The 72,089-nt window shown below is 41.5% G+C and overlaps 1 protein-coding gene across 2 annotated transcripts; it reads left to right on the forward strand.

Annotated features, from left to right (window-relative positions):
- Positions 1–4,720: 4,720 nt before the first annotated feature.
- Positions 4,721–38,614, forward strand: LOC147435998 (DUF309 domain protein). 2 transcript variants are annotated; one of them, XM_086488905.1, is made up of 3 exons: positions 4,721–5,251; positions 38,000–38,147; positions 38,259–38,614. In XM_086488905.1, exons 1-3 carry the CDS (start codon positions 4,865–4,867, stop codon positions 38,492–38,494), a joined length of 771 nt encoding a protein of 256 aa, XP_086345031.1. In that variant the 5' UTR covers positions 4,721–4,864; the 3' UTR covers positions 38,495–38,614. The 2 variants fall into 2 exon arrangements, with proteins under 2 accessions (XP_086345031.1, XP_086345032.1); XM_086488906.1 differs by having other exon boundaries at positions 5,113–5,251; positions 38,022–38,147.
- The last annotated feature ends 33,475 nt before the right edge of the window (positions 38,615–72,089 follow it).

The raw sequence follows: 72,089 nt of genomic DNA on the forward strand, positions 1-72,089 counted from the left end.
TCATAGACAACAAGATTATAGGTACACTCTGCACTAAAAGCCCATTCTGCATCAACATCAACATCACAGTCTCCTTTCACAAAAGACTCAACAATAGCTGCATTTGTAGTGGAACCAGCATTTACAGTGGAACTACCCTCTTTCTTCTTAGCCTCTTTGGCCTTCAACTTAGGACATTGCTTGATCAAGTGATCATTAGCTTTACAATAATGGCAACGCATCTTCTTTTTGCCCTTATCACCAGAATTTCCAAACGAATTGATGTCAGCAGAAGCATTAAGAACAGGTGATTTTCCACTTGCAGAAGAACCATAAGAAGTGGCTGCATTGTTGTTACCACCTTTTCTTTGAGCAACAATAAAGGCATGTTCAATTGCATGCTATCTAGTCCTTTTTTTTTTGGAAAGTGACTCTTGCAACAGCAATGTGCATAATGCATCAAACTTGACAACTTCAGGATTTCCTTGGGTCATAAGTCTCCAAGTACTAGCAAAAGTCTGGTAAGAATCTGGCAAGGCATCAAGAACAGTCTGCACAAGGGACCTGTTTGAAATGACTTCACCTGCAGGAATAAGTTACTCATTGATATCCTTGACACCAACAAGGAAAGTGTCCATATCATCTTCCTCATGCATAATCTTCGACTCCAGCTCTTTATGCAACAATGCAATTTTTGCCTCATTGTGACTTGCATAAAGATCCGCCACAATATCCCAAGCTTGTTTTGCAGATTCGCTGAACGAATGTGAGGAGTAATAGTACGCTTCACAGACAACGTAATCAATGCATGAGCCTGAACATCTTTTACATCCCAATGAGCTTGTTTTGTCATAGGCAAAACAACTCTAACAACAGCAATCCTTGCAACAAGACATGCAACATCCTCAACATCCCCTGTATCCTCAAAACCAGGACGTACATCAATGCCGTGAACAGTGTTCCAAATTCCCTTTGACACAAGAACATGTTGCATCATATAAGCCCACATAGGGTAATTGTCCCCATCCAATCTGTCCTCAGCATCAAACATCTTGAACACATCTGTATTGTTGTCAGCCATGGTAAATGCTGCATCTGATGTGAAAACTGTCCTAAAAGAGGAGAAGGAAAGCGGGAACAACACATGCTATATAGCACAAATCGTAGAAGATCGTAAGGAACTTGTTATGCAAAAAACGGCACTGACAAATTTTGCATAAAATGACAAAATAGCATGCACAGTACTTCCTGTTGTGGAAATACAGGCCGAAATGAGCCCGAATCAGAAATCGAAGAAAGTGAGTAGGCGTGTGCTAAAGCTGTTGGCGACTAAGCCCGAGAGGACGCAACCTGCTCTGATACCAATTGTTGGAAATAGGGTTGCAAGAAAAGACACACAGCTTGGAGAAGACGAAGGAAGCTCAAGGCACACAACAGAGAGAGTATTACTTAGTGTGCAATGGAATGATGGGCATATATACAATGCACGGGGGAAAAAACCTCCTAGTGAGGGGAAAAATGCCCCGACGGTCCTAAGTGTGTTCCTCACTACCACATGTATATGGTAACACACATGAAAGAAGGATGTACACACTAATGTCCTCTTTGGGCTATTGAAGGACAAGGAGAAGTCTGGGTGAGCCATAGATGCGGGATATAAGGGCGGTGATAATCTGCAACAGACAAGAAGACACGTTTTTGCGAAAGTCACGAGCACAACACCACGATATGCAAGCAACAAAGAGGAGCCCAAACCATTACTCATGCGATCAGCCAAAGGGGGTTCTTTTCATTTCTCCACCTTGAGCACGACAGTAATGAGAACAAGGATATTGCAATCCATTTTTTGAGACTTCTACTGCATAAACTGCAAGGTCAATAGGTTTGAAGGTCAAATCGGATGTGCATGCGGAGAATATTATCTCAATCTTAACATCAAATATAGAATTTAAAAGTCTGTTTGTACTACCACACACACACACACACAATCCTATAAGCGTCACCCGTTTTGTGTCCACAAAGATGTCACAAATTTATTGGCAAATCTAGGGAAGAAGCAATATTTATTACACAAGTCATGCAAAGATAGAAAGGAGGAGTCAAATGCAATGGATTTTTTCTTTTCCGATCGGATAAGAAGCCTATTGTGAAAAGAAGGATTTGTACAAAGTCAATAGGATACACATTGAGCTACACAATAGTGGATTACTTAAAAAGGGTGCATATTTAGGGAGCATAGAACACAGAGGACTCCACTATTGTTGAGCCACAACAGAACAACATGAGTAGTTAAACTTATGCGTCATGCAATAAGCAAAAGAGAAACATTGTAGATCAGATAGTGCACATCACATACACGTGCCATACAAAAGTACGGTGGAGAGTCAACACTATGTCTTCCCAAAAATAATAAGGAACGAAAGTCGTGCCCTGCCATGTAGACTGATAGTACCAACCAAGCAAATGCATAGGCATGGAGGTTTAGAAGCAGATTACAAACTTGGAATGTACATTGTTGTCATATCCTTGAATGATTATCCCCACCTCGACTCCTACATGTAGCAATTTCATTGCCCCTCAACACTGTCTTGTTGCTTGCGTTATAACCTCTCTTACTCCCGTCAGACTCCTACCTCGACTCCTACATGTAGCAGTTGCATTGCCCCTCAACATTGTCTTGTTGCTTGCGTTCTAACCTCTCTTACTCCCGTCAGGCGCCCCTCAACTGATGCTCAAGTTTTTTGCCTTGCCACTATAGATGACAGTGCAACCAAGCATCCTCGAACCAGTAATTGAACTTCACATGTGTTGTCAAGTCCAATGCCCACACTGACCTTGACCACACATTCAAGGTTTGACCCTCATTTAACCATTGGTGATGGAATTTGGAGAAAGGCCTTCCCTTTGCATCATGTTAAAATGACTGAGACTTGAGAGCTTTGTTGCCATAGCAAGGTTTGGTTTACCCTGCAATCAATGCACTCCAAGATACGACATCTTGGAGATGATGCCCATCTTCAACTTTTTGTGCTTTCGTAAGGGCACATCATTTGGCATCCATATTAATTAAAGCACTGCCAAGTACAATTTTTTTCTCCATTACAGGCTTTGACTAGCAATCTCATCGTGAGTACTTTGACCACTGTGAAGGTCAATACACTACAATCTTTACAATTTTCCATTGCTTGTTGTTCACTAGTTTTACAATATGTTCTTGCTTATTGTTGTACCACTGTGAAGGTCAGTACATTTCAATCTTTACAGTTTGCCATTGCTTATTGTTCACTAGTTTTACAATATGTTCTTGTTTATTGTTGTACTTTCTTTTAGTCGCATCTTAACACCATTGCCACAAACCCTTGCCAAGGCCTAAACTGACCATAAATAAACCACGGGAATGAGTCTAACAAGTAAAAGTGATATTGTTGCAAATAAACCAATGCAACCAATGAATCGGTTCGTTGCCAATGGACAACAGTTAAGAGACATTGCATGGTGACAAAAAACTATATATGGTGTCAGCACAGGACTAAGGGGCAACTAATCTGCTCCATGCAGGAGTCGAGGTGGGGATAGTCATTCAAGGATATGACATCAGTGTATGTTCCAAAGATACAAGCAAGCTTCAAGGTTTGTAATTTTCTTCTAAACCTTCATGCCTATGTGTTTGCTTTGTCGACACAACCAATTTACAGGGTAGGGCATGACTTCCGTTCCTTATTATTTTTGGGGAGACACAGTGCCGACTTTCCACCATACTTCTGTATGACACTTCTTTGTGACATGCACTTTTTGATCTGCAATGTTCTCTTTTGCTTGATGCATGACGTATAAGTTTAACTGCTGATGTTGTTCTACTGCAACTCAACAATAGTGGAGTCCTGTGCGCTCCAAAGTTAGGTGATACCACTGCTCGTTATCCAGCATTTCAATCTTTATAATTTGCTATTGCTTGTTGTCCACTAGTTTTACAATATGTTCTTGCTTGTTGTTGTACTTTCTTTTAGTTATATCTTAATATCATTGCCAAAACCCCCCGCTAAGGCCTAAACTGGCCATAAATCAACCACAGTAATGAATCTAGCAAGTAAAAGTGACATTCTTGCAAATAAACGAGTGCAACCAATTGGTCTTTTCGCTGTCAATGGACAACAATTAGGAGATTGCATGGTGATAACACTCTATGTATGGCCGACTTGGTAATGCAAAGAAATGCTATGTGATAGCCATAGCAAAGAGGATAGCTAACAACTACCAAGCCTAAAATGATGAAAATCTACTTGGTTGGCCTAAAACAGTTTTGTACAATGCAACCAGAGGTTGCTCCACATAACCTAAATCTTAGTCGTCAATAAAGTACCCACATCGTATGTTTTTCAGCTTAAATCTATGCATGCAACCAAATCATATCCTCCCTAGGCCTCCCTTTATTTGTATCTCAAACCTTTATCTATACCCTGAAGTTTCTTCTTTAGTGATAGTAAGGCCAACAAGCAAGACTAGTTAAAATTGTGCCTATGCCCACAATCGCAATGCCTTTTCTCAGCCATAGATTGCCTCCTCACTATCTTGATCAAGGAGGGGCAAGAAACTTCAGTGATAGTAAGGCCAACAAGCAAGACTAGTTAAAATTGTGCCTATGCCCACAATCGCAATGCCTTTTCTCAGCCATAGATTGCCTCCTCACTATCTTGATCAGGGAGGGGCAGATCATGACAACTCAAGTTAAGCGTGATAGACTTCAACACAGTTCACTACCAGGTGGATCGGATGGCCGAGAGTGCCCACAATCTATGACGCCTAATCTCAGCCGTGGATCCACCTCTCCGTCAATCACCTACTGTCATTTGGAGAAGTGGCTGACAGGTTCATGTGTTAAGACCAGATGGGAGAAGGTGTTTTGTATCAGCACGGCGCTGTGCTTCCAAGCCTTCACCGTCACCATCGCCATTCTCTGTCTCGACAAACCACGCTACCATCTTGCAAAGGCATCTACGCCACTGTTGTAAATGTACCTGCCCAATCCTTGACCAGACACGTGACTCATGCAGGTTGGCGGTGGAGCGACGACGCTGATGAACATGATGACGACAGCAGCGGTGCTGGTGAGGAAAGCAGCTTCGAGCAAGGGGTTGCACTTTTTAACAAGGGAGAGTACTATCAATGCCATGACGTCATTGAGAGCATCTGGATGACATCACCAGAGCCAAGGCGGACGGTGCTGCATGCCATACTCCAATGTGCTGTTGGCCTCTACCACCTTCTCAATCGGGTAGAGAGAGAGAGAGAGAGAGAGAGAGAGAGAGAGAGAGAGAGAGAGAGAGAGAGAGAGAGATTTCAATGCAGAAGATACAATGTTTAATGTCTTTGTTTATCATGGGAAAAATGTGGAGTAGGGTCCATATTTGCTAATAGTGTCATAATTGTCTAAGCTCATGCATTCCACCCAGAATGTTATGCATAGATTATGTCATAATTGTCTAAGCCATTATACCAGCCTCGGGATGGTGGAGTCTCTAGAATAAGTACGGAGGTGGCGGCGATACAGTCTCCCTTAAGGCTTTCAAAATGGTAGCAGAAGGTGCGCTCTGATGAGACTCAAGGCAGAGGCAGAAAAGTCAACTCATTACATGCACAATAACATGTGGCCTATTACTGGATAGCCCCACTAGCTCTATCCTCAACAACTTTGCAAATCCCCCCCCCAACACACCACACACACACAGCTAGAGGACGACTAGCCCAAGAGAGGGCATTGGAGGAGTTTTTCCCCCCCCTTTGTGGGGCTTGGGAGACAAAGAGGCGGAGTTTGGAGTTGAAGAGCAGAACAACGGATTTGGCGGAGCTATTTGGAAGCAGCAGAGAAGTGGACGTGGCTTGGGAATTCGATCGGCTTGGTTAGTGTGCCCATCTTTGGAATGCGAGAAGGCCTCACAGATTTCCAGATCTTGCAACTTCAACATGGCCCCTCCTTGCTCGAACGCCGACGAAATCGACCAAAACCAACGAGTGGCTATGGATAGCAGATCGACAACCATCTAGTTAGCGGCCTATGCTTTGACACAATTCTCCAAGAAACTAGCAAGTTGTTTGGCTCGAGATTGTGAAGCCAAAAGCAATTGGTCAAGTTCGCTAGAGGACAACGGCAAATGCACCCTTGAGAAGGATGGCAGTACTAGTACTTAGTTAGCCGCCTCGGTACCCATTAGGTACGACAACAATTGTTATAAATGTGACTCGACGCTTTGTTTGGCTCAGGAATTTGAAGCAAAGGCAAAAGTAGGAACTCGCAATAGACAAAGACAAAGACAAAGGCAAGCTGAACAGAGATTACGATAATAAAGATTTGACAGAGGAGGGATATTCTCGAGGTCCTTTACTTGCTTTGGGCACCAAGGTCCTCTACTTTGAGGCTGCTCCTCATAACTCTCCCAAGCCAGCTCAATAATCCACTTGTGATGCCCTCTCTTGGGCTCCAAGTTATCGAGGTGAAGCTGCCCACAACGTTTTGAAACGTTGGTAGCAACCAAGGTGCGAGTAGGAAAGGGCAGTGGAGGGGCGTTTCAAAACGCCGTCGGCAAGGGGAGGTAGTGAGTTCGTGGCGTATCAAAACTCAAGAGGCAGCAGGGAAGACATCGGACGGTCTTGGTTGCAGGGCGTTTCAAAACACTGTCCCGACAAGGGGAGGATGAAGGAGGTCGCACTCGCCTAGCGCTTCCACTCTGCTGCCAGCGTTTTAAAACGTTGCGACAGCAAGCAACGCCTTAGGATGCCCACAATGCCCAAAACACCAAAAATTGTCCTGTCTCCCACCAACATTTTAGAACACCAACTCTAGTAGAGATAGGAGGATGGCGTTGCCGGCTAAGGGGGAGATGTTACTGATCTCACTTGTTCTCTTTTGCGGGTGACGCCTTGCTCACCCAAGGTCACGGATCACTATGCTCTGATACCATGTCAAAGTCGACGATGCAGAAGCGTAGAGACCAAGGGGAGAAAGCACGAGAGAGAGAGAGAGAGAGAGAGAGAGAGAGAGAGAGAGAGAGAGAGAGAGAGAGAGAGAGAGAGAGAGAGAGAGAGAGAGAGAGAGAGAGAGAGAGAGAGAGAGAGAGAGAGAGAGAGAGAGAGAGAGAGAGATCCTGTGAACCAACCAACCTTGGCAATGAATTGATGATAATACAATGGGGGCTAAGGGTTGCTTATATAGCAAACACCTTTATGGGGTGTGTACTTGCTATCTCTCAGGCTGAGACAACACCAAGCTCCCCATTGGCAGTCCACATGGCACCTTCAGCAGTTTTCGCTGACATGCTGATGTGGCAGTGTACGGACGCCCGTAATTTGCACTGGCTGCTTTTGGCTAGCAGATTTTTGAGTAAAAGCTTTGGGCATAAAGCTTTTGAGTTATTTTTAATTGATTTTTGGGGCTCTGCTTTTGGGCATCCCTTGTAAGAATAAATAAGTCTATAGGTCCTCATTACTCAGAGCATTTGGACGCAAAGTCTAAGTGTAAGTTCCCGTAGACTCCTTTGTACTTTGCACGCAGATTAATATAAAAAGAAGTACCAAAAGGGGCGCCAGTCTTTGGGGCCAATACCTCTTGGTACGGAACTACGCCGGGCTGGGTCGTCTTTTGTGAACTGTTTTAAAGTGAACCTTTGCTGTGTCGCGGTAGAATGTAGACTTGGGGTGTCCAAGTTTGTTTTAGTGGTATCAGAGTATGGCCGATTTCTCTTCTACCGGGAAATCCGATCCTTTTCTCGCGACACTTATGGATTCCAACAAGAATCAATTGACTTCTTCTACATCTGCTAATGCGGGAGATCACGAAGAAGATTTTGATGACTTAACAGAGGAAGAGTACGGGCCACCACGGCCTACTCAGTACGAACTTCAAGAGATGGAATGTCGCAGGAGGTTGACGAGTGCACAAAGCAGATGATTAAATTTGTGAAGTATGGGCAGTTTGCAAAATTTGTCTGAGCAAGTCATCGCAGAAGTGCATACCCAGTGGCAGAAAGCCACAGAACCACCCATCAAACCGGCAATCAAGAAATCTCCTTCTCCGAGGATGTTTACAGAGCAAGAATTACAGGAGGTGGTTCAGACACAGATCAGGCGGCTTTTTGGACGCGAACAATCAATCCAAAAAGCAAGTGAAAAAGCGCAAGAAGAGGATTGACTAGCCTGGTTATTTGGGCCGTCAATCTTCTTTTGCATCTGCAATAAAGTAGAAGAAGCGTGTACGATTTGAAGGACTACCCAGTTCTTCTTCTTCTTCTTCTTTTCCTTCTGACAGTTCTTCTAACTCTTCTGACTCGAGCAAGGAGGACAAAGAAGGCAAAAAGCGAAGCAAAAAGCAAAGCTTTGGAAAGGGCAAGAAAAAGGCAAAGAAACCGAGATTTCGCCCATTTTTTGACAGTTTTACAGAGGAGTTATCCTCTGATAGTCCGGACTCCGATGACCATATATTTTATGCAAAGAAGAAGCATTTTGTCACGTGCACATTTAACCCTATGTGTATGCGGACAAGCTACTTTATGACGAGGATTCAGTTAACTTAGGAAGTGTTGTGACACCTTTGTGAGTCTATTCGCAGACTGTGCATGTCCAGGCAGTAGATGTATATCCTCTAGTTGCACACAACATGATCATCAGATTTACAGTCAGAACCCATTAGGAGCATTTTTACAGTGCACAGACCTATTTTCCCTATTTTAACCATTTTCCACTTATTATTAATAAGTGACTTTGTTATTGAGAGCGGACCGTGCACTTAGCGGCCGGCCAATCGACGTGAGGTGGGAAAAAGCAACCTTGGTGTGAGGCTTGAGTGCAAGGCCGCCAAGGGGTGCGCCCGCGGGAAAGAGAAGAGCTCGGGTAAGAGAAGATATTTCTCTAAGCTAAAGAAGAACCTCAAGAACCCAAGAACCCAAAAACCACAAGAACCCAAGTTTCTCGTGAACTTAAGAACCCAAGATCTCAGTGTATGGTGATCACTCGAAGCGGAATGGATACTTCGCGTGGAGGTGATGAGCATGGAAGTGGCGAAGAAGAATTTTCCCCACCAGGAGGTTTTTCCGACCCTCCCCCTCCCCCATCTACACCAAGGATTGCACCAAATCCTATGGAGGCTTTGGTCAAGACGATCATGGACATGATGTTACAACAAGAAGCGCAACGCGTTGCCTTGGAGCGCGAGCGCGAAGAAAGAAAGGCATCCTTGGATCGCGAATGCGAAGAAAGACGGGCATCCGTGGATCGTGAGCGCGAACAAGCGCGCTTGGTGGCCGAGGAAAGAAAGGCAGAATAGGATCGCGAGCGCAAAGAAAGAAAGGCCGACTTGGAGCGTGAGCGTGAGCAAGTGCGCTTGGCGGCCGGAGAAAGAAAGGCAGCTATTGAGCTTGAGCGTGAGCAAGCACGTGAAGCCCAACGAGTAGCGGCCAATGACAGACGAGCGGCCTTGGAGTTAGAGCATGAAGTGCAGAGAGACGAACGCATGCAAGAGTTGGTCCTACAAGTACTCACCTCAAAACCAGAGCCGACCAAAAATGTTGGAGATTCATCAAGTGGCGCAAGGCGAGATTCGGACTCCAACAACCCCGTCACCGAGAAGATCACGTTCAGTAAGTATGACGGTAAGATGGATGTTACTATTATTCATTCTTGGTTGCATCAATTTAATGCTTATTTTGCGACAACTAAGAAGACAGGAAATAGCAAGGTTTTAACGACAGCCATGTACCTTGCCGGTGATGCCATTAATTGGTACCACGCATGGCAAGAGACACAGTTGGCCGCGCACCTAGAGGAGGACGCGCCCCTTTCCTTCAATCGGGCCGACTTCCAAGACAAGCTCAAGGCGCAGTTTATGCCACCCCAATACCTAGCATTATTGAAGGACGATTGGCGTGGTCTCAAGCAAAATGGTATGCAAGTCATGTCCTTCTCTAATCGTGTTTTGCAGCTCGGTATCCAATTACGCAAATCGGATGATGAGCGCAAGGAGGCATTCCTTTATGGATTGGACGAGTATATGAAATTTGATGTCGAGGTACTCGATCAATCGATCTCAACAAGGCGGTAGCGATTGCTCTCGCTGTCACAAATGGGAGCGTATAGTAATATAAAATATATTCGGATAAATAGGATTTATCACTTATTATTGAAACCAAAGGATATATATATATATATATAGAGAGAGAGAGAGAGAGAGAGAGAGAGAGAGAGAGAGAGAAGATCGACACAATACTGGGGACCAGAAGATGGGCTGGTCCCCCCCCCGTAATAGTATCTTTATTACTTAGGAGAAGTCTATACAAGCACTTGAACCGAACGTATTACCACGTTCGTTCTAGAATAAGATTTGATGGTTCCCGGAAGCCCTATACCTAGGGCAAAACCCTATTCCAAGGAACTTCCGTTCCTTATTCCAAATCCTCGATAATCAAGGTTCTCGCCTCTGGATCTCACCTTCCAGACTCAGGGCATGACATCCCTGTAACTCTTTTCCGACTCTGTTCCCAGAGACCTCTTCCTGCAGATAGCTATGCTTTCCCGGACGTGAAGTCCTTCCCTTGGGAATTTCAACTTCTGGATCACATCTTGAGAGTCTACCACTCTCGGATCCGTGGATCTACTTTCCAAACTCCAGTACGAAACCCTTGGGCTGATCTGGCTCTAGTTCCTCAAAGCGCTTTTATCTTGTATAGGCTCATGCCTTCCTTTGCTCCTACTCCCTCACGAAGAGGAAGTACACCTGCAATCAAAACTCAGAGATCATAACATGAAAATCGTTACCTTCACAATCTCGACGCTCGAAACGCAGCTTGGTTCTCGAAAAGCAATTCCTCGGAAGAGATCTCTACATAGAAAATCCTCTCTTCCAATCCTACACACAAAAGAGGGGTGTTCTCGGGTTCCTTCTCGTAAATCAGCCCCGTCTACGACGTTTATGGGCTGAAAACAGAGAAAAACAGCAGCTTGTCGCAATGGAAACACGCTCTGTAGGCACTTCTTCGCGAGGGAACTCGAGCACTGGGTCCTGGCGACATCAGGTACACATGGGGCAACCATGGGCATCATCGACAACGTCTTCTTTTCGGCTAAAATCGGCAGCAGCATCTTCTCCTTGCGAAAACCGGTCTTCCCTCTGGGAGAGGGCATGTGATGCTTTTATAGCTCCCTGGCCACAACAAAGATAGCAGAGCATTGGTTGCTCGTGTAGAGATTGCGGCCATTTTTTGTTTTTTTGCGCTGTTCTGCCAGAAAAAGAGAGAGAAATCGCTGGCTGGTTTTTGTTGCTTTATTTTCCAAGTGCTTGCCCACTTATTAAGTGGGCGGCCGACGTATTTTGAAAATAGTCTGAATCTGCCCAAAAACTCAATTAAACCTTATTGGTTAAAAACAATGCTTTCATAGCACTTCCCAGGCGTCCCTGGATGCAATCACATGCACAATTGCAATGCGGACATAGACTTCCTCGCGGGAAAGCATCTGCTTTCCTGAAAAGCAATCCCGCTTTCTCAAAAAGCATCTGTTTTTCCTCAAAGTTTCCTCTGAACCCATCTTCATTCAAGTGCTTGCTTTTCCTTGTGCACAATTCTAACACAGTTTGGAATTTCCTCTTGACTATGGATATCCCCTTTCCGATGCACCCGTTACCCACCTTGCGACGCATCAGGAATACCCATCACCTAGTCCTTCCCTACCGAACTTACGGTACAATCTCCTTCACGATGCTTTATGTCACCCAACCTATGACGCATCAGAGATGTCCGTTCTCGGATGGTCGGATACTTCTTCCTAATGCTCCCTGTCACCCATCCGATGTGACGCATCAGAAGTACCCATTCGTGGTGGCCTTATAGATATTCGCGTTCAGTGCCCCCGTCATTACTTTGAATGACGCACTAGGAATACTGTGTACTCGGATGTCTCCAATGAGAAAAACCCTCTCACTTAAAAGTCCAATAATTCATTTAGAATTATTTTTCCTTGGTGTTCCAAGCGAGAAAACCCTCTCACTTATAAATCCAATAATTCATTTAGAATTAATTTTCTGTCAGATAAAGCGAATTTAGCAACATCCCTCTCACTTATAAACAGTTGTCCTCAACTGTAGAGGTCCAACTGAACTGCTCGGAGAGAAACCGGAAAAATTCAAAATCTTGCTCAGTGGTGAGTGGAGCTGGTCCTTTTTCAGAAGAGAACTTAAAAATTAAATTAAACAAAAATTCAAGAATTCAATACTTACCTTACCGGTTCATGTCCTTCCTCGAGTACCTCAAGGATATCCTTCACGAATCATCAAACTTACTAGCCATGTAAGAACTCGTCATTCGCGTCTTTCCAACAAATCGGAAGTTTCCTCATCCGAGAATCTGTAAACTCACTTTTGTCTTCTCAACCTCGAGAAGCATAATCCTCCTAGAAATCAATCTAGTTATGTGTCCTTGTGCATAATCCTGCACTGTTAGTCGAGAGGGTATTTAACCTCTTGTGTCCAAGTCATAGAGCATTAATCTCGATGTCTTTCTTTCACAAATAGAGGCTGCGATCACCTTAAAGAAGGTTCTTGTTCCAGGCCGTCACTCAACGTAGGCAGACGGTTTCAATCTGAAGATTGCTTGTGTACGGCGAAACTTCTCTCCAATCTTTTTCTCCTGCGAGTTATTACTACTAGCAGTGTTTTTCCGACGCGCATTAGCGTCTCTCCCATTTTGTAAACATAAGTTCAAACTCGGCCCACTGAAGGGCGAACCCGCTTTAGATCTCAATGATGTTCTCCTATATGTGGTTAAGGTAATTCTTACCATTTTAAAATGGTTGGCGAATTATACTCTTACGAACATAATTGTTCAAATTTATTCCAGGAGCGTGTAAATGCTACTTGACCTGCTCATGGAGAAACATATACCGCAACTGTAATGGTAAAAGCACATAACGTACTCAATGATGAACAACCATAAGAAAACCTCTTCTCCGTAGAGAAACTCAAATTTCTTCTACCGAACACACCTCAAATAGAGATTCTCGTGTTGGAATATCCTTGCACGCAAAAAGGCGCTCAAGAGAGTATAACAAACTCCCGTACAATTCCTGAAAAGAAAGTTGGTTCATCTCATTCCATTCAGTAGAAAAAAAATTTGACTTGTAGATGACCCACCTTGGCATAGGTCTGCATCTTCGTGTGTTATCCATGTACCCAAAGGTGTACATAATTCTTAAGTTGTGTTAGAGTTTCGGTGAACCTGGGAAATTACCTTTCCTTCGTAAGATCCTTAGAGTGAAGACGCTCAACCTGGCGATCACTTGGCTCGATCTTAGAGCAAAACCCGCTCATCGAATAAACTTGGATTTCAAATGTGGAATTCTAAGGGCATAGGCCAAGGCCGTCTCTTGCTTCTTCCCTCATAAAGAGAGTATTCCTTCACTTGTGCAAAAAGCACTACCATATCTTCCCTTACCGGGTAGGGGTTGTGGGCTTAAAGAGTACTCAAGCTTAATGAAAGCTTTTCTTTGCTTGCTCATAATGGTTCCTTCATAATTTCCTACCCGTAGTAGCAGGTAATTTGTTCGAGAATTATCGGATACCAGATCAATCATGGACCTTCTGGATGGTTAAGCAAAGCAATTCATCGTATAAAACAATGTTCTGACTCAACCCTACTCTCATAAATACTCAAGAGTGATATGCATTCCTCGAGCGAAAAAGAAAACGCACTTTGTAACTTCCTCAAAGATGTAACTTTGATCAGACCTGCCCTCTCACTTGAAGTTTGAGGGTCTTCTATTCAAAAACTCAGAAGTTAGATTGAATTCCCTTACTCCAAACTTTCTTCGGATAGCAACGTATCCTTCGAGGAGAGGTAAAAAAAATTCATTATTTCTGTGTTCAATGGTTCCTGTCCCACTGGGGGGATTAGATTCTAAAATTCTATGTACACTGAGGTATACACTTTCAGCTTGTATTGCTGACTCCACCATCCGCTGCAAAGTATCTTGCGGATGTGTTTACAAAATTCAGGCAAAAGTCCTTCGTTAAACTTCTTTATCGTTTCTTCCTCAAAGAGGTTCAAGAAGGGGGCCGCCTTGGAAAGAGTGAACGAATACTGATTCACATAATCCATGACTCGCTCATGCTCCTATCGGGCAAACCGATCCCAATCTTCTTTGATGCCTTCCTCAAAGCATAGAGGAAAAAAATTTGTTCAAAAATTCAGCTTTGAATTGAATCCAAGTCTTGTTGTGAATTCCTTGCAGAGCTTTGGTATACCACCAAGTACTTGCAATCCCCCTTGAGGTGTTTGGTCACATGCCTCACCTTCGACGCTTCTGAGAAATTGCCATTTGCAAAGGCAACTTCAAACTGTCGAATCAAAGCGGTAGCTTTTGGGACATCTTCCTTTCCATCAAAAGTATCAAACTTGATCGAAGTGTTCTGAGGTCTAAAGACCTTCTTTATATCCTTCCCGGAATGACAGGATTTCTTGGCTATGGTTTTGGATTGATGTTCATGGATATTTTTTGGATTTTGAAGGATCTTGAGCATTCCGCTCCTTGGATTCTCTAGGTTCTTGAGCATCATGCTCTTGTCGCCTTCTCAGAGAATCCCAAGTCTTGTGTCAACTTCTTGTAGAGAGAAAAATTTTCCCAATTGTGCAAGCTTTTCCTGCAAGACTTAGGTTTCCGCCTGCTTGCTTCTCTCTTGGCTTGTCATGGCTTCTTCCCGTATCTTCCCAGAGTTGTCCTCCTTTACAGAGAAAGAGAGGAGACCATGCTTGTTACGATTGTGACGTATTCTTTACCTTCTTTACGTGATTCTCTTGCAGATACAAAGACGTATCAGATCAGAGACCCCTATTCTCGAAAGGATGCGTCTCTTCGACCAAGAGTTGCACCTGTTCGGCGAATAGCCATGCCTCTTCAGCGAATGGCTGCACCTTTACGCCGAAGGGGTACAACTCTACAGCAGAGGGACACGACTATTGGCCTAGAGTCATGTCTATTGGCCTATGGTCATGTCTTTTCATCGTGTCTTTTCAGATTCTATATAAGAACCCTCTTGTAACAGATTCGAATCAATCAAACATACATTCCTCTCTTGTGTCTTTGTCTCTAGTCTAGTTCAGTTTTCCGTTTTCATCTAAGTACAGTTATGAATAAACACACTTAGTAGTAGTGTTCTTCACAGTGGTATCAGAGCAATTTTTTCCCGGGCCTCTGGACTTGGCGTCTACCTAACTTCGCCGTTGCTCACCCTACCCCCGACAATCTACGTGTTGTATGGCAGTAGAAGAACGGTGGTACACACACGAATTTGAGTATGAGGTAACTTAAATGTTTTATCCAATTCATACTTATACTATACTACAGAATACAATGATGTGTGTGTGCGACATGTGTGTGTGCGACGTACCCGGCAATTTGCGAGTCCTTGTTCAAATTGGCCACTCGTACCCTTTCGCATGAAAGGTCTTACCAACAGTCATACCCTTTGGGCACCAAGAGACATAACTCTCCCCAAGTGAGAGTACTTTTTCCCAGCGATTGATCCTTGCAGCGTTCACATATTTACTAAGTGGCTGAATTAACACTTGCGCTACTGCAATCTTACGTGGAACATTTTTACGCTGACTGCACATAGTCTACGTTGGCTGATTATTGATCGCTGGATTCTTTGAAACGTTACGCTACAGCAACAAAAATATTACGCTGGCTGAAAGCTTATACTCACTTAAACTTATTAAAGTTTCTGTCCGCCCAAAGTTTGACCGGCTGCCCAAAGTCAGTTGGTTTAATTTACCAAAGGTTATAAAAAAAGAAAAAAAAAACATGGACAACAGCGAATCATTCTTACGGCAAATCGCCAGCGCTGGCTTTCCGGTACACACACTCCCTTGCGGTGATTCCTGCACGTCAATCTCGCACTCCTCATGGAGGATGACGCTTACGATGTTCCCGTTCCATACTTGTCGTACGTAGACGAAGTGCCAAATGAAATTCTCCCAGAGAATCCCATTCTGCCATAACCTGCTCCTGCGCCCGTTCCCGAACCCATTCCAGTTCTGGACAGTCCCGCAGACATTCCATCGCTGGTTTACTCTCCAGCACCACCGAACCCGCTAGAACGTGAATACTTAGTACACATTTGTCAGCGCCGCTTTGGCTTCCAGCGTTGGTCGATTTGGAAAGTGACCATTCAGTGTCAACAGGACGAGTTACAGCATTACGAGTTCATCCTTACTCGTTTCCCGCACTTGACACACCATATCTGTAACAAACTGCTGACGTGTCGACCTACTGAAGAACGGAGCTACCGGCCGAGGGGCCTAAACCCTAAGAAGAACAAGCAACAAAAGAAGTGTCACAGAGTGATGACGTGGTTGTCCGAGAGCAGAAACCCTAACTGCTGAAACCTTAATTCTGGAAACCCTAACCCTAAAACCTGCAAACCCTAATTTCTGCCAGAAACCCTAGCTGCTGAAACCCTAAAACCTGGAAACCCTAACCCTAAAACCTGCAAACCCTAATTCTGCTGCCAGAAACCCTAAAACTGCAGAAACCCTAACCCTAACCCTAAGGACAGATTTCTGCGTTTTGCGACGTGGCAGGCTGTATGGATTTCCATGATTTACGCTGGCAGCTTTTGGCATTGCTTTTTGGACTAGAAGCTTTTGAGTTTGAAAGTTTTTCATGTAAACTGCTTTTTGGACCAGAAGCTTTTGAGTTTCAAAGCTTTTCATGTAAACTGCGTTTTAGGCCAAGGGCCTTTAAATATGAGGTTAGGGCTCATTCTCTGGCATGCTTCCTGGAGAAGGTGCAGAGTCTGGAGTAGCGGCTTGTACTTTGATGATGCAATATAAAGAAATACCGAAAGGGGCGCCAAGGTTTGGGGCCAATACTCTCTAGGGTGGAATTCCGCCACTCCGTGTCGCGTGTCGTCTCTCTCTTTCAATTCAGTTGTTATTGAAGTGCTAAAAGTCTGTTCACTCTGTTCTTTTCTATTGGCACGTGGTGCCCACCTTGTGACAATATCCCAGCATGTTTCGTTGATAGTCTTTCGGAGATCCAGACTGCGCACACGTTGGTCCCTTTACATTCGGAGGCAATTGTGCCAGATTATACTCCTCTTACCCCAGAGCCCGACGAGGTCGAGGATCTCACAGAGGACGACCCGGGGTTTGCAGAGTTCATAGAGCCAGTTCACACACCGCCAACTTTGGCTACAGGGTGGAGTTTTTTAGCTTCGCCTCAATACGAACTCTGACTTCATCATGTCAGAGACGGACCCAGGACAGGGACACATGGATGTTGCTGCACTCTTGGCTGCTATCCAACAACAATTCGCAGCCCAAGCGTCACGTCAAGAGCAATTGGAAACACTACTTCATTCCTTGTCAGCAAAGGTCAAATCATTGCAGCAACCGACTTCTCCGCCAGATTCTAGTGCAGCTTCTTCAGTGAAGGGCAGAGATCATCGAATGCGAGATCAACCAGACCAAGCCAATAATCCTGAACTCCAATATCTTTTTCGCTTACTCACAGAATCTAATAAAAAGAAAGTAGACATTAAACCGCCAGAACCCTTTGATGGTTGCCGTAATAAGCGAGTCATTGACCAATGGCTGTTCAAAATGGACACGTATTTCAATAATCTTGAATTGCCGGATGACAAGAAAGTGGCCTTAGCGCTGCTAGTCTCCTTCAAGATAGCGCCTTCCTATGGTGGCAAAATTGGGTAACCTTAGGCAAACAAACATCGACGTGGGCAAAATTCAAGCGAGCGTTGTGTAAGGCGTTCGTGCCAGCTAGTGCCGATTTCCATGCACGCTCTGCTTTGCGTCACCTATGCGAGACAGGCTCAGTGGCTGCATATATATCTCAGTTCCAAAGGTTGAACTTGGAGGTAATGACATTCAGTCCCGAGGACAAATTACACTATTTTGTTGACGGATTGGAGCCCACTTTACGTGATGATGTACATAAGGCTAATCCCTCTACACTTGAAGAAGCCATCAGTTATGTGGAAAGACTAGGAGACTATCGTAGAGAAAATTTTCCGTCTGATAGAGCCGGTGATCGCCCATCTGGTCGCGGACCCCGTGCTCCTTTTCGCAACCAGCAAGAAATCTCTTATTCAGGCAGCAGACAACAAAATGGCCCTAATTCTATGCAGTCACAATCAACTGCTAGTTCTTCATCCAGGTCTAATGTTTGGAGTCCTAGAGCGCAGAACAGTAGACCTAATTTCCAAAATGATCGGTCTCTTTTCAATCGACGTCGTCGAAGCCGTCAAACTTTTCGGCCAAATTCATATTCAGACAAACGTTCGTATGGCAATCAAGCTTCAACTTCTGCCGCTCCTCCTCAGCAGTCTACTTCACAACAGTCCAAAGATGGATTGTGTACAATTTGTGGTTGACAACACAGATGGTACCAATGTGATAAGCGATCTCAACCGTCCAATTTGCGACGCAATGCTAATGCAGACACCTTTGATGTTACCTTCCACTTCTGAGCAATCTGCACCACAGCAATATAAAGGCAAGCGTGTGGTTAGTACAATCCGTGTTTCTAAGGTGGCTACATTTCTTATGAAAAATGCCAATAATACTAAGCCTGTCCCAAACACCTTGTCTAACCAGGTCTTAAGTCTTCTTGGCTTCATACATGGCAAACCGATTAACATTTTGGTCGATAGCGGTTGTTCTAATAACTTTGTGAGCACTAGCATCGTGCATCGACTAAAATTGCCTACGGTTCAAAGTATTCAACCATATGATGTTGAATTAGCTGATGGTTCATTTTTGACATGTAACACAATAGTTCAGCACTTGCCATTTGACGTCCAAGATTATCAAGACAGCCTTTCTTTTGAAGTAATGCTATTATCAACTTATGATATGATTCTTGGTCAATGTTGGTTATACCAATATGATCCTCTTATCAGTTTTCGAGGACATACAATAACACTTTGCAAGGATGGTCAACTCATTACGATGAATGGCTTATTTCAAGTACAACCAATAGCTGTTGTTTCTGCTTTGCAAGTTAAGCGGATGGTATGAAAATCTGAGAACTTTATAGCACTCTTAATGATACGTAGCATAGATGATGCTTCATTGGATACAATTCAGTCCACATCAAAACCCACTTCTGCAGCTTATCTTGAGCAACCATTCTATAAACCATACTTGGACCTCTTTCTTGATGAATTGCCGAGCACCTTACCTCCTCGTAGACCAGTGGATCATCCTATTGATTTAATTCCTGGTAGTGCTCCACCTACACGAGCTCCATATCGAGTCTCATATTCCGAATCTCAGGAAATTCAGCAACAACTCGCTGATTTGCTTGATAAAGGTCATATCCGTCCAAGTAAAAGTCCTTTTGGTTCTCCAGTTTTGTTAGTAAAGAAAAAAGATGGTTCTATGCGCTTGTGCATAGATTACCGTGCATTAAATAAGCTGACAATCAAAAATAAATTTCCTCTTCCAAGGATTGATGAACTTTTTGATCAACTTTTGGGTGCTAAGATATTTTCGAAGATTGACTTGAAGTCTGGATATCATCAAATCAGAATAAAAGCAAGTGATGAGTATAAAATTGCATTTAGAACAAAATATGGGCATTATGAATTTTTGGTAATTCCTTTTGGACTAACCAATGCTCCTGCATCGTTTATGACATTGATAAATGAGATTTTTGGTCCATATCTGGATAAATTCGTCATAATTTATTTGGATGACATTCTCGTTTTTAGCAAGAATATTGCAGAGCATAAAGAACATCTTCGTTTGGTGTTTTTAATATTGCGGACTAATGTGCTTTATATCAACAAGAAAAAGAGCGAATTTTTCAAGGATCGGATCGACTATCTTGGCCATGTTATATCAGCTGATGGAATAGCAGTTGACCCTCAGAAAATCAAAGTTATTGTCGAGTCGCCTCTTCCAACAACAATATCTGATGTTCGCTCATTCTTGGGTTTGGCAAATTTCTACCATACCAAGGTTTACAAGTTTTCGGACATTGCTGCTCCTCTTTCAGAGTTGACGAAGTTTGAAAAGCTTACATGGTCCTCAGAAGCAGAAAAGTCTTTTAATGGTCTTAAACAGGCTTTGACTACTACTCGAGTCATGGCCATTGCAGATCCTCTCAAACCATTTTTAGTAATGACAGACGCGTCAGATCGTGCTTCTGGTGGAGTATTAATGCAAAATGACCGAGTTATTGCCTTTGATAGTAAAAAGTTTACTGCTATACAGATATGTTACCCAGTTTATGACAAAGAGTTCCTAGCCATTGTCCATGCCTATCGTACATGGAAACATTACCTTTTGGGAGCTGACTCTATTGTCAAAACAGATCATCAATCATTGCAGTATATTTTTATACAACCAGTTATGAATCCTCGTCAAGGTCGATGGGTGGAATTCTTGGCAAATTTCCACATGACTATTGAATATGTTCCAGGACTTCAGAATTCGGTAGTAGATGCACTCAGTCGAATGCCACAAGCTACGAACATGGCAATATCTATAGTTACTTTTGATATTCTAGATTGTTTCAAGAATGAATATTTAACGGATCGAGATTTTGTTGAAGTATTTCGAGTACTTTGAACAAATACTCCCACACAAGCAGCAATGAATCTGGTTGCAGCATATACTTTAGAAGATAATCTGTTGTATTATGAAGATTGAATTTGCGTACCACACAATTTACGCATGAGGAAGATGATTATTCAAGAACATCATGAAGTTCTTTATACAGCTCATCCTGGAATCAACAAAACGTATAAATTATTGGCAGCTGTATTTTATTGGCCTCAAATGAAGCAAGACGTAGTGAACTTTGTTAAAGCTTGTCACTCCTGCCAAACTATGAAGGCCTCAAGACAGTTACCACAAGGATTATTAAAGCCTTTACCAATTCCAAATGAGCGCTGGGAAAGCATTAGTATGGACTTCATTACAACGTTGCCTAAATCATCAAAAGGCAATACTCAGATATTGGTGATTGTGGATCGATTTTCCAAGATGGCACATTTCATACCTTGCAGAACTATTGCTTCAACACTAGATATTGCTTCGTTATTTGTGCAACATATGTTTCGAATCCATGGACTGCCAAAATCAATAATTTCAGATCGAGATCCCAAGTTCACAGGACATTTTTGGACTTCCTTATTCAAGTCATTGGAAACGAATCTTTTATTTAGTTCAGCATATCATCCACAGACTGATGGACAAACTGAACGAGTGAATCAAACATTGGAGGAAATATTACGACATTACATACAAACCCGCCTAAATTCTTGGGAAGAATATTTGCCTTTGGTGGAGTTTGCTTACAATAATTCTTTTCATTCAGCGATTGGAATGACTCCTTTCCAAGCAGCATTTGGACATACACCATTGATTCCCGCAAACTTTGTGATACAACATAAAGTTGCTTTAGCGGATCAGTTGGTAAATGAAATACAAGATATCCTTCTTCAGATCAAGGTAAGATTGGCACATGTTCGAGAGACTTATCAAAAGCAAGCAAATAAACACCGTCGCCATACAGAGTTTCAAGAAGGAGATTTGGTGTTACTATATGTTGTCTCGCATCGATACAAAACAGTAAAGTCTGTTTTTCCCGAGTTACGGCCTAAGTATTATGGTCCTTTCAAGATTTTGAAGAAGTATTCTACAGTCAGTTACTGAATCGAACTTCCAATAGCATGGGGAAAGATTCATCCAACATTTCACATTTCTTGGTTAAAGAAATATATTCTAGGAGATTCAATTATTCCAGATGTCTCATCCTATGTTCCAGATATTCAGGAAGAACACTTGATTTTAGTCCCAGAACTTATTCTTGATGTTTGACAAAAGGAGACAAGAAGGAAGATTATTACCGAGTTTCTAGTCAAGCGGATGGACCTTGAAGAGTCAGACTCTACTTGGCAAACGGATGAACAAATGCAATAATACCCTAACCTTTTACAAGAATTTTTGATAAACGCATGACAATTATTTAATAACAGGGTTTTATTTTAAATGGGAGGAAATGTCACGATTGTGACGTATTCTTTACCTTCTTTACGTGATTCTCTTGCAGATACAAAGACGTATCAGATCAGAGACCCCTATTCTCGAAAGGATTCGTCTCTTCGACCAAGAGTTGCACCTGTTCGGCGAATAGCCATGCCTCTTCAGCGAATGGCTGCACCTTTACGCCGAAGGGGTACAACTCTACAACAGAGGGACACGACTATTGGCCTAGAGTCATGTCTATTGGCCTATGGTCATGTCTTTTCATCGTGTCTTTTCAGATTCTATATAAGAACCCTCTTGTAACAGATTCGAATCAATCAAACATACATTCCTCTCTTGTGCCTTTGTCTCTAGTCTAGTTCAGTTTTCAGTTTCATCTAAGTACAATTATGAATAAACACACTTAGTAGTAGTGTTCTTCACAATGCTCAGATACCACTGTGACAAACGGGAGCGTATAGCAATAAAAAATATATTCGGATAAATATGATTTATCCCTTATTACTGAAGTTAAAGGATATATATATATATATATATATATATATATAGAGAGAGAGAGAGAGAGAGAGAGAGAGAGAGAGAGAGAGAGAGAGAGAGAGAGAGAGAGAGAGAGAGAGAGAGAGAGAGAGAAGATCGACACAATACTGGGACCAGAAGATGGGCAGGTCCCCCCTCGTAATAGTATCTTTATTACTGAGGAGATGTCTATACAAGCACTTGAACCGAACGTATTACCACGTTCGTTCTAGAATAAGATTTGATGGTTCCCGGAAGCCTCAGCTTCCTATACCTAGGGCGAAATCCTATTCTAAGGAACTTCCGTTCCTTATACCAAATCCTCGACAATCAAGGTTCTCGCCTTTGGATCTCACCTTCCAGACTCGGTCTTCCAGACTCAGGGAATGACATCTCTGCAACTCTTTTCCGACTCTGTTCCCAGAGACCTCTTCCTACAGAATAGCTCTGCTTTCTTCGACATGAAGTCCTTCCCTTGGGAATTTCAACTTCCGGATCACATCTTGAGAGCCTACCACTCTCGGATCCGTGGATCTACTTCCCAAACTCCAGTACGAAACCCTTGGGCTGATCTGGCTCTAGTTCCTCAGAGCACTTTTATCCTGCACAGGCTCATGCCTTCCTTTGCTCCTACTACCTCACGAAGAGGAAGTACACCTGCAATCAAAACTCAGAGATCATAACATGAAAATCGTTACCTTCATAATCTCGACGCTCGAAACGCAGCTCGGTTCTCGAAAAGCTGTTCCCCGGAAGAGATCTCTACATAGAAAATCCTCTCTTCCAATCCTACACACAAAAGAGGGGTGTTCTCGGGTTCCTTCTCGTAAATCACCCCTGTCTACGATGTTTATGGGCTGAAACCAGAGAAAAACAGCAGCTTGTCGCGATGAAAACACGCTCTGTAGGCACTTCTTCGCGAGGGAACTCCCGCACTGGGTCCTGGCGACATCAGGTACACATGGGGCAGCCATGGGCATCACCGGCAACGTCTTTTTTGCGGCCGAAATCGGCAGCAGCATCTTCTCCTTGTGAAAACTGGTCTTCCCTCTGGGAGAGGGCGTGTCATGCTTTTATAGCTCCCTGGCCACGGCAAAGATAGTAGAGCATTGGCTGCTCGCGTAGAGATCGCGGCCATTTTTTGTTTTTTTGCACTGTTTTGCTAGAAAACGAGAGAAATCGCTGGCTGGTTTTTGCTGCTTTATTTTCCAGGTGGTTGCCACTTATTAAGTGGGCAGCCGGCCTATTTTGAAAATAGTCTGAATCTGCCCAAAAACTCAATTAAACCTTATTAGTTAAAAACAATGCTTAAACAACACTTCCTAGTCGTCCTTGGATGCAATCACATGCACAGTTGCAATGCAGACATAGACTTCCTCGCGGGAAAGCATCTGCTTTCCCGAAAAGCAATCCCGCTTTCTCAAAAAGCATCTGTTTTTCCTCATAGTTTCCTATGAACCCATCTTCATTCAAGTGCTTGCTTTTCCTTGTGCACAATTCTAACACAGTTCGGAATTTCCTCTCGACTATGGATATCCCCTTTCCGATGCACCCGTCACTGACCTTGTGACGCATCAGGAATACCCATCACCTAGTTCTTCCCTACCGAACTTACGGTACAATCTTCTTCACGATGCTCTATGTCACCCATCCTATGATGCCTCAGAGATGTCCGTTCTCGGATTGTCGGATACTTTTCCGGATGCTCCCTGTCACCCATCCGACGTGACGCTTCAGATGTACCCGTTTCTGGTGGCCTTACAGATATTCGCGTTCAGTGCTCCCGTCATTACTTTGAATGATGCACTAGGAATACTCTGTACACGGATGTCTCCAGTGAGAAAAACCCTCTCACTTAAAATTCCAATAATTCATTTAGAATTATTTTTCCTTGGTGTTCCAAGCGAGAAAACCCTTTCACTTGTAAATCCAATAATTCATTTAGAATTATTTTTCTGTCAGATAAAGTGAATTTAGCAACTCCCTCTCACTTATAAACAGTTGTCCTCAACTGTAGAGGTCCAAATGAACTGCTCGGAGAGAAATCAGAAAAATTCAAAATCTTGCTTAGTGGTGAGTGGAGCATCGGATACTTTTCCGGATGCTCCCTGTCACCCATCCGACGTGACGCTTCAGATGTACCCGTTTCTGGTGGCCTTACAGATATTCGCGTTCAGTGCTCCCGTCATTACTTTGAATGATGCACTAGGAATACTCTGTACACGGATGTCTCCAGTGAGAAAAACCCTCTCACTTAAAATTCCAATAATTCATTTAGAATTATTTTTCCTTGGTGTTCCAAGCGAGAAAACCCTTTCACTTGTAAATCCAATAATTCATTTAGAATTATTTTTCTGTCAGATAAAGCGAATTTAGCAACTCCCTCTCACTTATAAACAGTTGTCCTCAACTGTAGAGGTCCAACTGAACTGCTCGGAGAGAAATCAGAAAAATTCAAAATCTTGCTTAGTGGTGAGTGGAGCTGGTCCTTTTTCAGAAGAGAACTTAAAAATTAAATTAAACAAAAATTCAAGAATTCAATACTTACCTTACCGGTTCATGTCCTTCCTCTAGTACCTCAAGGATATCCTTCACCAATCATCAAACTTACGAGCCATGTAAGAACTCGTTATTCGCATCTTTCAACAGATCAGAAGTTTCCTCATCCGAGAATTTGTAAACTCACTTTCCCCTTCTCAAGCTCGAGAAGAATAATCCTCCTAGAAATCAATCTAGATATGTGTCCTTGTGCATAATCCTGCACTGTTAGTCGAGAGGGTATTTAACCTCTTGTGTCCAAGTCATAGAGCATTAATCTCGATGTCTTTCTTTCACAAATAGAGGCTACGATCACCTTAAAGAAGGTTCTTGTTGCGGGCCGTCGCTCAACGTAGGTAGACGGTTCCAATCTGAAGATTGCTTGTGTACGGCGACACGTCTTTCCAATCTTTTTCTCCTGCGAGTTATTACTACCAGCAGTGTTTTCCCGACGCGTAGTAGAGTCTCTCCATTCTGTAAACATAATTTCAAACTCGGCCCACTGAAGGGCGAACCCGCTTTAGATCCTATGTGGTTAAGGTAATTCTTACCATTTTAAAACTGTTGGCGAATTATACTCTTACGAACATAATTGTTCAAATTTATTCCAACAGTGTGTAAATGCTACTTGACCTGCTCATGCAGAAACATATACCGCAACTAAAAGTTGCTACTGTAATGGTAAAAGCACATAACGTACTCAATGATCAACGACCATAAGAAAACCCCTTCTCCGTAGAGAAACCCAAATTTCTTCTACCGAACACACCTCAAATAGAGATTCTCGCGTCAGAATATCCTTGCACGCAAAAAGGCGCTCAAGAGAGTAAAACAAACTCCCGTGCATTTCCTGAAAAGGCAATTGGTTTATCTCATTTCATTCAGCAGAAAAAAAATTTGGCTGGTAGGTGACTCACCTTAGCATAGGTCTGCATCTTCGTGTGTTATCCATGTACCCAAAGGTGTACATAATTCTTAAGTTGTGTTAGAGTTTCGGTGAACCTGGGAAATTACCTTTCCTTCGTAAGATCCTTAGAGCGAAGACGCTCAACTTGACGATCCCTTTGCTCGATCTTAGAGCAAAACGCGCTCATCAAATAAACTTGGATTTCAAATGTGGAGTTCTACGAGCGTAGGCCAAGGCCGTCTCTTGCTTCTTCCCTCATAAAGAGAGTATTCCTTCACTTGTGCGAAAAGCACTACCATATCTTCCCTTACCGGGTAGGGGGTGTGGGCTTAAAGAGTACTCAAGCTTAATGAAAGCTTTTCTTTGCTTGAAAGCTCATAATCGTTCCTCCATAATTTCCTACCCGCAGTAGCAGGTAATCTGTTTGAGACTTACCGGATACCAGATCAATCATGGACCTTCCGGATGGTTAAGCAAAAGAGTTCATCGTTTAAAACAATGTTTTGACTCAACCCTACTCTCATAAACACTCAAGAGTGATCAATTCTGATTAGACATATGCATTCCTCGAGCGAAAAACAAAACGCACTTTTTAACTTCCTCAAAGATGTAACTTTGATCAGACCTGCCCTCTCACTTGAAGTTTGAGGGTCTTCTATTCAAAAACTCAGGAGTTAGATTGAATTCCCTTACTCCAAACTTTCTCCGAATAGCAACGTATCCTTCGAGGAGAGGTAACAAAAATTCATTATTTCTGTGTTCAATGGTTCCCGTCCCACTGCGGGGATTAGATTCTAAATTTCTATGTACACTGAGGTATACACTTTCAGCTTGTATTGTTGACTCCACCATCCGCTGCAAAGTATCTTGCGGATGCGTTTACAAAATTCGGGCAAAAGTCCTTCGTTAAACTTCTTTATCGTTTCTTCCTCAAAGAGGTTCAAGAAGGGGGCCACCTTAGAAAGAGTGAACGAATACCGATTCACATAATCCATGACTCGCTCGTGCTCCTATTGGGCAAACCGATCCCAATCTTCTGCGATGCCTTCCTCAAAGTGTAGAGGAAAAAAATTTGTTCAAAAATTCAGCCTTGAATTGAATCCAAGTCTTGTTGTGAATTCCTTGCAGAGCTTTGGTATACCACCAAGTACTTGCAATCCCCCTTGAGGTGTTTGGTCACATGCCTCACCTTCGACGCTTCTGAGAAATTGCCATTTGCAAAGGCAACTTCAAACTGTCGAATCAAAGCGGTAGCTTTTGGGACATCTTCCCTTTCATCAAAAGTATCAAACTTGATTGGAGTGTTTTGAGGTCTAAAGACCTTCTTTATATCCTTCCCGGAATGACAGGATTTCTTGGCTATGGTTTTGGATTGATGTTCATGGATATTTTTTGGATTTTGAAGGATCTTGAGCATTCCGCTCCTTGGATTCTCTAGGTTCTTGAGCATCATGCTCTTGTTGCCTTCTTAGAGAATCCCAAGTCTTATGTCGACTTCTTGCAGAGAGAAAAATTTTCCCAACTCTGCGAGCTTTTCCTGCAAGACTTAGGTTTCCGCCTGCTAACTTCTCTCTTGGCTTGTCATGGCTTCTTCCCGCATCTTCTTAGAGTCGTCCTCCTTTACAGAGAAAGAGAGGAGACCATGCTCTGATACCACTGTCACAAACGGGAGCGTATAGCAATATAAAATATATTCGGATAAATAGGATTTATCACTTATTACGGAAGCTAAAGGATATCGAGAGAAATATATATATATATATATATATATATAGAGAGAGAGAGAGAGAGAGAGAGAGAGAGAGAGAGAGAGAGAGAGAGAGAGAGAGAGAGAGAGAGAGAGAGAGAGAGAGAGAGAAAGAGAGAGGATCGACACAATACTAGGACCAGAAGATGGGTTGGTCCCCCTCGTAATAGTATCTTTATTATTGAGGAGATGTCTATACAAGCACTTGAACTGAATGTATTACCACGTTCGTTCTAGAATAAGATTTGATGGTTCCCGGAAGCCTCAGCTTCCTATACCTAGGGCGAAACCCTATTCCAAGGAACTTCCGTTCCTTATTCCAAATCCTCGAGAATCAAGGTTTTCGTCTCTGGATCTCACCTTCCAGACTCAGGGCATGACATCCCTGCAACTCTTTTCCGATTCTGTTCCTAGAGACCTCTTCCTGCAGAATAGCTCTGCTTTGCTGGACATGAAGTCCTTCCCTTGGGAATTTCAACTTCCGGATCACATCTTGAGAGTCTACCACTCTCGGATCCGTGGATCTACTTCCCAAACTCCAGTACAAAACCCTTGGGCTGATCTGGCTCTAGTTCCTCATAGCGCTTTTATCCTGTAGAGTCTCATGCCTTCCTTTGCTCCTACTACCTCACGAAGAGGAAGTACACCTGCAATCAAAACTCAGAGATCATAACATGAAAATCGTTACCTTCACAATCTCGACGCTCGAAACGCAGCCCGGTTCTCGAAAAGCAATTCCCCGGAAGAGATCTCTACATAGAAAATCCTCTCTTCCAATCCTACACACAAAAGAGGGGTGTTCTCGGGCTCCTTCTGGTAAATCAGCCCCGTCTATGACGTTTATGGGCTGAAACCAGAGAAAAACAGCAGCTTGTCGTCATGGAAACACGCTCTGTAGGCACTTCTTCGTGAGGGAACTCGTGCACTGGATCCTGGCGACATCAGGTACACATGGGGCAGCCATGGGCATCATCGGCAACGTCTTCTTTTCGGCTGAAATCGGCAGCAAGATCTTCTCCTTGCGAAAACTGGTCCTCTCTCTGGGAGAGGGCGTGTGATGCTTTTATAGCACCCTGGCCACGGCAAAGATAGCAGAGCATTTGGTGCTCGCATAGAGATTGCGGCCATTTTTTGTTTTTTTGCGCTGTTCTGCCAGAAAAAGAGAGAGAAATCGCTGGCTGGTTTTTGTTGCTTTATTTTCCAGGTGGTTGCCCACTTATTATGTGGGCGGTTGGCATTTTTTGAAAATAATCTGAATCTACCCAAAAATCCAATTAAACCTTATTAGTTAAAAACAATGCTTTCACAGCACTTCCTAGGCGTCCCTGGATGCAATCAGATGCACAGTTGCAATGCAGACATAGACTTCCTTGCGAGAAAGCAGATAAGCAATCCCGCTTTCTCAAAAAGCATCTGTTTTTCCTCAAAGTTTCCTCTGAACCCATCTTCATTCAAGTGCTTGCTTTTCCTTGTGCACAATTCTAACACAGTTCGGAATTTCCTCTCGACTATGGATATCCCCTTTCCAATGCACCCGTCACCCACCTTGTGATGCATCAGGAATACCCATCACCTAGTCCTTCCCTACCGAGCTTACGATACAATCTCCTTCACGGTGCTCTCTGTCACCCATCCTATGACGCATCAGAGATGTCTGTTCTCGGATGGTCGGATACTTCTTCCTGATAGCTCCCTGTCACCCATCCGATCTGACGCATCAGAAGTACCTGTTCCTGGTGGCCTTACAGATATTCGCGTTCAGTGCTCCCGTCATTACTTTGAATGACACACTAGGAATACTGTGTACTCGGATGTCTCCAGTGAGAAAAACCCCCACACTTAAAATTTCAATAATTCATTTAGAATTATTTTTCCTTGGTGTTCCAAGCGAGAAAACCCTCTCACTTATAAATCCAATAATTCATTTACAATTATTTTCCTGTCAGATAAAGCCAATTTAGCAACACTCACACAGGAGATGAAGCACAATAAGGGAAAGCCGAAGGAGAACAAGACTTCTCAAGGTACCACTCAGACTTCTCAGAACCCTCAGAACGGTAAGAACCATAAGAATGGTAAGAATGGTAACTTTTCTAACCAATCTTCCTCTAGTCTCTCAGAAAAGAACTCTCCAAATGAATCTAAGGGTAAAGCTAACACCGCCAAAGTGGACTGGCTTGCCCCTATTTTTTTTGAAACCCATGTGAACTCACTTGCTCAATTAAAACCCCCAAATAAAATAACTTAACCACAAAAAAACCCACCAGATCAAAATGAACTCCAACATTCGTGTACAGACGGCGTCACCCTCTCTTCCTCTCTCCCGCGCTGGCCTTGTGTGCACTTTGCCCCCGCGAGACTTTTTGCTATCATAGCCTGCGACGAATTCCAAACACTGTTCTCTTGGGGGAAAAAAAAACAAACACTTCGCACCCGAAGTGTTAGTTCATTTGTGATTATTACTGGATCCCAGAGGCAAAACTTGTTCCAAACATAATTTCTGCTCCTGGAGTCCCAGAAGCTGCACCTGTTCGTTATTCCCTTTGAGGTGTAACCATACCGAATTCTCAGGACGGAGGTGGTCAATCTGACGATGCCCTTACTCTCATCAAAGAACAGATGGCCACACTTTCCACAAGTCTCGCATCACTACACACTCGTCTAGATCATATGTAGACGCAAAACAATTCCCGGAATCGTCCTACAACTTCTCGGACTACACATGTTGATTCAACACCTTCGTTTGAAGCTTCAGTGGACGAACCAAATGAACCAGATCCAACTGATGAGGTAGACAATCGCGAACTTTAATTACTTTAGAAAATTTTTAATGCTGCACAAAAGAAGAAGCTTGATGTTAAACTGCCTGAGCCCTATAATGGTCGCCACGATAAGCGCGTGCTGGACCAATGGCTGTTCAAAATGGAGGTCTACTTGTCCAACACAGACTAAGTCGAAAGTAAAAAAGTTGCACTTGCTAGTTCTCTGCTCAAGGACAAAATATTTATTTGGTGGCAACGACGGGTTGTTGATGGTAAACACACACCTTCTTGGGATAAATTCTGGCGTGCTATTTGCAAGGCGTTTGAGCCTGCCAATGCGGATTTTCATGCCCGATCCTTCTTCGCTGCTTGAGCCAAACAGGTTCCTTGGCCACGTACATCACAGAGTTCCAAAGGCTAACTTTGGAGATAGAGACCCTTAGTCCCTCTGATAAACTTCACAGCTTTATCGACAGACTCGAACCCAACCTGTAGGACGATGTGCACAAATACAACCCTACCACCTTGAATGCTGCACTTGCTCATGTGGAGCGTCTTGGCGATAATCGGCGCCCTACACAAAATTTTCTTCCCGGTGACAGCTCTTCAAACAGTGCTCGCTTTTCACAGAGTGATCGCAAAGAAAGCTATAGCCAAAGTCAACAGCATCAATCTCAGTCCAAACAGCAAGCAATAGAGCCTTATTCAGCTTCAAGGTTCTATTCTCAAGATTGATAATCTCAAAGTAGATCTTCTTCAAATGCTCCACTTGATCATGGTAAAGGACGTGATTTTTCTCAAGATCGGCGTTCCAATACTCAGCAAAGCTCTTCGTCAAATGCTGCTTCGACTTCAAAGAAGGATGGTTTATGTACAATTTGCGGTGGTGACCATAGATGGTATCAATGTCCAAAGAGACCAAATCCGTCTAATTTGAAAAGAAATTTCAACGCGAAACATCATCGAATTTTGAACAACTAGATTCTGCTAAGGATAAAGAAAAATCTGTGGTCAATACGATTCGTGTCTCAGAGGATACGGCTATGCTTATGAAGCATTCTCAGTGCAATTCTTCAGTTTTGGAGCCTCTCTCAAAGCAAGTTTTGAGCCTTCTTGGAACTATGAATGGTAGCTCCATCAATATTTTGGTGGACAGTGGATACTCGAATAATTTTGTCAGCACTCAGATAGTTAAGTTCAAGAACTATCCTGCATTGGATGCGAAGTGGATGGAGGAGGAGGACCTAGCAGATACTCCTCAGATTTTGTAACTTTACTTAAAGCATTCGGTTTAGCACAATCTACTCCAATAGAACCCCGACTTCAGCACGGGTGAGTCTAGTGCAGCGGGTTTGCACAAGAGGGGAGTTACTCCGCTCCTTTGTCAACTACCCCGATTTTGAATAGAGTCACTGATGTCTCCTTTGATTTTCAAGGATACTAAAGGGCTGAATAGTATTCTGCTGTATGACTTTATAACTAGAAATTCGAAAATAAAATTGATTGATTTGTACTTGACTTGTTGAGTGCAAGAACTGAAAGACGAAATGACTGCAGCATTTCGGTCTCATAATCTCTATAGACATGATTGCAATAAGGATTAGTTAATCGAGCATCCATGAGGTCCGAAATGGATCTAGATGCGATTACTAAATACGTTGCCAATTAATCATGGTCTGAGATTTGGAATGAATTTGTATGTGATTTGTCATGTGATGTCAAGTGATGTCCGATGATGTGACCGTCGTTTTGTACAAGTGCTAGATGTGTTGTGTCTAGTGCGTCAGTACTAACATTCAGTGTCTACTAAAACAATCTATGGCCTCTGGTTGTTTTGCAGGCATAATCGAGGGCGATTACAATTCTTTCAAGAGGAGGGTATGTCACAAATTGGTGACGTGGCAGGCCCCCGAACACACACACACACACATACGCACACACACACACACACACACACACACACACACACACACCTTGCTGACGTGGCAGCAACCCGAAAAACGCGCCGCAAAAGACGTCGGAAAACGCGTTGACAGGTTGACGTGGCAGACAGTACGGACGTCCGCAGTTTACGTTGACATGCTGATGTGGCAGTGTACGGATGCCCGTCATTTGTGCTGGTTGCTTTTGGTTGGCAGTTTTTTGAGTAAAAGCTTTTGGGCTTAAGCTTTTGAGTTATTTTTAACTAATTTTTGGGGCTCTGCTTTTGGGCATCCCTTTGTAAGAATAAATAAATCTGTTGGGCCCTCATTACTAAGAGCATCTAGACGCAGAGTCTGAGTGTGAGTTTCCGCTGACTCCCTTGTACTTTGCACACAGATTAATATAAAAAGAAATATTGAAAGGGGCGCCAGTCTTTGGGGCCAATACCTCTTGGCATGGAACTACGCCGGGCCGTGTCGTCTTTTGTGAACTGTTTTAAAGTGAATCTCTGCTGTGTTGCGGTAGAATCTAGACTTGGGGTGTCCAAGTTTGTTTCAAGCTCCCCGTTCTTCTATATAAATCATGCTGGCAAGTGGAGTGTGGAATCTGTGTCGTCGAAAGCTCTATCTCGTGCGTGAGCTATCTCTCTCGCCCTCTCTCCTGTGCTCTATCTCCTCCTGTCTATTACTACTTTCTTATTATTTCACGTCTTGGGCCTACTACCCCTACTACATAATCCCGTATACTTCTGTTGCCTAAGCGCCATGGCGTCACACGATGCTTCTCCGCACGAGAATGGCGCGGCCAACATGCATCAACCCATGGAGAAGGCGCCTCTTTCTCCTCCAGACTCCACACACATGCACGGACTTCGCTCGGAGGGTACTTGACACGAACACAGGGAGTGGATCTTCCGGCTACACGGACCGCCTACAGACACGCGTAGGACGAACCACCTGACCATAGCCACCATCCGGCAGCTCCCCCGTGCTGGGGCCAACGTCCGAGGACGTAGGCGTGCACCTGTAAGACCGAGCGTCCCATACCACCCGGCCTCACCTCCTCGAGGTGACCTCGCGCACTCCTAGCCTCGTGGGCTAACCACTGGCACTCTGCCAGTGGGGGTCGATAACCGCAAATGAGGCCTTGGCCTCCCTTCTATAATAATGGCCGACCGCACTGGCCAGGTTCACACTACGTCTGTCCGTGACACTGGACGCCCATCCCGACGGCGTCTGGGCTAGATCCCCTCTCTTGTGAGCGGGACATAACATACTTCCCTCCTTAAGAACCATTGATGTCCTCATTAATGAAGTGGGGATACCGAGCTTTCAAAGCTCTAACTGATTCCCAAATGGCGAACCTTTCAGATTGAGCCTTCCATTTAATTAAGTACTTGTCATAAGCCTTTTGGCGTGAATGACGGGTACGATGATCTAAAACTGCCTTTGGTTCTCGAGGATAGCCGACATGAAACACTGCGAAGGAAGAGTCACTTTGTAGGCAACGCAGCCAATCTTCTTTGTGATCAAGAATGGACCACAACATCTAGCTGAAAGCTTATAATCTTCCTCGTTCGCATGGTCTTGGAATCCTTGGGTATCTTCAGATAGACCCATTGTCCCACCTCTAGAGTCTTGGGAGATCTCTTTTGATTAGCATAAGTAGTGACTCGATCACGAGCCGTTCTTATACTATCCTTAGCCGAGCATTTCTTGCAATGAAGATGAAGAAGATGGCAAGCTTAAGCATTGGAGCACGGCTCTTGTTGGATTTTCATTCCATAGCCACAGGAAGTCACGAGCTTGGCGTTCCTTGACTTTTTCTAAGCCAATAGCAATTGGGGATTTAGGCTCAAATCCATACATCAGCATGAATGGGGTAAACCCAGTAGCATAATGCTTGCTACTATTATAGGCAAACTCTAATTGTGAAAGATACCTTTCCCAATCAGACTGTCTATGAGAGACATAGGCTCTCAACATGTCCTCTAACGTCTGATTCATCCTCTCAATTTGTCTGTGGGACTCAGGATGGTCAGAAGACGACATACTTAACTTCGTCTGAAGATGAGCAAACACATCTTGCCAAAATCGGCCAGTGAACTTAGTATCTTGATCATTGACGATATCCTCTGGCAGACCATACAGTTTATAAAGCTGATGGGCTTCTTTTGGAAATTTATCAAGGACTATGCTCATATTGCCGAACCCTTTACTCATCTGGTAAAGGGCGTCCAAAGCAAAAAGCGTAGTGTTAGTCTGTCGATTTGATGGACCGATGAGCTCGATCAATGTTTTTAAGCGACTTGTTATTACTGCACCGATGTTGCAGATTGTGGATCTGAACAAACCCTTTGTGGTGGAAACAAATGGCAGTGGTTATGCAATCGGCGTTGTCCTATACTAGGATAAGCAACCTGTAGCATTTGAGAGTCGCACGCTCACAGACGTGCACACATTATTCCACACAGAGAAGGAATTGTTGGTGGTCATTCATGCCTTGAAGGTTTGGCACCATTACCTCCTTTGTGCCCGTTTCGTGGTATAAACGGACCACCATTCTTTGAAATATCTTTGTGATCAGCCCGACCTTTGTGGTCGAAAGGCAAGGTGGGCCGAACTCATGTAAGAGTTCGATTTCGAAATACGCTACCATAAGGGTGCTACCAATACGGTAGCCGATGCCCTTAGTAGGATCTCCGAGGTAAATTCTTTTTCATTTGCTGAAATTTCGACTGACTTCTATCTTCTCTCAAAGGGCGGTGCCAAAACGATCGTCACTTTGGTGCAATCTGGCAACGAGTCCAAGAGGGAATACATAGCCTAGAAAGCTATGGCAGTTTGGACGCCCCTGAGCTGGCTATGGAGAGAGCTAGCGAAGAAGTATTCCATTCGTAATGGATTACTTTTCAAGCAAGGCAAAGTGTGTGTGTCCGTTGATGGGGATATCTGCAAGCAAAGTTTGTTTGAGTGTCATGATGCACCAAGTGCACGACACCCTGGCATACACCCTACTTTGGCCTTGGTTGGCCGGTATTTCTTTTGGCCGCACATGAAAGCTTTTGCTGAAAAGTATGCGCAGGAATGCGCGCAATGTTAGCTCAACAAAGCTGAACGTCAAAAACGCGCTAGGCTGCTACATCCTCTGCAAATTCCCGATAGTAAATGGACAAAGCATTTCTATGGACTTTGTAGTTGGATTACCTCGAACCAACCGTGGTCGTGATGCCATTTGGGTCGTCGTTGATCAACTCACGAAGATGGTGCGATTTATTCTTACAGGTTCCATCGTAAAGAACCACGAGTTAGCTCAGCTCTTTGTGGAACATTTATGCAAACTATATGGTTTGCCTGACGTGAAATTGTCAGTGATCGTGACTCCAAATTCACAGGCAAGTTCTGGCAAATGGTCTTCCAGAAATTGAAAACCCGTTTGTGCTCGTCCTTAGATCATCCTGAGACTGATGGACAAACTGAACACACAAATCAAACTTTGGAGGACATGCTATGAGCATATGTCTCTCGACGTCAATTTGATTGGGAAAGTTACCTCCCACAGATTGAGTTTGCTTATAACAATACAAAGCACTCGGCTACTTGCTATAGCCCGATTATGCTTATGTACGGTTTGGAATCGAAACCATCAATCACCATCGGATCAAGATGTGATCAGTAGCCGATTTCTTATACGACAGGCAAGAAATGCTCCAGATCGCAAAAGAGAGCATAAAGATGGCACAAGATCGTGCCACTTTTTACGCTAATCAGCCTCGACAAACCCGCGAACTCCAGGTGGGCATGTGGGTGTACCTTAAGGTACCGAAGGATTCCGAAAAGATTTGAACTGCCCATGCTCGAAATTATTTTCTCGTTATTGTGGTCTGTTTCAAATCATAAAGAAGATAAGCGAGGTTTCTTATAAGTTGGACCTGCCTCAAGGTATTGCTGTACATCCGAGTACATCCCGTGCTCCACTTAAGCTATTTAAAGGAACGGCTAGGGCAGGATGACTTAGTGATTCCTCTTGAGCAAGTCCCGAACTTGGAAGACACCACCCATTATGTTCCACTTGAACTTGAATCGGTTCTTGATGGTCCGCAAGTCTCGCAAGACTCATACTGCGAATATTTGATCAAGTGGAAGCATCGTCCCCCCAAGCCACTTGGGAATCAGTTAGATTGTTAAGGAATCGCTTTCCCGGTTTCATAACCGAGGACATTGCTGAGGACAGCAATTAAAAATAGGGGGGAAGTGTTACGTCCCCAGACATCAGGATGGGCGCCTGCAGTATGTCCAGCTAGTGTGAACCTGGCCCTTAGGTTATGAAGTCCTATAAATAGGACTTGGGTCTCATTTGTTAGTCATCTTGTGTGATCACCACACTTGGACTCTAGGCCCTAGGCAGTTCTGTCTGCACACCCGTACTGGTGTGGGCTTGGTGGTATGGGACACCGACCCTTGTGGCAGGGGCTAGCCCGTTTGGCTGCACGCTGCCATGCTCGGGGGTGGGCCCGTATTGGCTCTATGGTTGGGAGGTGAGTGTGATGTCCGCTCACTACGTGTGTCTAGATGTGAGTTTGGCTTGTGTCATGTCATGTGTGCGGGATGCATCCGGCGTGGGACTAACAGTGGGTATTCCAAAGGACATATCCATCTTCATCTCCCATTTGGCGTTGCTCTCGCCAATCTTAATGAATAGTGCATAGGCTGGCCGGTAACCTTCGTTGACATCGGTGTTTCCATATCTCGCCATTCGCTCAACGAGCATCCATCTGGTTTGCAGTTTGGCTCACACCATCTGTGCTCGGGCAGAGCCATGCGGACATGACAAGAGTTATGGCAGAAACTTAGTAGGCAGATCTTTGTCTGCGTACTTTGTGTTGACATATGCTCCTGGGTGTGTAGTGTTGGTGTGTGGGATAGTACCTAGTTCTACACCCACTATTGGGCATTGACGATGTTAATGGGGATTTTGTAGTATGTAGTCATGTGCATGATGGAGCTGATGGTCATATTGCCTTGTGGATGACTACCATGAGTCTATACCTTGCACTTTCCTTTAAAGGTGAATCTGGGCTTATCCTGGATTCATCTATGTATACCTTCCGTGGCAGCAGTTTTTGGTTATCCTCTTCAGCCTCTACTTGCCCATCCTTCACCCTGCTGTACAGAGGTTGCTATAAGTGCGTCTCTTGATGCTGTCCAGGTCTTCTCAGTCCTGCCCCTACCTTCCTGTGTGGTTGCCTCTTTGCAGCAGTTTGGAGGTGCCTATCTTTGAGAGGCGTTTGTGGATACCCTTTCCCTCCTCCTCCCTCCTACAGTACTTGCCAGGGCACTTTTTGCCCTTGCTAGGTGGGGTTCTTTCCTTTGGTATATTTTTTAGGTTTGTTCACGGTTTTGGCCTTTGGCATTTGTAATTGCGTACGGGCGTCTTATGTAAGAGTTTTCACTTCCTTTTGGGATAGGCACCATTTTTGGGCACTCCAAGGGGGTCAAATAACAAAATATCAGCTATGCTTTGAGAGAGAGAGAGAGAGAGAGAGAGAGAGAGAGAGAGAGAGAGAGTCTTTCAGAATCATCGCGGAGCAATGACAGAGATTGGAGAAGCTTTAGCGAAACTACGGAGGCAGGTGTTTACAGATGGTCCTTTTTTCAATTTTGAGCAAGAGGTGTCCGCTCTTTTAGAGTACATATACAATACACAGCTTGAATATGCAGCTTGTAAGTGCTCTCTTTTCTAGAAATTTCAAGTTTCTGTTGTCTCAGGATGTGTTTGTAAGGGCTTGAAGATTAAGGCCAGCTTCAACATGTGTCACATTTGCACGCATGCAGGTGCAGAGGACTTGTGTATAACTATGGATGGATCAAAAGACTCGTATCGGCTACTCGGGAATTTTGCTGCTGGGCAGCCTCTGTATGAAATTCATAAAGCTGAAAATGATGATTTATACATTTGTTTTAAGTCACCTTATTCTTCAAACCACACTTCGAATGATTCTTCCGCAGTTGATGCCAAAGTAAAGGTACCAGTCTTGACAACAACAGGTGAAGATTTCTGCAGGTTATAGTTTAGGCATTATTTGTATAAAAGTTCTACATAAAATTATGTAACCATCATTTATTCAAGATCCTTACCTGTAAATTCAACATTTTGTTTTTAATATGCTGCAAGAGAACTCTCTCTCTCTCTCTCTCTCTCTCTCTCTCTCTCTCTCCCCAGGTCATGTGTTCAAGACTTGAAATTGGGATTGTTCCTATGATGATAAACCCCCCCCCCCCCCCCCCCCCCCCCCCCCCCCTTCTCTCTCTCAAAATAGTTAGAGTTCAAGGCTTGTGGGATAGACTTTGAGGTCACTTTGGATTGTTCCTATAACGTTAAAACTTCTCCCCTTCTCTCTCTCTCTCTCTCTCTCTCTCTCTCTCTTATAAAAAACACACACACACACACACACACACACACACACACACACAGTTAAATTGTCTTAGCTTTTGAACTGGTCAATGAGAATGAATGAAGTTGAGGGCTCCCCCATAGGCTCTCTATATTGGAGGACCCTCAAATTTTCAGTAGTAACCTTTAAGAGTAACACATTCCCATACGAAGCTAGTCATGTCTTGAGAAGGACAGTGGGGTAGAATGTCAAAAGGTCGAATCACCTCCAATACCAAGGAAAAGAAAGCCCTTATGTGTCTAGATCTTGGTTTAGAAAATGCCCTACGTTTATGCAAAAGGTAAAGGGTGTATGGGGTTGCCTTTCTTGATTTAAAGGCCCCCCCAAAAGCCCCCTCTTACTCAACAAGGAATACCTTCTTTTGATTCCATCAAAAGTCCTTTGGCTTGTTGCACAAACAAAAGAAATATCCAGAGTTTGAGGAAACATTGAGAATTTGAAAGAAGATTTATCTTTATAGGGCCACAATTCTTAATTTAGTAATTGGTTGCATTAGAAATTCTTTGGAATGACAAGAAGCTTGGTCCTTGGCATGTGCTTATAGAATCTTAACCCTGTGGAGAAAATATGAGTACATTTTTCTCATGACAAGGCTTTGGAAGAATAACTTCCACAAGTGTGTTGTGCCGGCCTCCATAAGTCGATGAAATAGAAAGTGCATAAAGTGGCACAATGGCCTACACAAGATGATGAGAAAGAGAGTATGGTCACTATTCAAGATCCCGGAAACTAAATGGCAATTATCTCACATAGTTGCCCACATATACATAAGGCTAAGCTCAAGAAAAAGAAAAAAAAAGAAGGTTTGCCATCATTATCTTGGCATGTGCCATGAATTGTCAAGCTTTATCCGATCGTCCACAATTGTTCCCAAGAGCTCCATGCGAATGCCTTATGTAGGCCAAAAAAGCATGAGTGAGCAATGTAAGTCATGATTTCTCAATGCAAGCTATCTTCCTATGTTGAATACAAAGACAATAGTTTTATTGGTTTCCTTTGGGTCCACATCTTTGTGATTGCTGGTTGTTTTGTTGATGCTGCTTATTTGGGAACCCATACTTGTCCTTACCATGTTTGTGTTTGAAGAGACTTCTTTGGGATCCACCTTGTCTTTGTGCGAGTCAGCAGTGGTCTTTGCTTCAGCCCTTGTACACTTGGCTGGGGACGGGATTCAAACTTTGGGAGTTGATACTTTAACCGTTTTTGAATCCAAATAAACTCTTGACCTTTTTGTGCTTGAAGAAACTTCTTTAAACCCCAAATCTAAGTTGCAAAATTTTGCAACTTTGCGATTTTCAGCCGTTCTTACACACTTCGATTTTTTTTTCTTGTGATGTTGGATCTTGTGATTTTTTATCAGAGATATTTATCTTCTTGATCCATATCTGCTTTTGGCCAATTTGGCTCTTTGGTATCTAGATTTGTCGAACTTTTTGGCTTTGACTCGTTGTTCTTTGCTTTGGGTCTTTCTTGGTATTACAAATTTTGCTAGTGATAGTGATGACCTGAGTTCCTGGTAGGGGATGTCATAAGAATCATCATTGTTGCTACTATCCTCAATAAGGTTGAATTCTAGCACTTTTCCTTTGTGGTTTGGCTAGTTATGGAAAGTTACTATCTGTTTTCTCTTGGATTGTTGTTTTTGGAATAATGTTTAAGCTTCCGCATTGTGAAGCTCCACACATCCATAGTTCTTTATGCTTACCCACCATGCTCGAAATTTTGTATCTTGCTATCGTAGCAGAATCAAACTCTTCTATAGGGGTACGGTTCACGTCCGTATAACTATGGTCTTTCAAGTTTAACCTCGTAGTGGTTTCATGTGTCAATGGTATATATGGTCGTATCCCCAATCTTGGACCATTTTCAATTGTCGCATGAATGGTCTTCCTAGAATGATGTCATAGTTGTTGTTCTTGCAAAAGTAGAGAGAGAGAGAGAGAGAGAGAGAGAGAGATTTTATTATCATCCTCGGAGGTTGAATATAACCTATGGGACCAAAAATACATAGGATGTAGTATGTGTGTGGCTGATGAGTGATCTCGATGCTCCAACATTATAGTGATGAGAGTCGCAATGGAGAGTCCACATTATGGCTAGGAGAGGAAAGTGTGTAGGTCTAATTCATGGATCGCCAGCAAAAAACTCTCTCGCTCTCTCTCTCTCTCTCTCTCTCTCTCCATGTGCCCCCCCCTCTCCCCTTTTCCCCTAAAAATCAAAGCAAGATCTCCTAAGATTCTTACTAATAAGCCCACTTTGGAAAATTTAGCACACTTACTTTGGGTACATTTTCTTTATCATGATAAGCTCAAAAGTAGGATGAGACAATTTTAACAAACGCTACAAGCACTTTATAAAAGGCTTTAAAAAGTATTTTTTGTGATTTGTTTTTAGATATGCTTAGTATTTTATTGAAATCCTTTCTCACAAACATTACTACTACTTTATAAAAAGCTTTCAAAAATGTTTTTGGTGATTTATTTTTAGATGCACTTAGTATTTTATTTTTTTGTTAAATTTAAAAAAACATTGAAGTGTTCTATTTTGGTACCAAACCAGTGTTAATAAAATGGACCCATATGAGGCTCTTGAATGAAAGTTTTTTTTTACACTCAAATTCAAAAGTCAATTAATCAATACTTCACATCAAATGTATGATTAACTCCCTTCTACACTAGGCTTGTTTTAGAAAGCCAGAAACAACCCTAGTGTCTCTCTTCAAGTTACACAAAATTCAATTAATCAATACTTCACATCAAATGTATGATTGACTCCCTTCTACACTAGGCTTGTTTTAGAAAGCCAAAAACAACCCTAGTGTTTCTCTTCAAGTTAGGCTTTGGGTTCTTCAAAAATTCTAGGCAAACATACATATAATTCAACATGGCCAAAGAAAAGATGGAGAGACCCCTTGCTATCAAACTAACACTCAATCACAAACACCGATCTCTCGAGATAAAACTAATCTCAAGATCCCGATTTTATTTTTTAGCTTGAGAGTAGTTTCTTTCGAGTCATATTCCCACACGCTTGTCTCTATGTCAAGCATACACATGCAAAAAGCTTAGTCAAGACATTGGGCTCCCAGCCCAGGGGTAAGGTTCGAGTCACAAATGTGAGAGGGAGTGGACATCCCGTGATTAGGTACGGCATTCTAAGATTATTTTTTATCCTCACTAACCTTAACATCCAGAGATTAGTTTTTACATATCCAAGGTCTCGATTGGATGAAGCACACCTTTGCAACTAGGATCGTAGAATCCCATGCCCAACACCCCATGGAAAGTAAAATTGGATCCCATGCTACTAGGTGGCCAATCTTAGTAGGTAACCAATCTCACTCAGATGGTTGAATCCCAAGATCTTTTTATTGAAGCCTAAGTTTGTGTGGCATTTTCTATTTGGACTATAACTTTAGCACACTCCTCTCTAAGTCTAAAGGATGCAAAGTTAGAAAAACAGCAATAGAAATCTATAAGGATCTAAAGCCAAAACAGAACAAGTCCCATAGCATTCACAATATCAAGAATAAGGTTGACTATCCATCTATCTATGTCCTGTCACTCTCTGTCTTTATTTTTCTCTTTGTTTATCTATCATATTTTTCTTGTTACAATACATGCCCATTTTATGTAGAAAACATGAACATGCTATATGAAAATGGGAAAGTATATTAAAACTAGGGCATCTCTTCCATCCTTCATGTATGTCTAAAACTCTAGATAAATTGACCTGTAACTTTGTGAGAGAAAAATGAATTCCTGTCTTTTGAAAGCATAGGGAGCCTTTCAAATCCTAAGGCATTAGTTGTAAAGTTTTTTTTTGGGATCAATCAAAGAGAGAAATAGTTGGTTGGCTAGAAGATGAAAAGGGATATATGGAGTTCTTATTCAGATCTTCCTTCACTTCTACTTGTGGGATAGGGTTGGTTGAGGGGAGGATGGCTTCTTGTGGGCTTTCCTGCTTAGGCAGTATTTGATAAGATGTCCAACGAATAAATCCTGGCTTTTTGTCCTTGGATTTTGTACTATGAACTTTCTAATATAATTGCATTGCCACTTCCATCGAGAAAAATACTCAGTTCCTACACCTTCTAGTGAGAGTCTTGCAAATCATAACACATGTCCATTCTCAACACAACAAGATTGAAAATTTACATAAAGATTGGAAACCTCAAGACAAAGTGCCATTTCATTAAAGACGAAGAGATAATGTTGAGACATAAGCAAGGCGGAGCAATTAAAGCTTCAACATATACATTTTCTTTCACAAAAAAGAGGCTTGAAATCATGAATTCTTAATAACAAAAGTTAGGGTTATGATGTTAGTGCATGCTAAGATGTAAGCAAGCAGGAATAGCCTTGTTTCCTTGATAGATTGTTGTCAAAAGAAAGAAAATTCATTAGTGTCAAAGAAAAACATTAGAATCGAGCAAAACGTCACATTCAAGGGTAAAAATTTGGTGGATCAATAACCAAGAGGAGGAACAAAGCACACATGTGCAATGGGTTAAATCAATGCTTTCGTGTTCCAAGAGAAATCAATACACTTTTGTATTCAAGTTTTTTCTTGAAGTGTCTCAATATGATAAATTGTTCAAAACGGTGTCATCACCAAACACTTTGAACAAACCTACATAGATCATTGACCATGGTAAGGACACATTTTGAACTTTATCGTACTATGCATCGATTTCTCTCTTCCTTTTACAAGCGAGAATGTAACATATCTTATATGTGCATGTGGCATAATTATGTGGATGAGTATGCCTCGTTTGGGCTTTGAATTAGCTAGGGCATAAAACAATCACTCCACCAGGTGAAGAAAACTCAGTTGAATGCATGCCATGGAGGTGGTTCAACCAAGATCAATACCTTACACTATGTTTTCAACTATTATTTTGGGACTTTGAGTGGTACCTCAAGGCAACAATTTCATGGAAATATATTCCTAAGATGAACAATAAGGATGATAAAAAGGCAATGTTTCCATCATATCGTGCCTTAGGATCAATCACGTCTATGGGTGTCAATTCAATCATAGTGTAAATCGTGATGGATAGTCAGTTGATTACTTTTAACCTTTTCTGCATAGCTGACATGTTGTATAGGCTTGAATTGTAATATCTTGTATGTTCTCAAAGGATTTTTATACAATCACAACTATGCCAATGATGCTCAAATGTTTTTCACTTTGTCTCTTATTAAGTGCAACCTTTACTTCGTCTAGGATCTTGAAATGCTCTCAATCCTCCCATGCAAAATAATGGAGGTTATGAGAAATACCCAATAGCAAAACATTCCACTAGAGGGTTTGTTCTATGTATTTTCTCGTCCTTAAATTCTTCTATAATCACGAATTTGAAATTTAAGCTCGTTTTATTGTGTCTTTTTTAGTTAACTCAAGGGATTGTTCATGTTGTGACCATACTAGGTACACAATGATGGATGGTCTAGAAAATATTGGCAAGACAGCCAATGGCATGGATCCAACATGATAATGACATCTTTACCTTTGGTGATATACTAAAAAACATAGGGCTTCTTTCCAAGCTCAATGCTCTGCTACTAGACCTGCCTTCTTTAACTATGTGATAGCAATGGTAACTGCAACTCAATATTTCCAAGTACCAAAGCAAGAGGAGAAGATGCACAAGGAGGACCTTGAAAAGATTAAATAACAAATGAGAGAAAAGGAGGAACAAAAATGAAGAAGGAGAATCAAAGGAGAGTCAAGAGGGATTAAGCAAAGGAGGACGGGGAGAAGACATTGAAAGAAGTGAAAAGCATAGGACTAGCAATAAAGCTTGGGTCAAGAGCGAGAAAGAAAGAATACAAAAGAACTGAAACAAATTAAGGTGTCAAAGTTAATGAGAAAGGGTTAGCATGAGTGAATAGGAGTTAGAATGTGAATAGAAATCTTCTTAATGCACATCACATGGTCTACATGGGTTTGAAAACTTCTTGTTGCAGATATCAGCCTTGTCTTTTGGTCAAGCAAGAACCACCATCATATAATAAAGGAGTTGCATAGGCAACTTCCACAACCATCATGGTCAAGTCCTTACAATGGATTGCAATAAGATCACCCTTAAACGATTGGCCCATGAAGGAAAGTTCCATAGGCATGTAAGCATGGTGGTCTTCACAAGACAATGTCTTTCTTATACTCGAACCTATTCTAAATTGACACAATACAAACCATTTCATTTAGCAGATTCCTGCTATGGTTACAGTACAATTAGAAGAGATCACGTTGCTCACTTCACCACATGCTGCACAAGACTTATGGATCCGGAGATAAAGTGAATGCATGGGTAGATCTCATAAGCATAACAACCAGAGGCAACCAAAGGGAAGTCAAAATCTCTTTACAACCTTCAATTCAAAGATCATCACATTGCTTAGAATAGGAAGCCTGACCAACAAATGCCAAGAAGAAAATTGCTTATACCTACATCTTGCACATCACAAATTTTTTCCATGCATTGACAGTGTATGCATAATAGGGCTACATTACAAGGCCTACATAGGCACAATTTTAATTGCTCAAGCACATCACATACCCTTGACGATACCCTATCGTCAAGGAGAACTCTGAATGGGGGGGGGGGGGGGAGGGGGGCATTCTGAATGTGGACCTAATATTATGAATATTAGAGGGAAATGTTTTGTGAGCTGTATTGAATTTTTGCGTTTGATTGTGATGATTTTTTGACAAAATTAAAAGTATATGCCCTCATAATAGCGTTTTAGGAGGAGTACGGGGACAAAAGCCATATATGAGCCCCTAGGGACTTGTTATAGTGTTTTCTTTTTGTTGAGTTGATTTTTGGTTTTATATAGTTATTTTTTGAGATTTTCTTGAGAAAAACATGAAAAATATCCATAATCCAGGTGAAGAACAGACTGAAGAAGGTATAGGAAAATGATGAAACTTCACGAGGTATGCCTTGCAAGCCATATGCACAATGGATAATGTCAAAGGTAAGAAAAGAATGATGATCAGTCTTCAAAACCAACATGAGGCCAAAAATGATTGAGGATGGTCATTAAACCCTAGGATGGACTACAAGGACAAAGAAAGTTGGTGATGTGACTAAACAAAAGCACCCATCAAGTGTAAAGTTGCCTATTAGACACTTCATGCAACTACAAGGTCGTATACAGGAATTAGATCTTTATACTGTAAAGATTTTATCTTGTATGTGACTTAGTGAAGCCTAACAAACAAAAGGGACTAACCGTATTGACAAGAAAAAAAGGGATAGAAATGACAGTTTAGTCATCTTTTGTGATAGATATCTATAGGAGCAACTAGGGATCAAGCCAAATTTTGGTCATCATGATTGGTTCTACATGTGTTTGGTAGCCACAAACTGTTAGAGATGCCCATTAGCCATTCTAGAGACTGAAATCCAAAAAGTTAGCTTGTAAAGCCAAATGCAAGTCCAAATCAAGCTAAACTTTGTCAAGAGGCTACAAATAGATAATAAAAGCTAAGGGTTAAAAAACAAGAAAAAAAAATCCCTAGCTAGCGAAAGATGCAATTTTTTCAAAGCTGAAGTGATGATAGTCACCAACATACCCTGTACATCATGTATATGAGCTTTGGGAACAAATGGACAATGATAGCTCATAAATGGTCATCTATCGCGAATGATGTCGGATAAGGTCCTTTTGAAGCAAGTTACTAACTTGGGAAATTAACTGGGGTTTGTTAGGCTTTAATTAAGTCATGTATCAAGTAGAAGTAGTATAATGATTTACACATCACACAAAAGCTAACACTGGCAAACGAAAATTTGATCACCTTGATGGAGGAACAAAGGAGTCACCCACGAAGAAGAGCAGACACAAATGGTAGACAAGCCAACCTTTGCAGGGTTACATATCTTGTCCTTATGAGGCGGATCGAATGCTGGTGAACCTCAAATCAAAAAAATTATCTCCCAGATTCGGCCCGTTAGATAGACTTTTTCCTAGAGTGCAACTTGGCCTAAAGAAGTTGAAGGTTTAGCAAATCAATTCCTACAAAATCCTTCCAAAGTTGTCATTGGTTCAAAAGGTTTGCAAGACAATCATTCAATTCTAAAGATTATAGAAGTTGTTTCTAAGAATGAGAAATACTGAGGATTGACAGATTTATTGGAGTGAGTGCTGGCTGGAGCTTTATCTATCCATGGTGATAAGAGTCAAATTGAATGAGATTGGGTTCTTTCTAAATTTAGATATGGCAATAGCCCTATAATGACAACAAGAGATGTTGCAGCTTGGGGTTTGGATGTGAAGGACATAAAGTTCATCATCAATTATAATTTTCATGGGTCATAGATCTTGTTGTGGTTTGACAAAAGTACAAGCAGTGGAGCACAAGACAACAAAGTGACAACAAAGGCCGCACTGATATTGACAATCAGGTCATGTTGGGGATGACTTAAATTTGGAGGGAGGGAGTGTTGACCCATGGGTCAACAGCACGACATAACTCAATTTTCGTATCAAAGTCTTATTTCTTGAGAATTATGGAATGATGTGGATTGTGGTTAGAAAAATCATTTGTAATGAGTATCTATTCTAGTTGATTGATCCGTGGTGCAATTATCATAATCAAGCTTTGAAGCTGCCTTAGTATATAAGGTACCTAGGTCATTTTGTAAGGAGGACTTTATCATTATCAAGTTATGAAGCTGCCGTCAACTGTGTGTGAGAGAGAAAGAGAGAGAGTGTGAGCGTCATCTTGGTGCTACTTCCCGCTCACTCGTTGCATTGGAGAATCGACTGCACCATCGTGGTAGGCTCGGTGAGAGCTACGCATCAACGCCAAGCATTCCACGCGGAACGGAGCATGCATGCTAACACATCTACGAGATATTTGTGTCCGTAAGTGTATAAAATGATGTCTCTTTTCTGTGTGCAAGTAGTCATAATAATTGTGGCGACATAAGCTACGCATAGGTACTCATAGATTTCAATTTCGGGCACTTCCAAAATTTTGCTCTGTCTTCATATACGTTTTTTGCAGATGGGTCTAGAGTGAGGGTTTTGAGTGTAGAGGCTTTGGGATAGGTGTATCCTAGTGAGGGGATGGTACTCCTTAAGTTTCGTATGATTCTGGTATGGTTTGGTGAGTTTTCTTCCGTTTGTGTGTATGTGGGTTGGGTGGTGAGAGCAGTGAGATTCCTGATTGTGGTTTAGTTGGCATTCCAAAGTGTTGTATGCATGGGATGGTCTTAGCCTACAAGCTAAATAGATTGCCTCCATGCCCCTGTCGTGTCATCTGTGTCCTCGACTGACATTATGTTGATCTAGGTAGTGTTGCATGCACTTTATAGGTGGCCCCCGCAACAAGAGTCTAGATTAACCGATCTAAATTAGCGACTAAGAGTTTAGATTAGCCAGTCTCAAACCAAGTCCATAGGAACTAAAGCAAGGGAATTAGTACTTTTGGCATACATCTCAATGTTAAGGCCGTTTTGGCTACAAACAACAGGTGCAAGGTCTAGAGGGCTTGGGCAAAGAGAGAGAGAGAGAGAGAGAGAGAGAGAGAGAGAGAGAGAGAGAGAGAGAGAGAGAGAGAGAGAGAGAGAGAGAGAGAGAGAGGCACATCACCCAGTAAAGGGAGACACACACATGAACGTCACTCTTTGCTGATACACTGGGTTCTGAGTCATCAATCACTTTCACATTTTTGACCCACCATAAGTTTTTTTTTTCTCTCTCTCTCTCTCTCTCTCTCTCTCTCACATGCGTGCGCACGTGCACACACACACACACACACACACACACACACACACACACACACACACACACACACACACACACACACACACACATGCACGATGAGGTAACAGAGTTGCTTTCTCTCTCTCTCTCTCTCTCTCATGCGCGTGCACACACACACACATGCACGATGAGGTAATAGAGTTGCTTTCTTTATATCACACACACTATAATCAGTCCTTCATTTTGGGATCTAGACGTACTGTGTTGAGTAGCTTCCATGATGCTACATCAATACACATGGAAGGCCAATGAGATGATCTCGCCTTCAAAATGTATTGAAGCATAACGAAAACATATCCCTAGCTATATGAAAGAAAATTGGTTGAGAGCCCGTGCAGACACACACCTTCAACTTCTTTTGCGCCAATGAGCATGAAAAAGGAAACATCCTTATGTAGGTAGGTGCATCGGCACCTACTCAATATGTTTAACATTTGAACATGTTGCGGGCTCTATTATGTCTTTCAATGATAATCTACTGGTTTTTTTTGGAAAAATGGTCAAAATCAATGACAAAATGCTGGCAATGTTCATGCTCAGCTAATAGTTAAGAAAATTTGTTTTATACATATCAATAGCTTTGGAATGATAGATTTGTCATCAGATTTACAAACCTCTCATCATCCATTAACCTAAAACACTTTAAAGATGCAAAAAATTGGCATGCTGCTTGGTCTGGGTTGCTGTCACATATGGGCAGGTAATTTTAAGACAAACATCCTTAGTGATTTTCACAAGATAATTGGGCATGTTTGTGTCCTTTGTGCTAGCGGGTCAAGCTGACGGTTTGTATTGAAATTTTTGGAAAGATGTAATAACATCGAAAGGATCTATCGAACGAACAAATATTTGTACAATATAATGAGAAGATTACTTAAGAGTCAAGTAGGATAGTTTGCTAACCATTGCTATCAACCCCTCGTAGTTACCTAGCAGAAAACTATTTATTGATGCATCTTTTTGAAACATGTTACTATATAGCATGCATAAAACATTCACACTTGATGCAGCGCGAACCGGAGGTTTGCCATTGAATAATAATTTGGAAATTTAGGAACTGTTTTATAATGATAATCTGCTGGCCTTTTTGAAGGATTGCTGGTCCGTTTTTGATGACCAATGGATTAGATTGGTTGATCATTTGGAAGGCTATTCTTGGAAGCATATGTTTTTTTAAAGAATCTAACACATCTTTTTTGGCATAACAATGATGTTAACCATAGCGAAGCTATGGTTTTTTGCGGTTGATGCCGACCCTTTTCACATTCATTGTGGCAGGATTATGACTATAACCTTATGGTTGTACCTGAATATACTCACATTAGTGAATTCAACACTATGATCTTCTCTTTAATGCTTTCCTTTTTGAGGAATAAAAGCATAACATTTGAAAGCAGGACTAATATTTTACACTGTATTCACTCCAATGTTTCTTAAAGAGCCTTAATCCTCATGTGAGGGTCTCGGATGAGATGGCATTGTACTGGAATTTTGAAAATTGATCCATATTACAAAGGAGATGCTACTTGATTTTTTGGTAATTACAAAATACAAATAATTGACTCAATCTCTAAACTCAACAATGGATCTATCCTAGGTTGTTAGCTTTTATTGTAATTCTTGACACTGATAACAAGGGGAGGGGGTTGTTGACACCTGTCTTCCCAATTTTTGCCAAGTACTGATGGACTTGCATTTTTTGGATGGTGGCAGGTAAAATGTTTCCTCCTTAGGATTATGATGACAACTGCAACAATAACAGATGATCACCCATTGTTGAGTTATTTGTATAATTGATTGATAGCCCTTGTATATGCTTCTCTGATAATTTCATATATTGACAAATAACATTGTATATGTCAATGTCTAGTCTATATGCCAATTGTAGTCTTATCTCTGTCAATTTTAAAGACTACTTCTTATCTAATGTAGACATAGTTCTTGGCTATTATATACACTTTGTCTCGTTTCTAGTCCCATTGTGTGGTTAAATAGTTTGTGAAATCAAACTATTGTTAGATAATCATTCTTAAACACACATACACACTTGTTTCTAGCTAGCCTTTGGTCAGGTTAGCGCCATGCAATGAGACTAGACCTGTCATTTTTTTTTACTTGACCCACCTAATCCAAGAGGATGAGGTGGGTCCCAACTCATCCAAGAGGATGAGTTGGGACCACGGCTCCTAATCTAGTCATGCACATATAGCATACAGTTCTTTTGTTAAACTATAGAGATAAACTATGCAGATATCTAGAAGCCGTTTTTGTATCATTGATTACTTCACAAGATACTAAAATAATATGTAAGCTTTTTTGCAGGATATTGGATGATTTCCATAAAGAAACACTAGAAACTATTGAACGTAAATAAATTCATCGATGATGAACAACAGGATAATGGACAATTTCTATATACAAACATAGGGAACTATTTTTGTGGACATGGATCAAGCTAGCTATGGTGTACAATGGTAAGAGATTTTCTATTACTCAGTAATTGACAAAGGATACTTAATTATATGGTTTTTCTTATGAATGATGATGCTTATATATATGCCCTATCGGCACCACTTTACCGAATGGTAACCCTTCTACATACAATACCTCTTTGAACGCTTCATACTGGTTACATGGAAGGTTTTGTCATACTACTAATGTTCAAATTTGGTTGGGGGTAGGTTTTCACATTGTGGGCCCTACCTCCCACCATGTGGACCTTCTCCTAGGGATGGAGGAGGGCCACACACACACGCATGCGCGCGTGCACACACACAAACACACACACACACACACACACACACACACACACACACACACACACACACACACACACACACACACACACACACACACTCACACACTTCTTGCCTTAGTAAACCCTCGTATACATATGATCCCACGGTTATCCTGACGACACAGCATAGTGATACCATTTGATCTCCTTATCCATTGAGACATTGTTAATCTATTGACTAGTGATATATATTGCAAAATAACCAAGCATTGGAAAGTATCAAATCTGCCAAAAATTTCACATCTTTGGGAAATATGTGACAGATTGATGTCCTCCCATAGATATCATGACCCACTAAGGTGTAATCCTACAACTACCACCTATGCCTGTGTAATGATTTAGACTATTTTTAACGCATTCTTGTCTTCACCTCAATGATGTGTATGTCTTGCATCTCTGAAAAATATTAATTGCTACTGTTATATGGTATCCATTGACGTATGTCATATGAGGTTTCATATCTCTCTCTCTCTCTCTCTCTCGAACACACACACACACACACACACACACACACACACACACACACACACACACACACACACACACACACACACACACACACACACACACACACATATCTTGCCTTAGTAACCCTTTGTATACATCTGATCCCTTTGTATGCATATAATGATGGATCTTGCAAATTTGAATTTTTTAAAAAAGAGGGGGATAATCTCTTTAGAATGAGCTAGGCTAATGGGCAGTCGAATAGCATTTAAATGTATACGATGGTATCTGCACATGGCTTACTTAGTGTGTGTTTGTGGTTGTGATAAATAAAGACTTTATTAGGCACATGATAGATGACATTAAGAGGATGTGTGTACCTCTTATGGTGCATGCACCACACACACACTCGCACTCAAGATAAAATTGGATCTTATTTCTTTTTTCTCCACATCCTCACTTCGTAATCCCATTTAGGAATGAAGCTTGACTTAGGAAGAGCGTGATCTATGTAGTTTGGTTATGAGTCATTGTTCACTTTTAGATTTTTGAACCACCATAGGTTCTCTCTCTCTCTCTCTCTCTCTCTCTCTCTCACACACACACACACACACACACACACACACACACACACACACACACACACACACACACACACACACACACACACACACACACAAACAAAATGACATGAGTTCTTTCATTAGACAAAAAAGCTTGGTTGATAGTTATTTCGGGATCCCTTCATCTACATCTCTATTATGCCGCCCATTACATGATCACACAAACAGCTATCACAGTAAAAGCATGTGTTTGGATGCTCAGCTAAAGGTAGTATATGAGTTGCCAAGGCTACCCCATACTCCCGAGTGCGGGGAGTACAGTTAAAATATCCTCTTAGTGGATGCCCTTAACTACGATACAAAAAAATCTTATGAGGAGGTAGGAACTGGGCTAGCAGGTATAACCGATATGAAAAACCTTGCTTTATTGAATGCTGAATGTAATAATACTGTGGCCCTAGGCCCAGTGCCTCAGTAACCATCGCCAATCTGATATTGCTTCTGAAATGCTCACGACCCCAAAGTATCACACGCGTCACTCGGTCCTGATATGTCCACCACTTAGTTGGGAAACAGTTGTTCCTAACTGCGGAAATAGATGAAGTTCATAATGGAATAACGTTGCTCTCTGAGTAGAGTCACTTGACTGATAAAGATGTGCAGTTGCTATGGTAAAAACCTGTTCTTGACTGTATGCCATAATATGTTTGATACACCCGGGGAGCAAATTAGCTGGTGTTTCTTACTCCGAAAAAGTTACGCTGGACTCGGTTTTTGTAAAATAACACTTATTTTATAGACCCACATTGGTAAAAAATAGTAGAGACTACCTAATATTGATTAAACTCTCACCTGTAAAATCAGCACTTGAAAATCTTATCCTAGTGGATAGCTGTATGTCATGAGCCTACTATAGGGTTTGTGGAAGTATATGTAAACTGTAGTGGATGATCATCCAATGCTAGATACAACAAATTGGACCGGATATCGATTATGGAATAGACTTCTATTTGTTATCATGGGATGTGGTGGATAGTATGTCCAGTCCTTGCTTTTTACATTAAAACTATCTTTACATTTTTACATTGGATTAAAAAAAACTCTCTATAGTGGTTTTGGTATTCTCTACATTAATGGGTCGTGCCTCCTGCTTCACGCTACCGCCTGTACTGGGGTGGGGGTGTGCATCCGAATAGGGGAGCAGATGTTGCGTGATATGGCCTGTAAACTCCGGACCTTGGGCTGGGGGTAATCCCTGAGGATTTGCCCTTATTGGCGACCTCGATTTTAGGTGACATGTACAACTTGGTGTTGTGTCGTCTGCAGATGGGCGTCAACATGTATAAAGGACTCATAAGGTGGGTTCTCATACTCACTTAGCAGCGTGCTCTATTATCACCTCTCTGTGTGTGTCTGTTCAAAACTGTGTGAGTGAATATCTGCTGACTGCCGTGAGCTCAACAAGCCGAAAAAGGCTGAGAAGGTGATTGTGGAGGCTTCGTCGGCTCCTAATCTACAGGTTAACAACAGTGTGTTTTGTTCTCGAATCTGTTGCAAGGTTTTATAAGCCGGAATATGAGGCTTTGTTGAAAGTAACTTGTTTTTTTAGTAAAATGGTTTGTAAATAAACATTATTCAGTCTATCCTTTTATAAAAGAACTAGGTTCCTAAAAATGATCTCATTCTGGTTTATGGGAAGGATGGAAAGTAACTCATATTGCTATGAATCACTTGGATTTTTTTGAGTCTCCATGACTAATGATGTTGGCTTTTTCCGTGATATAAGCGGGTGTCGAATAGAATCCGGGTTATGTAAAAGGCCTTTGGTTGAGTTAATATATGTCCCTATTTGAAATAAAACTGCCAGGTTTCGAGTGTATTTTAAATGAATGGCTGAACTGAGTACAAGATTGAGTGTTGTTTGATGGAAAATTGTATGCCTAGGAGGTTTTTTTAGCTTCTCAATAGTAGGTAAGCACTTTTTGGATACTTCAGGGCTCTAAATATAGCCGGAATTTCACAAAAAATTTAAAATAAACTCAATACAGTGAACTGTATTGTTCGGTTACCTTGGTAAGTTGTATTTCAAGTGAGTTGAAGTACTCTAGATAAGCTAACAGATCTTAAACTAATTTGTTTTAGTGTAGATGCCTATTTTACTAAATTAGCAAAAGGTTATTTTAAATCTGTTGTATACTGGTTTCAGATAGGTAGCCCTATCTTCAGATATTCCGTAGTATTCGAGTGGCATCACCTACTTGATTGTAGTTGTAAATTACTGATGTCAAATTTACTCGGCCTTTTTACCATAGTACATCACTTACTTGGAGATTAGTTTCCGGAGGCTTATCACGAATTCTGGGTAGTGATAGATTTCTACTGGCCATTAGAGGTTTGACCCTCGGATATTCAAATAAAATATGCTTACCATCATTAGTTGGTTTTTTTTTTCTCACTCGAGTTTATATGCTATGATCTTTACTTATATAAACTAAAAACTTCTAGTGGTTTGGTATAAAAGGATCTTTATACTATAAGGAATGTCAAAATGTGGCGATGAATGTCCGGGCTCTGTAGATGGTTTTTTAGTTGAGAGCATATCTGTCCCTTTGTGTAAAAAACTACCAGGGTTCGAGTGTGATTTAATTAATGACTATTGGATGGCATGATGTCTAAATGGAAATGGGTATTTTTATGATACTGTTTTTTTTCTCAATAGAAGGTAAGCACTTATTATTTGGATACCTCAAGGCTCTGAATATAAGCTGGAATTTCATAGAAAAATAAAATAAAAAATAAATCAAAACAGTGAGCTGGATGGTTCAGTTACCTTGGTAAGTTGTAATACAGATATGTTGTAGTGCTCTAGGTATGGTAACAAATCCTTGACTGATTTGGTTGTTCTTACTGAATCGACAAAAGGTTATTTTAAATTTACTGAATACTGGTGTCAGATGTGTAGCCCTACCTTCGGATATTTGGTAGTAACTAAGTGGCATCATATACCGGTTGTGGTAGATAACTGGTTTCATATTTACTCGGTGGTTTTTTAACATAGTGCATCACAAGTGGTGTATATTAGTGAAAGTTTCCGGTTGCTGTTCACCAATTCAGCATAGGGACTGATTTCTACTAACCATAGTTTGTTGGACCCTCGGGTATTCAATAAAATTTGCTTGCCATTGTCTGCTCGCCTTTTTCTCAAGTATATATTAACTTGTCTTTTCCTACCATTTTGCTGTATATACAACAAAAAGCTTCTAGTGGGTTTGTTTAAAAGGGACTTGATACCATGAGGAATATCATAATTTTTTCCTTTAGCTAAATCCTAGCTTGGGACTTTTATGTCATTTCTTTCTCGGACGATGTCTGAGTTGGCTCTAAGGGACTGAGTCGTCTAGTGCATTTTGGTATGCAATTTATAGGTGGCTTAGGGCAGCAGTATGTTGAACATGACATAATAACATTGTTATTTCTTGGTAAAGGAAGTGTATATCTAAACAAAAAAAAAGAGGGAGTCTCTGGTTTGTAAATTGGTAAATACTTAAGTTTTTTTGGGGGATATCTCAGCTTGGTTATAAATTGGTTCTTCAAATAGGATCAATTATATATATATATATATATATATATATATCTATATAAGTTACAAGGAAGTGGTGGTCCTTAATAAACTCAGATCTGGCTTGAGATTGCTCGTGCATAACTCTATAGTGTGAAATTCTCTCCAATCTGTTTAGGAAAGAAGTTCTTTTTAGTTTTGTTAATCTCCCTAATATACTCCTAAAATCTTAGGATCGGTAAAGAAAGTTTTTTTAATTAAGAAATATACCAGATATTTAGCTGGTCTATGGGGATTATCATTTTCCTTATCAAATTGGCAGAAAGCCAAGAAACTTTTTAATCTAAAAGAACAAAATACAAGTTAAGAACTATGTTTTTTTAATGGTGACATGGATAACAACTGGGATGCCCAGCATCACCTGCGTACAATCACGTGCTAACGAATTGTTTTCTTGTGGCTATGGGTGCAGGTGAGGGCTACCTTCCTTGATTAAAGCGTTTTGTTCTTAACATATGGAAGATCTCTTAAACTTGAAGCAAAATTTCCCAGACTTTTGGTTTGCGGTTTCCAGAGCTATATTTTGTTATCTTCATTACCTTGTACAAAGTTTATTTTCAACTGCAAATAAATTATTGTACAAATCCATTGTATTATTCTAGAATTGTTGGTCTGTGAACAGTTTGTGTTCGTTTGGTATATATATATAGATTTAGAACTGCTACACACATAATAAACGCAAAAGAGAGATTTACTTAGGTGTAGATCTCTCTCAGACAATGACTCTAGAAATAATCACCTATTATAGTATAATTTATTATACTCTAGTAGGTTGGGGTGCTATCACACAGTCTCAGTGGTTCTTTTTAACATGACTGGTGAAAGGTTGCTAGCACGACCATTCCACTCTATATTCAAGATTCTCGCTCTCACTTTACTTTAAATACTATCATTTCACAAGCTATTACTTATGTTTACCAGGTTTTGGGAAAGCTCACTGCAAGAATTAAAGTCTGCTCTGACCCTGATAAAAGAGCTCTGATTTCGGAGAAGTTACGACTTGCTAAAGAAATAGAAAAGACCTTCCCTAATATCTCACTTAGGATTAGGCCTTATCTACATAGGGTTGTAAAATTCAAAAAGATGTGACTCTATGTATTAGATCTTCAGATCTACATATCTCCTCTAAATCTACGAAATTCTAACTACTGTTAATTTTGCAGATTGTTTCCCTTTCCCAAGGGCTCGCTCGTCCTGTGGAACCCCTTTCCCTTGCTTCTCTTCTTGTACTGAAATGTATACAAGATAGAAAAGCCTCTGCTTTAATTTTTGATGCTTCGAAGGAGTCTAGTTTGTCTCTTGTCTAGCTTATTTCATTTGACCTCTGGGTAAAAGTACTAGCTCTCCTTGTTAAGAATAAATTTGATGGTATCAACCTTCTGATGGAATTTACTTCTAATCTGCCGGTCTTTCTAAAGCCCATATTCAGGACTTAGCATCAATCTCGTCCAAAGGCTCTGAACTATCCAATCTTCTTAGAAAATTTTGCGGGCTAAGTCTCACCTTTGTTATGGCTCCCTCTACTCCTATTGTCCCACCACCGAATAGCCTCTTTGCAGAGATGTAGCCGCATTAGAATCTGTAAAAGAATTTCAAAAGGACCTTTGTTCACTCAGTGAAGCTTTTCTTTTGGATATGGTACCGAAAGTCTCTAGGGCCTTTCCTTTTTTACCATCATGACAAGTTGAAGTAGAATCCTTGGGGGTAGAGCACATGCTATGGATGTTCCCAAATAAAGGATTTCTTGCACCCATTTCTATGGAAACTTGGGTCTTCCTTGCCAACTTGGCCCCTGCTACTATTGAAGAATGCAAACTTAAAGTTCTTAAAGGGATCCAACTCTTGGACAAAGGAGATCTGATCAAAGCCCCTTCCAATATGGGTTTCCTTGTTGATAAAAAATGTAGTTCGAATTCTGGTTTATATGCAAGAACCAAAGGAATGATGACCTTTAGTAAAAGTAATGCTGATTACTACACTGAGACAGTGTGGAATGTGTTCAGGCCGTACCTTAAGTGTGCTTGCAGATTCTTAGACCCCAAAGCTGCTTGCGAGTCAAGCATCATTTGGTTTGACCATGCTATTTGGTACGCCCTCAACAATCTACCTAGTATCTTTCCTGACAAAGCAGAAGAATTTCACCTTTCCCTCTTTTGCTCATGGCTTGGTGGTCAAGCTAAGGATCTGGTCTTAGCTCAAATCGCCTTTATTCAGTACATATCATTTATGTGTGACACACTTGAAGAGCTTGGATCGGATGGGTGCAGTACTCTGCTAACCACGTATGGCCGCTTTAAAGGAATCAAAGGTATGGTTGGACAAATCAAACCTAATATTGAAGATGATGAATCTCAAGTTTCCAAACGACCTAATACTCTTGTCTCTCCGGCGGCGTCTTACACCTCTTTCTTAACTCCCTCCTCGAATGAATCTATTTTTGGGAGAGGGAGAGGTAGAAGCTATGTGAGAGGAAGGGGTAAAAACCTACCAATCAGAAACCTTTTGGATATGTAATATGCAGGTACGAAGGAATGCGTGTGGAAGACTTTACCTACCACCTAAGGAAGAAGTGTGTAATAAGATTATCTCACATTGCTTGTTTACTAGCAAAATTTCGGATTTCTTTACTCCCCAAGCCATCTTCTCAGAATGTTTGGACATGTTTTTGGATCTAATTTATTACTAAAGGATGTGATGATTGGTTGGAAATACTCGCTGCCTATTAAGAATATTTTTTATTTAAATGAATTTCTCCATGGTAATGTGATCCCTATCTGCTCTTGTCATCTATTTCAGGAATTCTGTAAAAGTTTCACTAACTTTGGATTACATGTGTGTACCTCTAACTTAGAAATCATTTCAGATCCACAAGTAAGGAGCCTCTTGAGTAAAGGCTTGAATCATATTCCCCCTTTTCCACTAAATCCTCAAATTGCCCTATTGTCGCTACTTGAATGCCTGGCCAACTTGGCCTTAAAACTCCAAATGGAGGGGGAAGTTCACTTCCAACTTACCTCAACACTCAAAAGATTTTTTTTGGAAAAAGATTAGTCTTATGCCACAAGTATGGCTAAGTATTGATACTACTTGGCTTACGCCTAAAATTAAGACCTCTATTTCTGACTCTAAAAATAAATGGCTCATTATTGGCCTTGATAAAGCCTCAAATACTGCGTTCTTTATATGTAAAAGATTGGCATTCGATGCTGCCAATTTAAGACTCAATAGTAAGGATTTTTAAAAACTTGAGTACTCTCCGCTTTGTATAGCTACACTATTAAATAGTGATTTATCACGACTGGGTTATTGTCCTAACTCTTTGAAAATTCATGTACTGTTCCCAACTTATAAGAGTCATAAGCATAAATTTAGATGGATTTCTGACGCTTCCAATAGTCTATTCTCTTGTGTTACGAATGACATCTCTCACTGCTTAAATTATGTTCTACTAGAAATTGAAGATATCTGTGCCATCAAACATAGAGATATTAAGAGATTCAGAAATATAGATTATTGCCCTTTTTGGGTCATAAAAATGCAGCTGAGGTGTCTATCAACCTCCTTGAAAACATTTTCTCTATCTTCACGGAAGATATAACTCAATGTTATGAAAATATCCCTTTAAATGGACAGTATGGGCTTGTGAACACCTTATCTAGTCTTATAAAGACTGCCTTTTCCCACAGAAAGAAACTTGGATATACATGCATCTCACTAAAGGGGAATAAAGGATGGGTAAAAAAGTCAAATAAGACTACACCTTTCATCTTTAAAGAGGATGATTTATATAAGTATATCTTTTGGCTACTTAATAACAACTGTATCCAAGTAGGTGATACCTGCTACAAACAAATTTTAGGGATCCCAATGGGATTTGCATGCTCTTCGATTATGTGTAATCTCTATCTGTGTTACTTTGAATACCAGTGGCTATTAAAAGTATTAAAAAACCCAGATCGTACTTCGTTACTCACACACTTTGAACATTCGTTCAGATTTATGGATGACCTGTGTAGCCTTAACAATCCTATGTTTGAGGTCACTCTTAAAGATATATATCCACCTTGCCTTAATATTGAACCTACTTTCTCTGATAGAGTTCTATGGCATGATAAATGGGTAATTTCTAGGATGCACTTCTTGAATATTGAGTTTAGTTTGACTCCCCCATTCTTGGGAAATTTTTATACTCGCTTTTTTTGGAAAAGAGAAAAGCTCAAACTTGTGTCCTCAGAATTTACGAAGAGGAAAAGCAATAGACCCTTTAAGAATTCTCTACACACCTGTGTAGGAATGCTTTTTCTTATAATGTATGCTTCATCTAACTGTTTTAGAGCATATGAAGAAATCAATCCTCTGATTACCAAGTTCATTAATAACGGGTTTACAAAAAAAGGCCTCGTTACATGTATCTGCAATTCCCTAAAAAAACACGACTGGACCTACCCTTGACTTACAAAATTTGATTAGTCTCCTTAAAACAGAATAAATCTAACTACAACTCCGCATGTCGCAGATTAATAAAAACACTTCATGAGGTAGTAGGCCCCTATTCTATGGGGTCTACTACCTCATAGGATATGATGCCTGGGAAGGGGTGGACACACACACACACACACACACACACACACACACACACACACACACACACACACACACACACACACACACACACACACACACACACACACACACACACACACACACACACACACAAAATGACATGAGTTCTTTCATTAGACAAAAAAGCTTGGCTGATAGTTATTTCGGGATCCCTTCATCTACATCTCTATTATGCCACCCATTACAGCTATCACAGTAAAAGCATGTGTTTGGACGCTCAGCTAAAGGTAGTATACGAGTCTCCAATGCTACCCCATACTCCCGAGTGCGGGGAGTATAGTTAAAATATCCTCTTAGTGGATGGCCATAACTACGATACAAAAAAATCTTATGAGGAGGTAGGAACTGGGCTAGCAGGTATAACCGATCTGAAAAACCTTGCTTTATTGAATGCTCAATGTAATAATACTGTGGCCCTAGGCCCAGTGCCTCACTAACCATCACCAATCTGATATTGTTTCTGAAATGCTCACGACCCCAAAGTGTCACACGGTCACTCGGTCCTGATATGTCCACCACTTAGTTTGGGAAACAGTTGTTCCTAACTGCGAAAATAGATGAAGTTCATAACGGAGTAACGTTTCTCTCCGAGTAGAGTCACTTGACTGATAAAGATGTGCAGTTGCTATGGTAAAAACCTGTTCTTGACTGTATGCCATAATATGTTTGATACACCCGGGGAGCAGATTAGCTAGTGTTTGTTACTATGGACTCGGTTTTTGTAAAATAACACTTATCTTTTATAGACCCACATTGGAAAAAATAGTAGAGACTACCTAATATTGATTAAACTCTCACCTGTAAAATCAGCACTTGAAAATCTTATCCTAGTGGATAGCTGTATGTCATAAGCCTACTGTATGGTTTGTGGAAGTATATGTAAACTGCAGTGGATGATCATCCAATGCTAGATACAACAAATTGGACCAGATATCGACTATGGGAATAGACTTCTATTTGTTACCATGGGATGTGGTGGACAATATGTCCAGTCCTTGCTTTTTACATTAAAACTATCTTTACATTTTTACATTGGATTAAAAAAAACTCTCTATAGTGGTTTTGGTATTCTCTACATTAATGGGTCGTGCCTCCTGCTGCACGCTACCGCCTATACTGGGGTGGGGGTCTGCATCCGAATAGGGGAGCAGATGTTGTGCGATATGGCTTGTAAACTCCGGATCTTGGGCTGGGGGTAATCCCTGAGGATTTGCCCTTATTGGCGACCTCGATTTTAGGTGACATGTACAACTTGGTGTTGCGTCGTCTGCAGATGGGCGTCAACATGTATAAAGGACTCATAAGGTGAGTTGTCATACTCACTTAGCAACGTGCTTTGTTATCACCTCTCTGTGTGTGTCTGTTCAAAACTGTGTGAGTGAATATCTGCTGACTGCCGTGAGCTCAACATGACGAAAAAGGCTGAGAAGGTGATTGTGGAGGCTTCGTCGGCTCCTAATTTATAGGTTAACAACAGTCTGTTTTGTTCTCGAATCTGTTGCAAGGTTTTATAAGCCGGAATATGAGGCTTTGCTGAAAGTAACTTGTTTTTTTAGTGAAATGGTTTGTAAATAAACATTATTCAGTCTATCCTTTTATAAAAGAACTAGGTTCCTAAAAATGATTTCATTTTGGTTTATGGGAAGGACGGAAAGTAACTCATATTGCTATGAATCACCGGGATTTTTTTGAGTCTCCATGACTAATGATGCTGGCTTTTCCCGTGATATAAGCGGGTGTCGAATAGAATCCGGGTTATGTAAAAGGACTTTGGTTGAGTTAATATATGTCCCTATTTGAAATAAAACTGCCAGGTTTTGAGTGTATTTTAAATGAAAGGCTGAACCGAGTACAGGACACACACACACACACACACACACACACACACACACACACACACACACACACACACACACACACACACACACACACACACACACACACACACACACACACACACACACACACACACACACACACACACACACACACACACACACGTGCGATGAGGCAACAGAGTCGCTTTCTTTATATCACACACAATGTGATCAATCCTTCGTTTTGGGATCTAGCTGTACTGTGTTGAGTAGCTTTCATGATGCTACATCAGTACACAGGAAAGGTTGATGAGACGATCTCGCCTTCAAAAGGTATTGAAGCACAACAAAAACATAACCCTGGCTGTAGGGAAGCAGATTGGTTGAGATCCCAAGCACACACACACCTTCAATTTCTTTTGTGCCAATGAGATTGAAAAAGGAAACATCCTTATGCAAGTAGGTGCATCGGCACCTACTCATCAGTATGTTTAACATTTGGGCTCTATTGTGTCTTTTAATGATAATCTACTGGTTTTTTTTTGGAAAAATGGTCAGAACCAATGACAAAATGGTGGCAATGTTCATGATCAGGTGATAGTTAATAAAATTTGTTTTATACATAATAGCTTTGGAATGGTAGATTTGGCATCAAATTTATGAACATCTCATTGTCCATTAAGTTGAAACACTTTAAAGATGCAAAAAATTGGCATGCTACTTAGTCTGGGTTGCTGTCACACATGGGAAAATGATTTTAAGACAAACATCCTTAGTGATTTTCACAAGATAATTCGGCATGTTTGTGTTCTTTGTGCTAGCGGGTCAAGTTGACAATTCAGAAGGTTTGTATTGATATTTCTCCAAAGATGTAATAACATCGGAAGGATCTATCGAATGAACGAATCCTTTTACAATATAATGACAAGATCACTTACTTAAGAGTCAAATAGCATAGTTTGCTAGCCATTACTAACAACCCCTCGTAGTTACCTAGCATAAAACTATCTGTTGATGCATCTTTTGAAACATGTTACTATATAGGATGCATAAAACATTCACACTTGATGCAGCACAAACCGGAGGTTTGTCATTGAATAATAATTTGGAAATTTAGGATCTGTTTTATAATGATAATCTACTGGATTTTTTGAAGGATTGCTGGTCCCTTTTTGATGAGCAACGGCTACTCTTGGAAGCATAACGTCTCTTGTTTTTTTAAGAATCTAACACATCTTTTTTGGAGTAACAGTGATGTTAACCATAGTGATAAGCGCAATTGCATGCTTGTTATGGGAAATTACAGAACTATTTTTTGAGTTGCGAAGTTATGGTTTTTTGCGGTTGATGTCGACCCTTTTCACATTCATTGTGGCAGGAATATGACTGTAATCTTATGGTTGTACCTGAGTATACTCACATTAGTGCATTCAACACTATGAGCTTCTCTTTAATGCTTTCCTTTTTGAGGAATAAAAGCATAACATTTGAAAGTAGGGCTAATATTTTACACTGTAATAACTCCAATGTTTCTTAAAGAGCCTTAATCCTCATGTGAGGGTCTCGGATGAGATGGCATTGGAGGGGAATTTTAAAAATTGATCCATATTACAAAGGAGATGCTACCTGATTTTTTTTGTAATTACAATGTAATGGAAATGGCCTATGAACTTTGAAAATAGCAAAATTAAGAGAATTAGAAAGAACATTTTTGTGAGACTACTTTGAGAGCATAGAGGGTGAACTTAATTGACGGCAGAAACATAATCATAGTACTTAGTTAACTATTGGAGCTCCATTGGTCCAACTGTTGTAATGAGCCCATCTTGTAAAGCATATCAAATTCCATTTTTTATGTCAAAGACGTCTTATCATTTTGATCCATTTGTCTGGATTATGTAAATATTAGTCAGTTAGTCAGGACCCTGATTTATTCCCACTTTGTAATCATGAGGAAGAGAACCCCATGTACATTTTTGAGTTAAGGTGACTAAATTATAAAAGTCACCTTAGAACCATTTTTTAGAAAACATCTTTTTGAACATTAATCCTGTGTCGTACGAGTCTGAGAGAGAGAGAGAGAGAGAGAGAGAGAGAGAGAGAGAGAGAGAGAGAGAGAGAGAGAGAGAGAGAGTCTTATCCTCTTCGCTACGCACTTCTCCCTCACCGGATTCACGATGCGACCACACCATCGCGGTAGTCTCTCTAAGAGCTACGCGCCCACGCCACGCATTCGCCGTTTCGAGTTGATCGCGATCGATTCTTCCTCGAGCTTGTTTTGCTTGTAAGTAGCACAAACGGTGTCTGTTTTCAATAATCAAGTGCTTCATGGAATGAGAAAGAGATTAGCTACACATAGATATTGGTAAACTTAAGTTTCACCCACTTTTGGATTATGACCTGTTGGTATATCGCAACAGTATTCGAGATAGCTAGGGTTCAAATCTGGTGAGATTAGACTTATAGGTAAGTATGTCCTAGTGAGAGGATGATGAGTAGTAATTTTGATGCAATTCCGAGTTCATTGGACGTGTAAACGGCGTTGTGAGCGTTTAGGGATAGAGTGGGTTGCATTCTACCAGGGTTAGTGATTGATGCATCATAAAAGTGCGTATGTGTAGATTGGTCTCAGCCTGACAAGCTAACGAGATTGCCTACGTGCACCTACGGGTTAGTCGTGTCATTGGATGATAAGTATGTTGTCTGTGTTGTGCTCGTGAGTATGAACAGGGGAGTAGTTTTGCCCTAAAACATTGGCGCCGCTGCCGGGGACACAAGACCTTAAGTAGGGAGATCTACGTCACTCGTGTGATGGTTAGCTTACTTTAGTTTTGACTAGAGAGAGCTTAAACTTTTAGAACAAGATCCACGATAGAGTATCCTGAGGTCTAGTGGATAGCTAGGAAGTCTGTGTCTTGCCGAAGGTCTGCGACTAGTTAGATTTAGTTAAATAGGATAATGTGGAGTTATGGTTTTTGGTTTTGAGTGCTTGTTATACTTGTGAAGAAATAGAGTAGAAAAACGCTATAAAACCGCAAAAAACAAACAAAAAAAGAAACAAGTGATTGTCATAAGGAAACACTAAGTGAACCTAAAGAGGCCAAGATGAGATATAACCATTAGCCAAGGGTAAACTGATTGTGTCATGAGGTATGACTGATGTGCACAAGTTTAAGATGTAGTGTCATCAAATTTGCATCACTTCAAGTGCAATGGAGTTGTGAATTGTCAGAGAAAAGTGAAATTTGTGAAGTGCTTGAGTTTGAGGTCAAAATAAGTCCAAACTTCATAAAACTTGGGGGATAGACTTATATGGACACAGGGAACAAGACTATGCAAAAACAGGCAAAAAATTAAGTCCCCATTGCTCACTGCCTGGTCTATCGCGATAGATTGGTGAAGGTGGTGTTTGTCTAGCAACAAGCAAAAAACCCTTATACCACAAGCTTAACACATCAATACAAGGGTACTCACAAAAATTGAGTGAATTTGAACACCAATTTTGACCCCAAAACTTCAAAACTGGTGTTTGGAGTCTGAATTCAGAGACAAGGGCAAGAAGTCTTTGACCAAATGTCCAAACAGTGCCAAAATTGGTCAATGCACTACACAAGGGGAGGCTAAACCAATTGTGGAGAAAACTTTGGAAAAAAGCTAAAAATGGAGAAAGTGATCAATCTATTGCGATAGACCAAGGAAATTTCTGATGGGGAACTTTTCTTTCAAATTTTCCCTAGGGAGAGCTTTATCAGGGCCTAAATAGCAGACACACCAAAATTCAAGGCATTTAGATCACTGAAGGTCAAGCTGAGGGTTAGATAGAGAATCAAGGTCCGACTGAAATACTAAAATGGGACCAAAACCCAACCCAAGTGTCCAAACTTCACAAAACTTGGGGGATAGGCTATAGAGGGTAACTGGAACTCAAGGGTAAAGTCACAATTTTGAATTGACTTGTGCCAGAGCAAACTGTCATTCTATCACGATAGACTAAGGAAGTAGTGAATCAGACACTTTTTGCAATTTGTGACTATACTGCTAGGACATACTCTCTATATAGATCCCAGCCGTCATTTCATAATTGAAATTGGACCACCAAAAGATTGACTAAGTGGTTGCTGTATATACTTGAAAGATTTTTTGGTAATTCAGGGAAAACACTTGTGAACAGACTAACCATCCTTGTGTAGATCCCAGAAGGAGGTCATCACAAAGCTATACAGGAAGAAGGAGTCTAGGTAAGCTTTAAGTTTGCAACAAAACTTTCATTCTTATGTATTTAAGGTCAGGAGCCTTTGTTAAGTCGGGAGCTAAAAGTGTCAAAAGTCAAATTAGCACCACATCCACAGAAGAGAATGTAACTCAGACGAGACTAGACCCATTGGCACCAATCATTGAAGAGGGTAGTGATACTGACACTTCATCGGAAAAGTCCTTCTTCATGATGGGGAGTCAACAGCTAGTAGGTTTCAACGGTGAAGGACCAATGCCAGGAGGGAGCACCTCCCTACATCCTTTAAACGAAACCCAGTTCACTATAATCTTCTTGGAAGGAACTAACTCGAGGGGAGCCCTAGTCTATTCTGACTATCAGGGACGCAAGTGTATTTGTATTGAAGAAAGACCGGCTCAGAGACTAGAGATAATTCGAGTCTACGATGATGGAGACAGATTCAGAGACGAAAAGGGAAACCACTATCTGATAGTGAGTAACCCTGAGGATTACAACAGATATGGGGATAACGTGGCAAAAGGGAAAATGGTTTCAGAAACCCAAGAACCGCCTACTAACATTGATCGACCTGGAGCGCTTTTTATGTATGATAAGAAAACAACCAGGGTCCCAACCTATAATGAGAATGTAGGGATTTACAAGCATGAAAGTGAGGGAATATTCTCTTACTTTCGATGCAAGGAACCCTACCCAAATGAATTAAGCAAAGACAAGGTTCTTTACTTATTTTCTTATGAAACTGCTATGGGGAAGGATAGTGTTTTTGTTGATAGATACGGGCGAGAATACAAACGTATTCTCCCAGAAGAGGTTGAAAAGGAAACAGTTCTGGGAGCATCGACCTATGGCCCCGACGAGGTACCAAGAACCACCTACACCCCTAGCAAGTCGACTAATCCCTTTTCAGAAGAGTATGACGTTACCTCACATTCTACCCGACCATCGACGTCCAACTACCAGGACCAACCAGCTACTCAGCCATCACTGCAGGCATGGCTTCGACAGAGTGCTACATTAGAACAAGACCAAACCCGAGAGGGTTATCAAACCGCACGAGGGTTAAGGGATTTACAAGAACCACCACTCTATGCACAGTATCAAGGAGAGAGTAAGCCAAAGACTCAGGGGTCAACTGAGCTTGGAAGAACACCCCGAGAACGAGTTCGGAGAGATGAACCATCTCTCACGAGAACTGCTAGAAATTATGGATTAGGAGCACCATTGGGAGAGGAACCTGGTCACTACAGGAGACCAGAAGAGGTATATCGACTAGGACGGGGAGATCCCATGATGAGATTTGGAGACCATCGTAGAATTAGACCTTCTCAATTGCAAAAATGGGTAAACAAGAAATATACGGGAAGCAGGGATCCAAGAGATCATGTAGCAGCCTTTGTGCATGTAATTAGAGCTGAAGAGGTGTTAGACTTTCCTATCCAATTTGCAGGATTCGGTTTAACCTTAGAGGATGATGCGGCTACATGGTTTGACTTGGTGGAGCGAAGAGACTTTGAGTCTATGGAGGAAGTGTTTGACGAGTTTATCGAGGAATTCTCACAAAGGGGGATAGCTCATAATACAGTCTCGCAAATCCATAAATTCAAACAGAAAGATGGAGAGTCCATGCGGAAGGCCGCCCTCCGATTAAAAAGATATGTTAAGTTGTGTCCCGTGGAAGAACTGCCAACTCAGTCCAGACTTATGCTTATATTTATCCAAGGACTAAGGAATGCAGATCTTCAAAAGGACTTACATATGAAAAGGAGCACTACGTTGAATGATTTAACCAAGGAAGCTCTATACCTTGTGGACAATTGTGCGGTCTACAAAGAGGGTGAGTTCAAGGATCTTGACGATGATTCTTCCTCACAACAAAGCGGAGGCAAGTCTGCTAAGACAACACTGAAGGGGGAAGTAGCGGTAAGCCAAGAGCAGCTTGTAGAGGAAGTGCTTAAAAAGATTAACTTGTATTCCAAACCACAAGCTAAACAACCAAAATGGTGTGCGACTGAACGAAAATGGACAAACCATGGGACGGAGGAGTGTTATTATAACAAGGGATATGTGAGAGAACGACCATATGCTCCGCAAGCTCAAGCGACATCTCCTCAAGTCCCACCGATGCCTAGATATCAAACAGGCAACCTACCAGAACCTGTAGGCGTAGAAAGACCACAACCAGTGTTGGGACAACAACCACCTCTACCAGGATTATGACCAGTCGGCATAAGATACACACCCACAGTAACTGAGTCGGACGAGAAGGCTTTGGTACCTATGCATGCATACTACGACGAGCCCAATGGATATGCGGTGAACTCTGTCTATTATCCACCGGACGAACCCTCTACGCCAGAACCATGGAGCATGATGGGAAATACAGGACCACCACCTGTTGCACAGGCAGCGGGAGAAGGACGATATAGCCTGGATGAAAGAACACTGTTGTTCATAGCCAACGGAGGCATGAGAGGGCAAAGAATTGCACACCAACAAAGAGGAGCCCCAGGAGTACCTCAACAGCCTAAAGGACCATGCTACAAGTGTGGAGGAGACCATTGGCTGAGGGACTGCCCTCATGACGAAATCATTAGGGTCAACGCATATTGCACGGAGTGTGGAATTACTCACTTGATCCCCGATTGCCCTAAAAACTCGAGCAAAGAAGCAAAAACTACCTTGAATATGCTGGGAGCACTACCGTCCAATGGAGGGTCAGAAAACAAAACTCCGATTCCTGTTAAGGTCTTGACGAGAGGCCAAGCAAGGAAAAATGACAATCAGCCCAAGAGTAACGATCAAAATCAAGACTGACAAGTCTAGCGTTAGTCGTGATAATCCTTGGAAAGAACGAAGAACGAAAATGAAAGCTGGACGTGAATGAAAACAAAAAGATGTAGAAGCTGAGCTAACGATAGCTCGAGAGAAACTTAAACAACAAAGAGAGTCCGACTCTCTAAAATCAACGGAAGGACCAAAGAGTGCAAGCTTAGGCGGGTCGGTATTGGTAGATAAGATCAATGAACCCTTAGATGCAATCTTGCAAGCATATGAAGCAAGATTGGAGAACAGACAGACCCTAGAGAAAAGATGGATGACATATCCATATCCAGAGATAGAAAAAGAGAGACTAGAGATGTGCAAATAGCTGATTGAAACTGCACAAGCTTTACTGGAGCCTCCACCTATGGAAGCAGGAGATAGAGTAATCAAACCACCAAACAATGAAACACCTCACAAAACTGAACAAAGGATACCCGACAAGATAGAAAACATTAAATCCTTGCCGGATGTAGAGGATGCAAAAGACGTACCTAATAGCACTGATGAATCACTGAAAGATTTTCCACCATATTCCCCTATTGTGGAAGAAAATTGGCATGAAGAGCTATGGGAAACGGTGCGAAAAGCTCAAGAAAAATATGAGACAAAAACAGTTGAGTCAGCGCCTTTCTCGGAGCTGAACTTGAATAAGACTCCATGGGATTTGGATGTTAAATCATTTCAAGGGGATAATGGTTCAGTTGCATCCGAAGATAGCAGACCACAATCTCTCAGAACTTTGCCATCATATATGGGGGACTATGAGGCAAGGTCAGAAATTCAAAGAGTACCTTCTCAGAGAATAGGCGGTTCGAATCAATTGGACACTAAAATCCTGACAGACTTGTTGACCACTCCGGTCAAGTGTACAATCACATTGGCAGAATTGTTAAAAATTAGGCCAAGCATGTGGACGGAAGTGGAAAAATGTCTTGAAAAATTTGGCATAAGGATGCCTCTCAAGTTCTTCGAAATCGAGCTTAATGACACAAAACCGAAGAAAGTCAACACTAGACCAGTGCCACTCAACAAGGTAGGAGAGTATTGTGAGGGTGAAGACGGCAACACGACCCTACCAGTTGAGTATAATGGCATAGAGACTAAGGCAATACTTGATAGTGGAGCTGGCATTGCCATTGCGACCAAATTGCTATGGGAAAAATGGGGAAAACCAGCAATACGAACAACTAGAATGAAATTGCAACTGGCGGATGGGCACATAGAAAGGCCTATAGGATTGCTTGAGGCAATTGTGGTATCTTCCTATGGCATAGAGTACGAACATACCTTTTCCATAGTAGATTTCGGCAAGAAGAGCAACTATGAAATTATCCTTGGTAGGCCGTTCATGAGGCAACTCAAAATGGTGCAGGACTGGGGGTATGATTATTTGTATCTAAGACATGCTGAAACTACTACACGCGTAAACATGAAAAATCATAGCTACCATGATGTCACGAGAACCCCTGTGGAAGAATTTGACTCAGCCACCATTAGTGGATCAGAAGTCCCAGCGTGGCTTTGTAAGAAAAAAGAGATATGGATGTGTGGAGCATCTCAATGTAGTGAATTTGACCACGATGAAAGGACACTAGAGAGGGTCTTGGAAGACGATGCCTATATACGAGAACCTTTTCCTGAAGAGAAGCTCGAACCCCTAGAATAGTCTCAAATTTTGGCTACATTGGATGTATGCGTCAATGAGGTCACTCCCACCAAATTTTGTGATGAGAATGGCTACGATATCATACCATACTACATGTTGAGCAAAATTGTGGAGGAGGACGAGAACGAGGTAGATACTGAGAATATGAGGATCCATAAAACAGAAACGAAACTTGAGATTAAGATAGTGGGCTATGTGGACATCCCCACTAAAGAAATCAAGCAGGAAGGAGAAGAATTTTATGATTCTTCTGATCAAAGTGAAAACAAGGATAATGCGGATGACGAGAAGTCGGAAAATACAGAGGGAGACGACAATCAAGATCAAGACAATGACGTCTTCTACAATTTCCCAAACCAAAGTGAGAGACGCCAAAAAAGATACAAGAGTAAACGACACCACATCAGTACACCAACCAGGTTGAGACCCATGCCAGAGTTTAAGGGTAAGACACATTTCCTTATGAACATTCATGCTGTTGATTGTGCTAAGGATAAAGTGTCAGGAAGATTTCTTAAGGTTGCTGAAGACTCAGGATTTAAGTCCAGACTGTTGAAACCTAAGAAAACCAGCAAACCAAAAAAAAGAGTTGCAACAGAAAAACTGAATGTCTGTGGTAGTCCAATTATGACAAAAATTGAACGGAAAACGAGATACAATGAGTTGAAACAAAAAATTAAAAATGTATGGACAACTGAAATGGAAAGTAGCGATGGAACGAACGCTAGTGATGGGAGTAAAAAGATAGATGTACCTCCTCACTATTGTAAGTACACCATTCAAGAAAGAAGATTGGTGGTTCAACAACCAATGAGGGAGCCTAAATCAAACGAGTCC

The sequence above is a fragment of the Adiantum capillus-veneris genome, chromosome 18 (assembly GCF_014529385.1).
Source record: "Adiantum capillus-veneris isolate H3 chromosome 18, ASM1452938v2, whole genome shotgun sequence".
Classification (NCBI taxonomy): domain Eukaryota; kingdom Viridiplantae; phylum Streptophyta; class Polypodiopsida; order Polypodiales; family Pteridaceae; genus Adiantum; species Adiantum capillus-veneris.

Coding starts and splice junctions, on each gene's coding strand:
- LOC147435998 (XM_086488905.1), top strand. CDS start 4,865: ATGGGAGAAGGTGTTTTGTATCAGCACGGCGCTGTGCTTCCAAGCCTT. Junction 5,252..37,999: donor TCTACCACCTTCTCAATCGG/GTAGAGAGAGAG, acceptor AGAGTCTTTCAG/AATCATCGCGGAGCAATGAC. Junction 38,148..38,258: donor ACAGCTTGAATATGCAGCTT/GTAAGTGCTCTC, acceptor GCACGCATGCAG/GTGCAGAGGACTTGTGTATA.